Source organism: Electrona antarctica (genome assembly GCF_951216825.1).
Source record: "Electrona antarctica genome assembly, chromosome: 20".
NCBI classification, from domain to species: Eukaryota; Metazoa; Chordata; class Actinopteri; order Myctophiformes; family Myctophidae; genus Electrona; species Electrona antarctica.
Window position 1 is genome coordinate 34,020,012 of NC_136801.1, and position 57,968 is coordinate 34,077,979.

The following is a 57,968-nucleotide window of genomic DNA, read 5'->3' on the forward strand; positions in this document are numbered from 1 at the left end:
ACGTGGCATGATAAATAATTATAAACATACCCTGTGCCCTAATAGATTATTATTATTATTTATTTAATTCATTTTGGCAACATTTCACACAATTATATGGGGCGGCAATGATTGGCGGTTTGAATGGTTTCTTTTTAGCATCATAACGTTGTATAATGAAAAACATGATCAAGCACTGTGTTTTCTATCTTCTATTTTGTCCTTATAGGTACGAGTATTCAATCGGTGAGAGGACATGGATTGAGTATTGGCCCACACAAACAGAATGTCAGGATCCACAAGTCAGACCTTTGTGCTTAGCCCTGGGCAAGGTCAAAAAAGAGCTCGAAATCTTTGGATGTGCGGATTAGTTGAAGGCGGGGCGTCATCATCAACATGTCCGCACACAGGCACATGTGTCCGTGGCAAAGACTTGGTCTTGTCTGTGGGAAATTCTAAATTTTCTCTTTTACACATTTTACCATTATAATGTTCTTATTTTTATCACAACACCCACTTTAGTGAATGTCAAGTCTCCATGGTTTTCCTCAGATTATGACAATTATTTACTATGACACTATATGTCACAGTAGGAGTCCACTAGTAGTAGTGGTTATGTTTTATTTGCAAAGATCCCCTTAACTCTGAGAGCGTTCAAATGGAACCAAATGGACCCATAAGGGTCCATTTGGTTCCATTTGAACACTCTCAAAGTTACAGACCTGTCATTCAGGGCTATCTATTCATGTGTTTCTGGTAATATTATTGTCCACTCATTTTGTATGTCTGTGGCAAAAATGTAATGTTGACCAAAAAAAAATGTCCACCACAAGCCAAGATGGTTTCAGCCTTCAGCCAGATGGTTGAAGGCAATAGGCCTATAGGGGGAGTTGTAGGCCTACTGTATGTAAACATCATTAAAACGGTGTGTGTCCCTCATCACATGGTCTGTGTCTTATATCACTTTATGAAATGGGTCAACATGGCCTCTCCATTCTACAGTATGTATTTGGTTTATTTTTTTCATAAATGTACCGTCCCGACAGTGAAAGCAACATAGCCTATACTACAATGTTATTGTACCTTATTATTTCATAATAATTTACTAGTATATTGGTGTCTAGGGATAGGTATTTGTCCAGTATGAATATTATGTAACGTTTAGTTACAAATAAATGTATGTAATAAGCATTCTGTGTATTTTGGTTTGGTTATCATTTTGAAGGGGAGGTCAGTTCAGGGGTTACGCCATGAAGAGCGTAAACCGTAAAGTGGTACTTCAGTCAGAGTCGAGATAGAAACAAGGTCTCTTTTCCTTTTTTGGACATGGAGCTATACGTGCCAAACCTCTACATGTATAGATAGATGGCAGTTCAGAGATTCACTTCAAAAAACATATTCCATCGTCACAAATTCCACTGAGTACACATTTGATGTTATAGGCCTATGTAGAAAACATATCTACAAAGAAGAATTCTGATTCTCAAACAAACAACATTGGTTGAAGATTTCCCATTTACATTGATTCATCTGAAAAACACGTGTAAACATCTGTGTGTGTGTGTGTGTGTGTACTGTGTGTGTGTGTGTGTGTGTGTGTGTGTGTGTGTGTGTGTGTGTGTGTGTGTGTGTGTGTGTGTGTGTGTGTGTGTGTGTGTGTGTGTGTGTGTGTGTGTGTGTGCGCGCGCATGCGTGCGTGCGTGTGTGTGTGGGGGGAGGTGTATATTTACTTTTTACATTTCAAACATGTAGGCCTACAAAGTTTATGCAATTTGAATTGCTCTTTTTGCCAGGTAATTTTTTGTAGGCCTACGATCACAAACACACACTTGTTCCTTTTTTCCCCTGAGTCACATGGACGCCATCTACTGGGCGTTTACATTACGTATTATGGTTCAGTCTGCATGAGGTACGTGGGTATTGGAGGTGGCAATTATTAATAGTGTCAATTGGTTTCAGCTGGTGTGCCAGCCAGCACAGCAGATACAAAGTAACATGGCTTGTTAGAGTGCAAACGTATCCAGCCTTGCCTTTGGTCAAACATATCTGTAAGTAAATGTTTTGTAGCTTACTTAAGTTTTCATGTGTTTAGTTGATTTGTTTGTTTTCTAACATTTCACAGTTTTCTGTCAATTGCTAATGTTGAGCTAAACTGCCAGTATACAGCCAAACTGGGAACCCATGCATTCCGTTATTTTTTCCTCATGGGGGGCACCTAATTTCCCCCCGAAGTGGAAAGTGACGCGCATTCTATTGAATGGGGACTTCCGGAAGTTTACGGAATGCATTGGAGTCTATGGCCCAATCCCAATTGCCTCCCTCAAGCCCTGAGCCCTGAGCTGTAAGTGCTTGAGGGTGAGAGGCTGCAAGGGCTCCAAATTGTTGTGAAATAAATGGGACAGCACTTTGAAGATGAGTCCGCCATTCATAACACTTTGCATCACTTTATAAAAACTGCCCTTATTCACAGCCAGTGCCTACCTACATGCTTCGCCTATTTATACATGTCTATCACGTCTATTTTAGTATTTAAGCTGATCGTTTTATTATTAGTTTCATAAATACACTTTCCTGTGTGATAGGGGTTGTAATATTAATATATAATAATATTCATTATAAATTGCATTTCCATATTCTTTTACTTTGCTCATCAGTCATTTCTCATCATGTTTCCCTTATTATTATTATTATTATTATTGTTATTAAATATATAGCCTATCCTTCCATTCCGTCTCCCTTTGAGAACAGTGAGAAAGCACTATTGTGTTTGTTGACATTCCAACCGCGATGCATAACTAATTTGCATACTTAAATGATTGACGTTCGGAGGATCCCCCTCATTCCCCTGGTAACGCTATGAACTGTGGTTAATTTATTTGCAGTCAGCTAAAGTCAGCATCGATGCTGACTTTGGCAAAGGGCACATAAAGGGGCGGAGCTGTGCCCTCACTGACTTACCGATTTCAAATGGGTCTTGACATGTAGACCATGGGTAAATAAGGGCCTATTACAGCTACTTGTCGATAAGTGACTGGGGTCAGTAGAGGTCCCTGCTCCAATACAATGTGACGAAACAATAATTAAAGTAAGAACAATGTTTATACAATGCTTTGGGTCCTCCCCTCTCTTTCAGGTTAGAATCTACATGATCAAGGGACCAGTCTGAACGATCAGCATTTATATACAAGCCACTGGGAGAACACAAACACACCAGGATGGAAAAGCGTGCATATGGTGAGAGGGACGGGCAGACTGTAAAGGTCCTTTCAAACGGGAAGCGAGGAACGAAGGCGTTGTTGCCTGGATCAACGACAGGTCTCCTCCAGGTCTGCTCAAGAGGGGGCGCAACAACGCAAGCGTTAAAAAAAAGGCTAAACAGTATCCATGTCTGGTGAGTCGCGGGCGTGTGCACGAAACGAGCACGTGCAACAAATTCACAGGACCGCACTCACGTAAATTACGCTTGAGTTGTCGCAGTGCTCCGCGCAAAAACGCAGGTCTCATTGAAAATGAACTATAGGCGCGTTATATCGCTTCACGTTTGAGAGGCCCTTTACGCACCTAGTAATTCATTTTCAATCAGACCTGCGTTATTTTTCTGTATGCACGGAGAAGTCGAGCGGCGACAACGCAAGCGTATTTACGTGGGCGCGGTCCCGTGAAATTGTCGCGCCTACTCGTTTCGTGCATACACCCGCAACTGACCAGACGTGGATTCTGTTGAGCTTTTTTCTTTACGCTTGCATTGGCACGCCCCTCATGAGCAGACCTGGAGCAGACCTGTCGTTGATCCAGGCGACAACGTCTGCATTAATCGATGCCCGTCTGAAAGTACCTTCAGACAGACAGACGCAAACAACTTTGTACTAAAATGTTTAACTCTTATCTTACATCTAACACTAAAGGTGTTTGCACACTGGTGCGTTTCTTCTTCTTCTTACGGAAGCGAATTTTGGAGGACAACATTTTTTAAATCGACCACACTTTTTCCACACTGCCGCCGAATATTTCGTCCGTATAAAGAGTGTGCAAACACCTAAAAAATTAAAACAAATTAAAATAAAAAAAATTCTCATCATGGCTAAAATCATGTGCCTGGGTGCAGAGTCTGCAGACTGCTTATGTGGTCTGCCGTGTTTTGAACCTGAAAATTTGACCACTTTTCTCCAATGAGCACCAGAGCACTGCTTGGTTACCATCTCCAGGCCAACAATAAAACAGAGCTGGCCTTCTTTATGATCTTATTAAGCTCATGCAGTTTGCCGGCCTTTATGCCACCTCCCCAGCTGCTAGAACATCCTCAAAAGCTGTAGTGACTGTTATTACAGTTTACTGAGATGACTGTACACCCCCCCCCCCCCCCGCAATTATCACAATTATTACATACAAAATGATTACAATAATTTTGCTTAATAGTAATGTTCATACATTTTGAAACATTTAGATGGAGATCTAGATAGGTCTAGATATTATGCAAGTCCAAAAGCCAATCAGTATTTTCTATTCATTTGTTCCCGTGCTCAATGCCAAAAACACAATTAAATCATTATTAGTATTTGTATGACAATTATTAATCATCAAGTAAAATGTCATGAACGTGACAGCCCTGTCTGATGTTTGATATTAGGCTAGCAAAATGTTATTCACTTATCCTAAATTGTAACCTATAGACATTTCCGTTTTCAAATCTCCTCATTTAACTGTGTCATTTCTGTGTGAATGAGATTCAGACAGCGATGAAGGCCCGTTTGATGGACCAGACCTTATTGCACCAGTGAGGAAGAAGATGGCGCTCATTAGCCAGGAAGTGAAAAATGGTGGTGGTGCTTAATTACTTTCTGTCCTTATCATCCTTCAGTGGTGTAAAGTAACTAAGTACATTTACTCAAGTACTGTACTTAAGTACAATATTTGAGGTAGTTGTACTTTTTGAGTATTTCCAATTTCCTGTATACATTTCAGAGCCAAAAAATAATAATACTTTTACTCCACTACAATAATTTTAAAACGTTAGTTACTAGTTACTTTTACTTGAGTACATTTTGAATACGGGACTTATACTGTCTACATTGCAGTATTTTTATTTAATTTGAGTACATTTTCCACCACTGTCATCCTTAATGTTTTGCATTTTATTTGCACGTGTTTTTTATTAATCGGATTGCTTTGCCTTGATCCTAGTGAAAGGGCAGGATCCTCTGAGAATAGCGCCACCTGTTGAGGACTCATTATTTTCACCTGGCACGAGTTCCAATGTTGGAAACTACATGGACTGTACCAAGTCCAACAATGATGATGAAATGGAGCGGCAGTTACAGTGGGAGGAACAATTAGAAATGAAACATGTAGGTGAACAGGCAATAGTGGACAGTAACTAACTATAATTGACTTCCTTTTTCGTTTGTTTTTTGCAAGCACATGACTTTGACTCCACTGGATTTAAATATAAATATTTGTAGGCTACTTTTTTGTAGGCTAATTTCAACACAGCAATGCATTGACATAAAAAAAAGAACATGCACTTTGTAAATTGTACTTTTGAATACTTGAGTACACTTTGTCCACTGTTGTGCGAACAGGGAACAAAAGATGAAAGAGAAGAAGAAACGGCTAAAAGGAATGGAGAGAGTTATGAACGAGTAGAAAGAGAAGAGAAGACCACCAAGGAGGAGGTGAAGAATGAGGAAAGAGGAGAGGAGGACAGGAAGGAAGCTCCTAGCACCGCTCCTCCAAGGTTGTTATAGTTTGGGATTTTATATATATTATATATATTTATATATATTTTATATATATATATATATATACAAAATATATATATATATATATATATATATATATATATATATATATATATATATATTTTTTTTTTGTATGTATAGTTTAGTTTTTATTACTGTATATGTTAGTATCAGTTTTACTTTACTGTATGTATGAGATAGTCAGGGGTGAGATTCAAAAAGCTCATAAAGAACTTTTCTCATGATTTTTGTTAGTTTTAGTAAGTTTTGAAAACACAATAGTTTCATTTATTTCTCGTGTTTAGTAAAGCTTAATTTTTACGTTATATTTCAGTTAAACTATGTAACAATTGGGGTGGTTGTATTTTCCAATTTGTACTATTTCGTGTCAAAGGTCATGTCTCAGCTAGACACAAGATTTGACAGACATGAATTTCCACCTGATGGTCAAGATTCAATTAATCCCCTGAGCAAGCAGACTATTAGCTCAATGGTATAAAAGTTTCAGCACTTTAGCAAGAAACCGTGTTCAATTCCCGAGTTGATGATACATACTAGTTCAGCTTTAACTAAAATATTCTAGCTTTGGTTGTTTCAGTGAACTTTAACGAATGCTGGGGTTTAAGTGGTTAATAACCCTGACCCTTCCTTTCAGGTGGGAGGACTTCTTCACCTCAGAGACGCTGACTGACACCCAAAACAGCCAATCACAATCCTATTGCCCCCTCACAGGCCCCTCCCCTCGTAGAATGACTGGCGGCTCTCAAACCCCGGAGCTGTTCAGCGAGGACGATGAGGAGGCGGAGCTTACTTCCTCTCAGTCCACCAATCTGTCCAATCAGGCCTTATCTGATCAGGACACGCCCATGACCGACACCCTCATCATCCATCCAGAGCAGAGAGTTCATCAGTGGGAGGGGATTGAAAGCCAAAGCATCCAATCGGAGCCAGGGGACCTGTCTGCGTCCAACAAGGTTAGTTTTTATTTTTATTAAAATGTTTTATTTTCCTCCCCAATTCTAGTTTTCCTAGTTTTAGTTAAGTATAATAAACTTTCCGTCCAATCAGGCCTCATCTGATGAGGACACGTCCATGACTGACACCCTCATCATCCAACCAGAGGAGAGGAGGCGAGAGCAAGGAGAGCTCGTCGTGAGAGTGCATCAGGGGGAGGAGTTTTGCAGCCAAATCGTCCAATCGGAGACAGGGGTGGAGCTGTCAGAGTCTCAGGCGTCATCAGACTTTGACATTCCGTGCACGCCAGAGTCCCATCCTCCATCGCCGGAAGAACTGGCACAACTATACAGGAAGTTGGCATCGGGAGAGGAACTAGTCATTGGGAAAGGAGGTCATGGCAAAGATGCTTAATTTATAGGAAGCCAGGCCATCCCACGCTTTGTCACTTTGTATAGGTGTGAAAATGGTACGCAAATTGTTTCCACAAGTGCACATCGTTCTGATGTCATATCGTGTGTTATTACTGCTGATAGATCACGTGTGTGTGTTGCTGGGACAGAAAAAGGCAGATAACAAAAGTCGATTTTCTCCAGATTTGTCTCTCTGGAAAAAGTAATTTTAGTGTCAGAATGTTGGGAAGATGTGCCACTTGTGAACAATGGGTCCAATATTGAGTTCAGTGACCATTGGGCTAAAGAATGGGTCAGCTGTGTTCACTTCTAGTTCTCCCTTTGGAATGAATAGACTGAGTCATGACTCATAACCTACTTCTGGTCTCCTAAAGCAGGGGTTCGCAAACTTTTTCATGTCAAGGACCCCCAAATTGACATTTATCAGCCCGCGGACCCCCATTTGTACGGCTCTAGCAGTGATTCTCAACTGTTTTCATTTCAAGGACCCCCAGTTTGACGTGCATTATGCCATGGACGCCCATTTAATGGCATTTCTATCTCTGGGACCACAATTTATATTGTAAAAATCTATTTTATCTATATATCTATTATCTATTTTCCAACTATAATTTTGCTGGGGGGGAGACCCCCTGGGACTCCCCTAGGGACCCCTGGGGGTCTCCCCCGGACCCCACTTTGGGAAGCACTGTCCTAAAGGGACAAGTACCTACCGTCTTGGGCTCTCACAACTCTGCAGGAAGTCTGCAGATTCAGGCAGTAGCCTAGTCATCATCAGGAAAGAAAGTCAGCCACAATTTGTTAATGTTTGCCTTTTCTACTTTACTACAATGGTAATGTTTACATGTACACGTTTTATGGAATATTAATCCATATGTTATGTTGGTTATTTTAAGTTAAATATCATGGTGGCTACACCTACTGTAGAATGTCTGATGTTATTTTATTGGGTTCATAATATTTATACTTAGTGTTATTAAGTACTTTTTGAAAAGCAAATAGCAGGAAGTGTGCAATAGGCTATAAATAAAGTTTTATTTTCACCTGTTGGAAATCTCATAATGGTGTTTAATTTTTGTCAATGTACACATCATCACATCACCACCGCCCTATTTCTATTCTAAGCTCCATCTCGAAAGTGATGGAAAAAATTGTCTATGAACAGGTTGAAAAGTATCTTGCCACTAATAAATTAATGTACGAGTTCCAATCTGGTTTCAGAACATCCCACTCCACTGACACATGCCTTCTCTATTTGAGCGACCACATCAAACATGAAGTGGATGCTGGCAAATACTGTGGCATGGCCACCCCTTTTTTCCCCTCACTGTATGTTTCTTTTCCCTTTTTACCTCTTTTATGATGAATTCCTGTTCTGTTCTTTGACTATATAGAAGTGTCTATTTGAACGTCTCTAAATGGTTTGATGAATTGAACAAGGTGGACCCTCTTGTAAAGTGTAATGCTTTATTGGGTCGTCCACTCACAGTTAAAACACATTTTGTGCCCAAGACGTCTGTGGACGTCTTGGGTATTACCGCACGTGCATACGTCTTTGAAAAAAGAAAAAAGAAAAAATATTTTTATTTTATTTTTATTTTTATTTTTTTATTTTAAAAAAAATCGAAAAAATCAAAACTTTTTTTTAATACGTGATGCCAAAGTTTGTGTTTTCGCCATTGAGAATGCATTTGGCGTTTAAATTAAATAACTCAAACTATAAAACATTTCAAAGTAAAAAGTTCCAGCATGTGTCTCCACAGTCAGCTGAATTATAAAAAATGTGAATGGATTTTCTAGGTGAAAGTGATTTTGGGCAGTTGTGTGGGCTCTCAATTAAAAGTATTTGTCTTGAGTTGTGCTTGAAATGTACTGTAATTCTGCAAACTGTTAATAAATATTTCAATCAATCAATCAATCAAAACCACTACGTACTGTACCTCCCACCACATTTGACTCTTAACTAGAAATAAGGACTAAAATTACATGAAATAGGAGCTTCAGCAACAACAGCAGAGCTGGGGGACCATAGAGAATATGGCCAAGAGGTGGAGCAATTGTGTTGCTGCCCTGTGCCAGCAGCCGGCATAATGGGGATAAGCATATTAATATATATTAAGTAAGAAATACATTTTATTAAAAAAAAAAAAAAAAAGGTCGTTGGGGTCCACGACTCCCCGACTCCCTACTCTCCAGCCAAATGTGTCAATAGACATATAGCATCAAATCGGTTGAACGGTAGGCCTACCAGCTATTTGAAAATAATGGCCAATACTTACCCAGCCAGCACGCCCACTTGGGGCCATGTGGTTTCAATGCGGGATACATGGGTACCAAGTGGGAATGGGCTTGAACTGGGCAAATTATGAGGGTCCCACGTGGTCTACACGTGGGTTAACTGGGCATGGGTTGGAAGTGGGCAATCCCATGTAGGTCCCATGTGGGCTACATGTGGGCTAACTGGCATGGGTTGAAAGTGGGCAAGCCCATGTAGGTCCCACATGGTCTACATGTGGGCTAACTGGCATGGGTTGGAAGTGGGCACGCCCATGTAGGTCCAACATGGTCTACATGTGGGCTAACTTGCATGGGTTGGAAGTGGGTAAGCCCATGTAGTTCCAACATGGTCTGCATGTGGGCTAACTTGCATGGGCTGGAAGTCGGCAAGCCCATGTAGGTCCCACGTGGGCTACATGTGGGCTAACTGGCATGGGTTGAAAGTGGGCAAGCCCATGTAGGTCCCACATGGTCTACATGTGGGCTAGCTTGCATGGGTTGGAAGTGGGCAAGCCAATGGCTGTCCAACATGGTCTACATGTGGGCTAAATGGCATGGATTGGAAGTGGGCAAGCCCATGTAGGTCCCACATGGTCTACATGTGGGCTAGCTTGCATGGGTTGGAAGTGGGCAAGCCAATGGCTGTCCAACATGGTCTACATGTGGGCTAACTTGCATGGGTTGGAAGTGGGCAAGCCCATGTAGGTCCCACATGGTCTACATGCAGGTTAACTGGCATGGGTTGGAAGTGGGCAAGCCGATGGCTGTCCAACATGGTCTACATGTGGGCTAACTTGCATGGGTTGGAAGTGGGCCAGCCCATGTAGGTCCCACATGGTCTACATGTGGGCTAACTGGCATGGGTTGGAAGTGGGCAAGCCCATTTAGTTCCAACATGGTCTACATGTGGGCTAACTTGCATGGGTTGGAAGTGGGCAAGCCAATGGCTGTCCAACATGGTCTAAATGTGGGCTAACTTGCATGGGTTGGAAGTGGGCAAGCCCATGTAGGTCCCACATGGTCTACATGCAGGTTAACTGGCATGGGTTGGAAGTGGGCAAGCCGATGGCTGTCCAACATGGTCTACATGTGGGCTAACTTGCATGTGGGCAAGCCCATGTAGGTCCCACATGGTCTACATGTGGGCTAACTGGCATGGGTTGGAAGTGGGCAAGCCAATGTAGTTCCAACATGGTCTACATGTGGGCTAACTTGCATGGGTTGGAAGTGGGCAAGCCCATCTACAAGCTCACAGAACAGGTCACAATGCAAAGAGCCCTGGGCCCAGTACAAAGCCCTGCATTGGAAGTTGGGAACCCCGGTCAAGAAAGTATACAGCTCAGGTTCTACAGACAGGCAGGCAAGCACTGCTAGCAGAAAGGACCCATATAGATATTTAACTCTATTAAATTAACTCTATTTAACACTTAGTGGCACATATAGTAAGGGTCTGTCTGTCTGCCTGCCTGTAAAATTACAATATTTACCTCTGAGATGTGGAGTAGAAGTAAAAGTATTCTCTCTCCCTCTCTCACTATATTCTATGCGCTCTCTCTCACCATCTCTCTCTCTTACTTTTATTAAAAGGTTTGTTTACATTGTAACATGTAGAATACTGCACATTTTAGTTTTATTCAGTCTTTAGAATAAAATTGCATTTAGTTTTACTATTAGTCTAGTTTTTGTCGACTAAATATAATTGGATTTTACACTACATCTAATGCTGAAAATAGCCAATCTACAAGCTCACAATGCGCTGTGACATGCAATGGCTGGTTAGTGTTGGGGGTAGGGTGACCAGCTGACAGCTGAGGTCCTGATGGGTCTTTCAACCCCCACTGTGTCTGCCTTTTCCCACCACTTTCAAACTGACAAAGGAACTACACAGTCAGAGGAATATCTGCTCTCAACTAAGTAAGTAAAGATTTAAAGATTTAAAAGCCCAGTTAGGACCCACTAGGGTCCCACATAAAATTGCCTAGGTGGGGCCCACCAAGGGCCCAGGTAGAACCCACTTAAAGCCCACACGGGCAAGCCCAAATGGGAACCATCTGGTGCCCGCTGACAAGCCCACTTGAGGCCCATATAGTTCAGCCCACCTTGAAACCATAAGGGACCCATGTCAGCCCCACATAAAATTGCCTAGTTGGGGCCCACCTAGGGCCCAGGTAGAACCAACTTAAAGCCCACGTGGGCATCCCAGTTAGGACCCACATAAAATTGCCCAGTTGGGGGTTCAACAAAAGTACAGGTCAATACAAAAAACCTGATACGAGGAAAAAACAAAATTGTTTACACCAGGGTCCTCCATTTTTCAATTAATCCAAACATTTAAAGACATACAACTAAAATCGTCTAAATGTAAACTACAGCAAATCTGGGGAATCTGTAACATGGCAGAAGACAGAAGCCTAAATTTGGTCTAACTGGCTACACCTATACTGTTCTATCATTTATCTGGAAACTATTGACTCAGTGAATGAGGAGTAGTACTAAAAATAACAGTCCGTTCAAATTGTATGTTAAGTTTACTTGCAATTCATCTATACATGGAAACATGTTTCATCAAACTCAATCAAATGCAGTGGGGAACAGAACAGTCTTTAACATAAATAAGAGTGCCAGCATACCTGCTGTTTTCTGTGAGTTTTTACATATGTGGTGCATACAAACTGCTGTTTTATAATAAACCTTAAAAACCTCAAATGAGTAGTTCTTACCAAACACTCTCCATTGGGACGCCTACTGGAGACTGATGTTCACAAACGATATGGTAAGGATATTATGTACATGCAATGAGTATCTGGATAATATAAGTGGATATTTAGGTTTATTTATTTAGCATGTAGTACAAAATATGAGTAAAATATGTACAAATTGAAATTCAAACTCAATCAAATCCAGTGGGAAACAGAACCGTCTTTAACTGTGATTTAACATACATCAGAGTGCCTGTATACCTGCTGTTTTCTGGGAGTTTTTACATATGTGGTGCATAAAAACTGCTGGTTTATAATAAACCTTAAAAACATCAAAGGAGTAGTTCCTACCAAACACTCTCCATTGGGACTCCTACTGGAGACTGATGTTCACAAACGATATGGTAAGGATATTATGTACATGCAATGAGTATCTGGATAATATAAGTGGATATTTAGGTTTATTTATTTAGCATGTAGTACAAAATATAGACAATACATATCAAAAAATACAATGCAAGGAAAGGAAGAAGCCAGCTGGCTTATTTGGAATCCTTTCCTGTATGGAAGAGGTCATTGATTTAAAACAGATTAAAAGTTAAATTAAGAACAATACAAAAGGTCTACAAGTTTGGCAAAGGGGGGCAGCTGTGCAATAAAGAAATAAAAAAACACAGACTGCACAAATATTAATTAATGCAGCAGAGTCAAAGAGGATTGCTCTACATTATTTCAGTAACATCAGAACCAGCTCTGGTGAAGAAACAACTGCTCATACTGTGATTTACCTACCAGCGTCTTACAAAGAAAAACAGTTAGGCATGTGTCCATACAGTATTATTAATTCATGATCAGGATAAATGATCTTATAATAATATCCAGTGTGTACAACCCTGTGAATTGATTTAATTACTAAAAGCTTTTCCACACATATCACAATTATTTGGGTTTCTCTCCCGTGTGAATTCTCTGGTGTGTTTTAAGGTTTCCTATTGTAGAGAAGTGTTGTCCACAATGATCACATCCATAGGGTTTCTCTCCCGTGTGAATTCTCTTGTGGTTTTTAAGGATGGACATTGTAGAGAATTGTTGTCCACACTGATCACATCCATAGGGTTTCTCACCAGTATGAATTCTCTGGTGTGTTTTAAGGTTGGACATTTGAGAGAAGTGTTGTCCACACTGATCACATCCATAGGGTTTCTCTCCAGTGTGAATTCTCTGGTGGCTTTTCAGGTTGCACTTTGCAAGGAAGCGTTTACCACACTGATCACAGCAGTGGTGTTTTTGCTTAGCCAATCTTCTTTGTTCCTTCACCTCTGGTAGAACAGGGAAGCCAGACTGATGACACAACACTGGACAAAGACAAATTAAATATTGTTTAGAGGACACTTGTAAGTGCTGCTATTAAAATGCTTACTTTAAAAAGACTAAAATAGCTAAAATACAACAATTCATGGTCATAAGTTCATAAAGCATAATTCATAATAATGTCATGATACAATAATAAATATGTGGTTTATAATTGATTTCATATGAGGTTAAAAATGTAAACATGATGTGATGATAACTTTCTGAGGCAGAACCAAGTTCCCTGTCTGTCAGTAGCAACACTGGACCATGATTGATTGACTGATGCATGATTGCCTGGCATTGCACACAGGTGGTACAAACATTTCTCTCACTCATTCAGACTCTGGTCTGCACAAGGAAGCACACACGCAGCAGAGTAGTGTGTTTGAACTGTTTTAAGTTATTAGAAACACGTCTAAAGTCAAAGACAGACGGTCAAAAGGACATTCAAAGGACTGTATGAAACTCAAGAAGCATCAAGAACCTCTTTACACAACAAGCGGCCAACGAGGTATTATTTGAGAGTTATTTGTTGTGTTGTATTGTGGTGTTTGACACGTTCACCTGCGCATTTCTACATGTTTTGTATTTCTTTGTTTGATCAATATTATGTATTGCGACGTAATTTGTTGATTGTTTTATGTGTTTATTATTTTTGTGTGAACATAGTTCTCACGGCATGGAACAGCAGAGGGATGAGAAGAATGCCCAATAAATGCCCGTTTATAAAGAACCGACCTGTGTCGTCAATGTTGTGAGAAGAGCTACAACACTACTTCATAAACATAAAATAGCAAAGAAATTACCACAATTGACATTTTTACCAGCCCACCAACAAAACAAAAACATCCTTATGGTATCCATATAGACACAATAAGTAACTTACAGAGGTCTTGATGATCCTTGGGTCCTCCCTGTTGAGCAGAATTGTTGAGAGAGTTCATCTTCAGCTGGAGTCCACAGTCAGATGTGATCAGAAATGATTGATATCCTGGAGGAGTTGTGGAGAACTGACAACTACAAACTCTTCTTATACTAGAGAGTCTGAGGTGGAACCACTAACTGCTTGGTGTTGATTGGCCAAAGAGGAGAACAATAGAATCATGTCACCAATCACAACCTAACAAACTGCTGCATGTGCTCCACCCCTCTCTAGCTCCTCCCCCAAGTAATATGCTCCACCCCTCTGTAGCTCCTCCCCCAGGTCATGCTAGCAACATTCTAGAAATAAACTGCTATCTGTGAGATTGCTTTGTAAGCTTCATATTTAATGAATCTAAACTATATCCAAATTATAATACATTGATGTATGAATATAAGTACATCCTATCAGTCTATGACGTGAGTAAAGTAAATGCAGTAGTCAGCATCAATCCCAAATAACAGACACTGTCATAGTCAAAGCATATAATATAGAAAACATGATTAATATCATAGCAAATTTCAATAACGTAATTCAATGTAATTAGCATGAATCACATATACAATCACAACTTAAAAAACACACACATTACAGCGCAGAAGAGAAAGAAAGAGAAAAACTCAATCAAATGCAGTGGGAAACAGAACATTCTTTAATTGTGATGTAACATAAATCAGAGTGCCAGCATACCTGCTCTTTTCTGGGAGTTTTTCCATATGTGGTGCATACAAACTGCTGTTTTATAATAAACCTTAAAAACCTCAAATGAGTAGTTCTTACCAAACACTCTCCATTGGGACGCCTACTGGAGACTGAGGTTCACAAATTATATGCTATGGATATTTTAATATGTAAATGCAATGAGTATCTGGATAATATATGTCTAACAGTATTGAATAATATAAGTGGATATTAATGAATGCAGCAGAGTCACAGAGGATTGCTCTACATTATTTCAGTAACATCAGAACCAAGTAGAACCAGCTCTGGTGAAGAAACAACTGCTCATACTGTGATTTACTTAAATAGGCCTATTTGTTTTCCAAAACACAAACTGCCACCCACCCCCTAAATGATTGCAGACATTCTTATACTACAGCATCTCCTGTACTCTCTTTTTTTAAAGTTGCAATATAAGTTCAATTTGACAGTCTTCATAAATAGTAGGCACACTGTGAAGGCCTTCACATATTTCACGATGTCATATTTTATATCTGATGACTGCACTTTTATTCAATGTTTTTCAAATGCTAAAGGAGTCAGCATAAATCCCAAATAACAGACATTGTCAGAGTCAAAGCATATAATATAGAAAACACGATTATTTTGTTATTGGTAAATCAGGAAACAAATAACTGAAACAAAATAAATAAAAAATAACAAAACATTACAGCGGAGAAGAGAAATTTAGGCAGAAAGAAAGTCAAACTCAATCAAATCCAGTGGGAAACAGAACCGTCTTTAACTGTGATTTAACATACATCAGAGTGCCTGCATACCTGCTGTTTTCTGGGAGTTTTTACATATGTGGTGCATACAAATTGCTGGTTTATAATAAACCTTAAAACATCAAAGGAGTAGTTCCTACCAAACATTCTCCATTGGGACTGCTACTGGAGACTGAGGTTCACAAATTATATGCTATTGATATTATGTACATGCAATGAGTATCTGGATAATATATGTCTAACAGTCTTGAATAATATAAGTGGATATTAATGAATGCAGCAGAGTCAAAGAGGATTGCTCTACATTTTTTTTCAGTAACATCAGAACCAAGTAGAACCAGCTCTGGTGAAGAAACAACTGCTCATACTGTGATTTACATCCCATCAAATAAAACAGTTTGGCTTATTTGTTTAAATTTGACAGTCTTCATAAATAGTAGGCACACTGTGAAGGCCTTCACATATTTTACGATGTCATATTTTATATCTGATGACTGCACTTGTATTCAATGTTTTTCAAATGCTAAATAATGAACAAACCCCACATTCTTTCCCCAGGTTAAAATGTAAACAGGCTAAATGATGATGGCTGATGCTTCATTCACTATAGACAATGCATTCAAATGCAGAGATTAAAAGTGTTAATGGTCACTGGTTGTCTGGCATTGGACAGATCACCTGTTAATGATCACATTATGGATGAACTGAGACCATTTTACACCTCTTTGACTCATGAGTTTCAGCAGAACTACAGAACTTCCTTTGTGAAATGTTAAAGGTGCTGTAATGGATATGTTTTGTTAAAATGGCTCTAGTAAATCATTGATATATTGTTTGTTCAGTAACAGAGGTCCTCCCATATATCTCCATATACCTACTTCACTAACATCATTATTACTGTTTCATAATGTGAATTATGTTAAAAGTACAATTGCTCAACAGTAATATGAAGGGGGAATTAAGGCCTGGGCTCTACTGTATTTAAGAACATATTAGCCTACTTTACTTACATACCCATGACTTCTGGGGCATAGGTTGTCAACAAGTGATCTCTGTATGTCAGTAAGAACATATGTCTATACAATATTTCTTTCACAGGTTTTATGTATAAAATGCACATGTACATCAGTAGAAAATACATTATATACAAAAACGAGTGTTAATTTCTTCTCTCAGTTGGAGTGATAATGCACAACCATTATTTACATTTATCAAAGAAATACACACAAAACACTACTACATAGACCAATTGTTTTTGTATTAGAAACAAAAGTGGCAAAAAGGTCCATTCCAAGCATTCATGAACAAACTCTGAGACAAAATAATAAATCATCTAAATGTAAATTACAGCAAATCTACAGGTAAAATTACAGTGAAACAAAGACAGTGCTGTGTAATAAAAGGATGATGGTAATAATAATATCCACACTGATCACACACTGATCGTCCATGGTTATGTTTTGTATTTAGTTGTGCTTGAAATTTACTGTAATTCAGAGAGTTCAGCTATTTTACTATAAGCTATAACACACAGAAAGGTAATATATAGGCTAGGTTTTTTTGTTTGTTTTAGTCGTCGAGTAACACTAAATTAACTTGTAGGCATATTGTATATTTTTGTATGAAGCACATACATGACATTGACATTTTTATTCAGTTTGTAGAATGGGTGCATTTCAACAAAAGTACAAGTCAATACAAAAATCTGCTACAAATTCTAAATCGAATCTACAGATAATCCACAGGTCAAATTACAAAGATTAAGATTGAGAATAAATTGATTATTGAGACCGTAGGTGGATATATTCCACTAAGGCAGGCCTGTCGAACTCAACTTCTTATCTGTTCTATATACTGTTCTTGTCATTTATCTGGAAACTATTGACTCAGTGAATGAGTAGTACTAAAAATAACAGTCCGTTCAAATTGTATGTTAAATTTACTTGCAATTCATCTATACATGGAAACATTTGTTTCATCAAACTCAATCAAATGCAGTGGGGAACAGAACAGTCTTTAACATAAATAAGATTGCCAGCATACCTGCTGTTTTCTGGGAGTTTTTACATATGTGGTGCATAAAAACTGCTGGTTTATAATAAACCTTAAAAACATCAAAGGAGTAGTTCCTACCAAACACTCTCCATTGGGACTCCTACTGGAGACCGATGTTTTTCAGGTTGGACTTGTCAGAGAAGTGTTGTCCACACTGATCACATCCATAGGGTTTCTCTCCCGTGTGAATTATTTGGTGTATTTTAAGGCTGTCCATTCTAGAGAAGCATTGTCCACACTGATCACATCCATAGGGTTTCTCTCCAGTGTGAATTCTCTGGTGGCTTTTAAGGATGGACATTGTAGAGAATTGTTGTCCACACTGATCACATCCATATGGTTTCTCACCAGTATGAATTCTCTGGTGTGTTTTAAGGTTTCCCATTATAGAGAAGTGTTGTCCACAATGATCACATCCATAGGGTTTCTCCCCAGTGTGAATTCTTTGGTGTATTTTAAGGCTGTCCATTCTAGAGAAGCATTGTCCACACTGATCACATCCATAGGCTTTCTCTCCAGTGTGAATTCTCTGGTGGTTTTTAAGGCTGGACATTTGAGAGAAGTGTTGTCCACACTGATCACATCCATGGGGTTTCTCTCCAGTATGAACTCTCTGGTGGGTTTTCAGGGTGGACTTGTCAGAGAAGTGTTGTCCACACTGATCACATCCATAGGGTTTCTCCCCAGTGTGAATTCTTTGGTGTATTTTAAGGCTGTCCATTCTAGAGAAGCATTGTCCACACTTATCACATCCATAGGGTTTCTCTCCAGTGTGAATTCTCTGGTGGCTTTTCAGGGTGTACTTTGTAGGGAAGCGTTTACCACACTGATCACATCCATAGGGTTTCTCCCCAGTGTGAATTCTTTGGTGTATTTTAAGGCTGTCCATTCTAGAGAAGCAATGTCCACACTGATCACATCCATAGGCTTTCTCTCCAGTGTGAATTCTCTGGTGGTTTTTAAGGCTGGACATTTGAGAGAAGTGTTGTCCACACTGATCACATCCATAGGGTTTCTCTCCAGTGTGAATTCTCTGGTGGCTTTTCAGGGTGTACTTTGTAGGGAAGCGTTTACCACACTGATCACAGCAGTGGTGTTTTTGCTTAGCCAAGCTTCTTTGTTCCTTCACCTCTGGTAGAACAGGGAAGCCAGACTGATGACGCAACACTGGACAAAGACAAATTAAATATTGTTTAGAGGACACTACTTCATAAACATAAAATAGCAAAGAAATTACCACAATTGACATTTTTACCAGCCCACCAACAAAACAAAAACATCCTTATGGCATGCTGTATATCCATATAGACACAATAAGTAACTTACTGTGTTGTTTTATAATGTCATTTATATTGTATGTATAATGTTTGGATAGGCTTTATTTTTGAAATATTTAAGGACCCTTATATCGAAAGGCCTTCTTGATTAGAAGAGGTCACTGTGACATTTGGCCTAGTTAAGGCAGGTGTGTGTGTTTAGATGATTGCACTCACTGGATAGTAATCAGCTGTGTGGGCTTGCAAACATCATTTGTGTTAGTGCAGCAATGCGATGCTTTCCTTCTCACCTTCTACATACCTTCACCAGGAGGCAATACTGTAAGTTAGGACTCATATGGAAGTGTTGTATTTCATGTTGTGAACTTGTGAATGTCAATTTCATGCATAATAAGTTAAGGATTTCATGGTAATTTTGGATTAAAGAGGATTGTATTTACAAGCTACTGTAAAATTAAGAACAGGACAACTGAACTCATGCATGTTGTATTGTATTTTATGTTTGTTTCAGTTTTTACTCCATGACCTTGTAAAAGATGAAGAACCACTCAGTAAAGGAACTTTACATCACGATTCTGTCATTCTTTCTATGGGGAATTGGAGTTTAGCTCGCTGTTGAGCTGAAGTTAAGCTATACACTTTGGCAGGAACAGCACACTTACAGAGGTCTTGATGATCCTTGGGTCCTCCCTGTTGAGCAGAATTGTTGAGAGAGTTCATCTTCAGCTGAAGTCTGGAGTCCACAGTCAGATGTGATCAGAAATTATTGATATCCTGGAGGAGTTGTGGAGAACTGACAACTACAAACTCTTCTTATACTAGAGAGTCTGAGGTGGAACCACTAACTGCTTGGTGTTGATTGGCCAAAGAGGAGAACAATAGAATCATGTCACCAATCACAACCTAACAAACTGCTGCATGTGCTCCACCCCTCTCTAGCTCCTCCCCCAAGTAATGTGCTCCACCCCTCTGTAGCTCCTCCCCCAGGTCATGCTAGCAACATTCTAGAAATAAACTGCTAACTGTGAGATTGCTTTGTAAGCTTCATATTTAATGAATCTAAACTATATCCAAATTATAATACATTGATGTATGAATATAAGTACATCTGTCGTATATTACAGAGCCACATTACGATGAAATATCCATATAATGTTGTATAATGTCATATACTGTTTGTGCACAACAAACCTTCACTGACTGAGTTTCTGCATGTGAGCTCTGAGAGGCTTGATATTAGCTGGCCCACAGACACATTCCAAGAAGGTTCTATGTGATCAGTTGAAAAGGTCTGCTATGAAATTGTAAAGGCTATTGTATTGAACCGTGGATACCATTGTGTTAATAATCTATAGAAGTGACCATCTACTTAGTATGCGGTGGTCTAGCAGACATTTGGGGACGCACATGCACGTGCGTACACACATACAAGGGCTTTGGGGTGCACACCCTACATGCACTATTTGGAGAATTATAAAGAGGGTCTCAAATGTGCGGAGATCCAGAATCCGAGGAGAATCCACAGAATCAAGTCAGAGAGGTCAGTCGAGAATCCAGTCAGTCAGAGTGAGATCTATAGCCAGGTTCCAGATGAGATCGGGGACAGCTATGAGAGGACTGCTCTAGGATGGCTCTGGAGTGGACTGATCATGAATTTGGTAACTAAGCTTTGTCCTTAATAAAATGATACAGAAATAAGGACATGCCTGGCCTCTCCAATCATTTATGCAACAGGGTAAAAAGTGCTTCCTGGACACTCAATATACGACAAATAATGGCAAGACACTACAAATAATGGCGAGCTAGATCATGGCCTCGTTGTTCGCGCTCGGGGGGCTCTGCTCCTCTGGGACGGGTTGAGGAAAATAACTTTGTTTTGTCACGGAGTGTGTCTGGGAATGCTTGGCCTTGTTGTTTAGGTGATTGGAATGCCATGACAACTTGTAGGGGTTCAGATTATTGGAATTGAGGATTTAAGTTTAGTTCAGTCTGCTCGGCGGGGACCGTCATCGTCTCTGCTACGGCTACGGTCAACCAGCGGCTTTCAGCAGTGGTGTGCGTCGTCATCACCATGGTTTTCGTCACCACGGCAGCAGACGGCCGGAGAGAGGGGCTGCAGTCGGGGGTCAGCGAGCGTCACCACCAGCGTCACCTCTTCAGCAGCGATCGTGAGGGGGGTCCATTCTACTCTGCTCGGCTCGGCGATTCAGTGTTCAAAGGGAGGCGTTCATCAGCGACGGACACAGAGAGGAGGAGGCTCGGCTCAATTCAACAGATCTACAGGCTCCCAGCAACGCATCACTTTGCAGCATGAGTTTCTGCCTTGCAGTGGCCTACGCTGTAAAGAGTTGCAGTGGCTTTTACGGGCGTCAACTTCTCATTTTCAGTCATTTTGTCATGACTGAAAGGGGGGAGATGGAGAAGTCAGTTCAGTTTGGGAGAGAGGACAGCTCGACAACAACTGTGCGGTGCATCAGGGCACTGCATCATGCATACAACCTGTTGACATGGACAGCCTCATTTGGCCATGCTGGCTGAAGGAACAGTCGACGTGAGATAACGAGAAGGGCAACGGTTGCAGAAGAATCTTTATATCAGATGAATATCGTTACATCTGATTTCAAATGTGTGTCTGTGTTTGTCTAATTCAACATATAATAGGCATGTATGTTGATGGTTTTGTCGTAGGGTATTTGAATTAGATAAATTGACTTGATGGGGATGAATATGCCTAGATTTGGGAAAATGAATAATAATGTGTACCGGAATAATATTAGTAGATGTCTCTTTGTCAGACGAGAGGTAGTGGCCCTGCCGTACGCTTAAGTGTAATCCGTCCTAAGATTAGATAAAGGGCGTATTGTTATTCAACTAAATTTGTGAATGGGGGAAAGTCAATGAAGGTATTTGGCCAAGACTGTGGAATTATCTATTGTTATGTAGATTACTCTGTTTTTTGACGTATATGTGTTGGAAGTTGATCTGTGAATCAGCTGCATGTTGTGAGGGATTAATGCTGATACTCAGATGTGATTTGTACCGTTATCGTTCATTGGGTTGAAAATAGTGGGGTTGTATCTGATGTTATCTGATGTTTTTCCCCGGCCTTGGAAATATGGAGGGTTGAAATAATGTATGGATAATTTCTGCATGTCCTAAAGGAAAACTAAACTTTTGAGGGTCAATAGTATTGGATGATTATAGCTATAATTTAGTCATGACATTAACTGAAGCTAGGTGTTTTAGATGTCACGATTGAAAGGTTATAACACACATTGATCTATAATTGGAGTGCTTTTTAGTAAAAGCAAAAGGGGTTGGAGAAGCGACAATGTATTGTGTTAAGTGTCAGATATGTGTACTAATCATTTATGCCATTATTCATGTTTGAGTTATGTGATTGTTGAAAGTGATATGGATTATACTACAGAGAAGTTATTGGGGTGTAAACGATTTTTACTGTGTTTTTTGTGTTAAAGGGAAATGAGATGAAATGAAATGTAATGAAGTAAACACAGAGAGAGTCAAGCATACTGATGATGAGGATGTAAATGTAATGAAGATCACTGGTGATGATTTTATGTAATTTGAATGCTGGAAACTTTTGAGGGTATTTTTGGATTCTATTGTAATTGTGTGATTTCTTTGAATTGCTGATGTTCCAGTAAGTAAGTCATGCATTGGCCAGAGGGAGGATTCTAATGTGGCTCCTTCCTATAAGTTTGTGACACATGTTGGCTCATGTGTCAAGGGAGGAATATGTCGTATATTACAGAGCCACATTACGATGAAATATCCATATAATGTTGTATAATGTCATATACTGTTTGTGCACAACAAACCTTCACTGACTGAGTTTCTGCATGTGAGCTCTGAGAGGCTTGATATTAGCTGGCCCACAGACACATTCCAAGAAGGGCCTATGTGATCAGTTGAAAAGGTCTGCTATGAAATTGTAAAGGCTATTGTATTGAACCGTGGATACCATTGTGTTAATAATCTATAGAAGTGACCATCTACTTAGTATGCGGTGGTCTAGCAGACATTTGGGGACGCACATGCACGTGCGTACACACATACAAGGGCTTTGGGGTGCACACCCTACATGCACTATTTGGAGAATTATAAAGAGGGTCTCAAATGTGCGGAGATCCAGAATCCGAGGAGAATCCACAGAATCAAGTCAGAGAGGTCAGTCGAGAATCCAGTCAGTCAGAGTGAGATCTATAGCCAGGTTCCAGATGAGATCGGGGACAGCTATGAGAGGACTGCTCTAGGATGGCTCTGGAGTGGACTGATCATGAATTTGGTAACTAAGCTTTGTCCTTAATAAAATGATACAGAAATAAGGACATGCCTGGCCTCTCCAATCATTTATGCAACAGGGTAAAAAGTGCTTCCTGGACACTCAATATACGACAAATAATGGCAAGACACTACACATCCTATCAGTCTATGACGTGAGTAAAGTAAATGCAGTAGTCAGCATCAATCCCAAATAACAGACACTGTCAGAGTCAAAGCATATAATATAGAAAACATGATTAATATCATAGCAAATTTCAATAACGTAATTCAATGTAATTAGCATGAATCACATATACAATCACAACTTAAAAAACACACATTACAGCGCAGAAGAGAAAGAAAGAGAAAAACTCAATCGAATGCAGTGGGAAACAGAACATTCTTTAATTGTGATGTAACATAAATCAGAGTGCCAGCATACCTGCTCTTTTCTGGGAGTTTTTCCATATGTGGTGCATAAAAACTGCTGTTTTATAATAAACCTTAAAAACCTCAAATGAGTAGTTCCTACCAAACACTCCCCATTGGGACGCCTACTGGAGACTGAGGTTCACAAATGATATGCTATGGATATTTTAATATGTAAATGCAATGAGTATCTGGATAATATATGTCTAACAGTATTGAATAATATAAGTGGATATTAATGAATGCAGCAGAGTCACAGAGGATTGCTCTACATTATTTCAGTAACATCAGAACCAAGTATAGAACCATGGTGAAGAAACAACTGCTCATACTGTGATTTACATCCCAGCGTCTTACAAAGAAACAGTTAGGCCTATTTGTTTTCCAAAACACAAACTGCCACCCACCCCCTAAATGATTGCAGACATTCTTATACTACAGCATCTCCTGTACTCTCTTTTTTTAAGTTGCAATATAAGTTCAATTTGACAGTCTTCATAAATAGTAGGCACACTGTGAAGGCCTTCACATATTTTACGATGTCATATTTTATATCTGATGACTGCACTTTTATTCAATGTTTTTCAAATGCTAAAGGAGTCAGCATAAATCCCAAATAACAGACATTGTCCGAGTCAAAGCATATAATATAGAAAACACGATTATTTAGTTATTGGTAAATCAGGAAACAAATAACTGAAACAAAATAAATAAAAAATAACAAAACATTACAGCGGAGAAGAGAAAGAAAGTCAAACTCAATCAAATCCAGTGGGAAACAGAACCGTCTTTAACTGTGATTTAACATAAATCAGAGTGCCTGCATACCTGCTGTTTTCTGGGAGTTTTTACATATGTGGTGCATAAAAACTGCTGGTTTATAATAAACCTTAAAACATCAAAGGAGTAGTTCCTACCAAACATTCTCCATTGGGACTGCTACTGGAGACTGAGGTTCACAAATGATATGCTATTGATATTATGTACATGCAATGAGTATCTGGATAATATATGTCTAACAGTCTAACAGTATTGAATAATATAAGTGGATATTAATGAATGCAGCAGAGTCAAAGAGGATTGCTCTACATTTTTTTCAGTAACATCAGAACCAAGTAGAACCAGCTCTGGTGAAGAAACAACTGCTCATACTATGATTTACATCCCATCAAATAAAACAGTTTGGCTTATTTGTTTCAATTTGACAGTCTTCATAAATAGTAGGCACACTGTGAAGGCCTTCACATATTTTATGATGTCATATTTTATATCTGATGACTGCACTTTTATTCAATGTTTTTCAAATGCTAAATAATGAACAAACCCCACATTCTTTCCCCAGGTTAAAATGTAAACAGGCTAATGATGATGGCTGATGCTTCATTCACTATAGACAATGCATTCAAATGCAGAGATTAAACGTGTTAATGGTCACTGGTTGTCTGGCATTGGACAGATCACCTGTTAATGATCACATTATGGATGAACTGAGACCATTTTACACCTCTTTGACTCATGAGTTTCAGCAGAACTACAGAACTTCCTTTGTGAAATGTTAAAGGTGCTGTAAGGGATATGTTTTGTTAAAATGGCTCTAGTAAATCATTGATATATTGTTTGTTCAGTAACAGAGGTCCTCCCATATATCTCCATACCTACTTCACTAACATCATTATTACTGTTTCATAATGTGAATTGTGTTAAAAGTACAATTGCTCAACAGTAATATGAAGGGGGAATTAAGGCCTGGGCTCTACTGTATTTAAGAACATATTAGCCTACTTTACTTACATACCCATGACTTCTGGGGCATAGGTTGTCAACAAGTGATCTCTGTATGTCAGTAAGAACATATGTCTATACAATATTTCTTTCACAGGTTTTATGTATAAAATGCACATGTGTGCTTACAACATGTATCAGTAGAAAATACATTATATACAAAAACGAGTGTTAATTTCTTCTCTCAGTTGGAGTGATAATGCACAACCATTATTTACATTTATCAAATAAATACACACAAAACACTACTACATAGACCAATTGTTTTTGTATTAGAAACAAAAGTGGAAAAAAAGGTCCATTCCAAGCATTCATGAACAAACTCTGAGACAAAATAATAAATCATCTAAATGTAAATTACGGCAAATCTACAGGTAAAATTACAGTGAAACAAAGACAGTGCTGTGTAATAAAAGGATGATGGTAATAATAATATCCACACTGATCACACACTGATCGTCCATGGTTATGTTTTGTATTTAGTTGTGCTTGAAATTTACTGTAATTCAGAGAGTTCAGCTATTTTACTATAAGCTATAACACACAGAAAGGTAATATATTTTTTTTTGTTTGTTTTAGTCGTCGAGTAACACTAAATTAACTTGTAGGCATATTGTATATTTTTGTATGAAGCACAAACGAACTCTGATTGATTGACATTTTTATTCAGTTTGTAGAATGGGTACATTTCAACAAAAGTACAAGTCAATACAAAAATCTGCTACAAATTCTAAATCGAATCTACAGATAATCCACAGGTCAAATTACAAAGATTAAGATTGAGAATAAATTCATTATTGAGACCGTAGGTGGATATATTCCACTAAGGCAGGCCTGTCGAACTCAACTTGGGGTGAGGGCCGCATTGGTCAAAAGGTCACTTGATGGGGGCCACAGCCAGTTGCGGACGCGCGCTCAATATCTCAGTCAGTCACTGCTATAACTACATATATATGTGTGTGTGTGTATATATATATATATATATATATATATATATATATATATATATATATATATATATATACACATATACATTCTACTGTAATTATTAAACAATGCAATAAGGATCCCCAACAAAACATTTGAAAGTAAAACATTTCAATTTGAAGTAAAGACATTACTTGTCTACCAAACATTTACATCTGCAAATATGCAAAGTAGCTGCAGTTTCTGTTCAGTAATGTGTGGCTTTTGTTATGTTTCAGCTGTTGATCACCTGAGAGCTATTACCATGTCAGCACAATATCTGCAGTTTCTGTTCAGTAATGTGTGGCTTTTGTTCTTATGTTTCAGGTGTAGATCACCTGGGAGCTATTACCATGCCAAACATTTACATCTGCAAATATGCAAAGTATCTGCAGTTTCTGTTCAGTAATGTGTGGCTTTTGTTATGTTTCAGCTGTTGATCACCTGAGAGCTATTACCATGTCAGCACAATATCTGCAGTTTCTTGTTGAATGTTTCTTTGTGCCTTGTATCATAGTGCAGTGTTTTTTAGAATAGTAGCTACTATCATTATTGACTTTCAATATTATATTATTATAATTTGAGAGATGCTAGTTTTGTTGAATAATCAAACATCTGTATTTATAGCACGTTTAAAACAGAAGCTGACCAAAGTGTTGTAGCCTCAGGCATATAGCAAACAGAGCATATAAAATATAAAACCCATGACACAATCAGAAGCACCAATAAACCATTTGAATATAGAATAATTCAATCACCAGAATCATCTTTAATATTGTCACATCACAGTTTTACAAGTAAAACAGTAGGTGGAATCGTTTTGGTGCATAGTTCCCATCATGTTATTTTTTTCCAGTGCAGGTCGAGTGATCAAGACAATAAAAATAAAGATACATTAAGCTTGTTCCACACAGCACACATTTGCCATGTTGAGATGTATTAAAAATGATCATTAATTGCCTGTGTATATAAATATATCATTGTCATTGTATGTATATTTATATATGCTTTTATACTGAAACCGGATGCCGGATGTGTCAATTGTGTTGACGTGTATATAATGAGTAAAATAAACACACTCGCTTCTCTCAGCCATGGTCTAGGAAGCAAACCGACATCTGCTCTCTGAGTCTCTTTATTACCCCTCCGTCATGCTTCCGACTAGCTTTGGTTGTTGTTGATCTGACGCGATACGCTAGCTTTGTTCAACAGGTCATGGAGCCCAGTGGTAGAGGCAACAACCAATGGAGCCGTATTCGCTTTGACGGAGATGAAAGGAACTTTGAATTATGGTTGGTAAAATTTCTCGGTTACCTCCGGCTGAAGGGGCTGAAAAACACCATACTATACGAGTACGACGACGAGGAAATACTCGGTTCGGAGGAGGCCGCAGCAAGAGACGCTGAGGACGCCGAGAAAAATGAAAATGCTTACGCTGAATTGGTTCAAGTGCTCGATGATACAAGTTTGTCTTTGGTTATGCGTGAGGCAGCGGATGACGGAAGAAAGGCGTTACAGATTCTGAAAGATCACTATGCGGGCAAGGGGAAACCGAGGGTGATCAGTTTGTACACAGAGCTGACGTCGCTCCGGAAAACTGCAGATGAAACAATGACAGCATATATTATACGAGCAGAAACAGCTATCACGGCACTGATAAATGCGGAAGAGACTTTGAGTGATGGCTTGCTAACAGCTATGGTTCTGAAGGGGCTGCCAGAATCTTATAAGCCATTTTCCATCCACATCGCACAAAGTGATGACAGGATCACCTTCGCCGACTTTAAGTCCAAACTGAAGAGTTACAAGATCACTGAAAGGTTCAGTAGCAGTTCCGGGGATGACAGCGTGATGAGACTAAGAAGCAAGGACAACGACGTGAGACTGTCCTGTTATAACTGCGGCCAGAGAGGGCACAAATCGTTTGAGGGCGGAGATGCTGCTGGTCAGAAAGAACAGAGACAGTGGTGCAGTCTTTGCAGAAGTCACACACATAACGACACCAACTGCAGACGAAGAAGACGGAAAGACAACGTCAATGTGACGCAGGATGAAGAGGAGCACGCGTTCACCTTCAAGGTGGGCCAGGTGAACCGCGACTCGGACGGCGCCGGGAGACCGAAGCAGAGACTTTGTCGGAGTAATACTCTGAGCAGAGGGCTGATGGTCGACACCGGGGCTACGTCACATATTGTCTCTGGCGTAGCGCTGAAGAGAGGTACTGCAGTGTTTTACCTGAGAGATACCAAGGGTCGAGAGGTGGAAACGATGCTGAAGGGGGCGCTGTATGTTCCATCCTTTCCCCAAGACATTTTCTCAGTCAACGAAGCAACATCAAATGGAGCCACATTCATCTTCAAAGAGGGACAGAACAAGTTCATCCAGAGAGACGGCACGACATTCGACATTAAGGTACATGACAGGTTGTTTTATGTAAACACCGTTGATGAGAGTATTGATGTTGATGAATGTCATGGATGCTATGACATCAAGACGTGGCATGAGATTCTGGGACATTGCAACTACGAAGATGTGTTAAAACTGCAGAATGTAACTGATGGTATGGAAATTAAAGGCAAGGTTGATATTTCCAAGTTGTCATGCGATGTGTGTATAGAAGGTAAATTTGCTCAGAGCCGAAATAGAGAACCAGACCAAAGAGCTAAAGCAGCACTAGAACTTGTACACACTGATTTATCTGGACCAATTGATCCAACGGCTAAAGACGGATTCAAATATGCTTTAGCATTTACTGACGACTATTCAGGAGCTACTTTTGTTTATTTCTTGAAATCTAAGAGTGATGGTTATGTTTTGTATTTAGTTGTGCTTGAAATTTACTGTAATTCAGAGAGTTCAGCTATTTTACTATAAGCTATAACACACAGAAAGGTAATATATAGGCTAGGTTTTTTTGTTTGTTTTAGTCGTCGAGTAACACTAAATTAATTGTATAATATTGTATATTTTTGTATGAAGCACAAACGAACTCTGATTGATTGACATTTTTATTCAGTTTGTAGAATGGGTACATTTCAACAAAAGTACAAGTCAATACAAAAATCTGCTACAAATTCTAAATCGAATCTACAGATAATCCACAGGTCAAATTACAAAGATTAAGATTGAGAATAAATTGATTATTGAGACCGTAGGTGGATATATTCCACTAAGGCAGGCCTGTCGAACTCAACTTCTTATCTGTTCTATATACTGTTCTTGTCATTTATCTGGAAACTATTGACTCAGTGAATGAGTAGTACTAAAAATAACAGTCCGTTCAAATTATATGTTAAGTTTACTTGCAATTCATCTATACATGGAAACATTTGTTTCATCAAACTCAATCAAATGCAGTGGGGAACTGTGATTTAACATAAATAAGAGTGCCAGCATACCTGCTGTTTTTACATATGTGGTGCATAAAAACTGCTGGTTTATAATAAACCTTAAAAACATCAAAGGAGTAGTTCCTACCAAACACTCTCCATTGGGACTCCTACTGGAGACTGATGTTCACAAACTATATGGTAAGGATATTATGTACATGCAATGAGTATCTGGATAATATATGTCTAATAATATAAGTGGATATTTAGGTTTAGATTGATTTAAAACAGATTAAAAGTTAAATTAAGAACAATACAAAAGGTCTACAAGTTTGGCAAAGGGGGCAGCTGTGCAATAAAGAAATAAAAAACACAGACTGCACAAATATTAATTAATGCAGCAGAGTCAAAGAGGATTGCTCTACAATATTTCAGTAACATCAGAATCAAGTAGAACCAGCTCTGGTGAAGAAACAACTGCTCATACTGTGATTTACCTACCAGCGTCTTACAAATAAAAACAGTTAGGCATGTGTATGTGTCCATACAGTACAACCCTGTGAATTGATTTAATTACTAAAAGCTTTTCCACACATCACAATTATTTGGGTTTCTCTCCCATGTGAATTCTCTGGTGTGTTTTAAGGTTTCCCATTGTAGAGAAGTGTTGTCCACAATGATCACATCCATAGGGTTTCTCACCAGTATGAATTCTCTGCTGTGTTTTAAGGTTTCCCATTGTAGAGAAGTGTTGTCCACAATGATCACATCCATAGGGTTTCTCTCCTGTGTGAATTGTCTTGTGGTTTTTAAGGATGGACATTGTAGAGAATTGTTGTCCACACTGATCACATCCATAGGGTTTCTCTCCACTGTGAATTCTCTGGTGGCTTTTAAGGTGTGCCATTGTAGAGAAGTGTTGTCCACACTGATCACATCCATAGGGTTTCTCTCCTGTGTGAATTCTCTTGTGGTTTTTAAGGATGGACATTGTAGAGAATTGTTGTCCACACTGATCACATCCATAGGGTTTCTCTCCACTGTGAATTCTCTGGTGTCTTTTCAGGGTGCCCTTGTCAGAGAAGTGTTGTCCACACTGATCACATCCATAGGGTTTCTCTCCAGTGTGAATTCTCTGGTGGCTTTTAAGGTGTGCCATTTTAGAGAAGTGTTGTCCAGCGTCTTACAAAGAAAAACAGTTAGGCATGTGTATGTGTCCATACAGTACAACCCTGTGAATTGATTTAATTACTAAAAGCTTTTCCACACATATCACAATTATTTGGGTTTCTCTCCCGTGTGAATTATCTGGTGTGTTTTAAGGTTTCCCATTGTAGAGAAGTGTTGTCCACAATGATCACATCCATAGGGTTTCTCTCCTGTGTGAATTCTCTTGTGGTTTTTAAGGCTGGACATTTGAGAGAAGTGTTGTCCACACTGATCACATCCATAGGGTTTCTCCCCAGTGTGAATTCTTTGGTGTATTTTAAGGCTGTCCATTCTAGAGAAGTGTTGTCCACACTGATCACATCCATAGGGTTTCTCTCCAGTGTGAATTCTCTGGTGGCTTTTAAGGTGTGCCATTGTAGAGAAGTGTTGTCCACACTGATCACATCCATAGGGTTTCTCTCCTGTGTGAATTCTCTTGTGGTTTTTAAGGATGGACATTGTAGAGAATTGTTGTCCACACTGATCACATCCATAGGGTTTCTCTCCAGTATGAACTCTCTGGTGGTTTTTCAGGGTGGACTTGTCAGAGAAGTGTTGTCCACACTGATCACATCCATAGGGTTTCTCCCCAGTGTGAATTCTTTGGTGTATTTTAAGGCTGTCCATTCTAGAGAAGCATTGTCCACACTGATCACATCCATAGGGTTTCTCTCCAGTGTGAATTCTCTGGTGGCTTTTAAGGCTGGACATTTCAGAGAAGTGTTGTCCACACTGATCACATCCATAGGGTTTCTCCCCAGTGTGAATTCTTTGGTGTATTTTAAGGCTGTCCATTCTAGAGAAGCATTGTCCACACTGATCACATCCATAGGGTTTCTCTCCAGTGTGAATTCTCTGGTGGCTTTGAAGGCTGGACATTTGAGAGAAGTGTTGTCCACACTGATCACATCCATAGGGTTTCTCTCCAGTGTGAATTCTCTGGTGGCTTTTCAGGGTGTACTTTGTAGGGAACCGTTTACCACACTGATCACAGCAGTGGTGTTTTTGCTTAGCCAATCTTCTTTGTTCCTTCACCTCTGGTAGAACAGGGAAGCCAGACTGAGGACGCAACACTGGACAAAGACAAATTAAATATTGTTTAGAGGACACTTGTAAGTGCTGCTATTAAAATGCTTACTTTAAAAAGACTAAAATAGCTAAAATACAACAATTCATGGTCATAAGTTCATAAAGCATAATAATGTCATGATACAATAATAAATATGTGGTTCATAATTGATTTCATATGAGGTTAAAAATGTAAACATGATGTGATGATAACTTTCTGAGGCAGAACCAAGTTCCCTGTCTGTCAGTAGCAACACTGGACCATGATTGATTGACTGATTGATGCATGATTGCCTGGCATTGCACACAGGTGGTACAAACATTTCTCTCACTCATTCAGACTCTGGTCTGCACAAGGAAGCACACTCGCAGCAGAGTAGTGTGTTTGAACGGTTTAAAGTTATTAGAAACACGTCTAAAGTCAAAGACAGACGGTCAAAAGGACATTCAAAGGACTGTATGAAACTCAAGAAGCATCAAGAACCTCTTTACACAACAAGCGGCCAACGAGGTATTATTATTTGAGAGTTATTTGTTGTGTTGTATTGTGGTGTTTGACACGTTCACCTGTGCATTTCTACATGTTTTGTATTTCTTTGTTTGATCAATATTATGTTTTGTGACGTAATTTGTTGATTGTTTTATGTGTTTATTATTTTTGTGTGAACATAGTTCTCACGGCATGGAACAGCAGAGGGATGAGAAGAATGCCCAATAAATGCCCGTTTATAAAGAACCGACCTGTGTCGTCAATGTTGTGAGAAGAGCTACAACACTACTTCATAAACATAAAATAGCAAAGAAATGACCACAATTGACATTTTTACCAGCCCACCAACAAAACAAAAACATCCTTATGGCATGCTGTATATCCATATAGACACAATAAGTAACTTACAGAGGTCTTGATGATCCTTGGGTCCTCCCTGTTGAGCAGAATTGTTGAGAGAGTTCATCTTCAGCTGAAGTCTGGAGTCCACAGTCAGATGTGATCAGAAATTATTGATATCCTGGAGGAGTTGTGGAGAACTGACAACTACAAACTCTTCTTATACTAGACAGTCTGAGGTGGAACCACTAACTGCTTGGTGTTGATTGGCCAAAGAGGAGAACAATAGAATCCTGTCACCAATCACAACCTAACAAACTGCTGCATGTGCTCCACCCCTCTCTAGCTCCTCCCCCAAGTAATGTGCTCCACCCCTCTGTAGCTCCTCCCCCAGGTCATGCTAGCAACATTCTAGAAATAAACTGCTAACTGTGAGATTGCTTTGTAAGCTTCATATTTAATTAATCTAAACTATATCCAAATTATAATACATTGATGTATGAATATAAGTACATCCTATCAGTCTATGACATGAGTAAAGTAAATGCAGGAGTCAGCATCAATCCCAAATAACAGACACTGTCAGAGTCAAAGCATATAATATAGAAAACATGATTAATATCATAGCAAATTTCAACAACGTAATTCAATGTAATTAGCATGAATCACATATACAATCACAACTTAAAAAACACACACATTATAGAGCAGAAGAGAAAGAAAGAGAAAAACTCAATCAAATGCAGTGGGAAACAGAACATTCTTTAATTGTGATGTAACATAAATCAGAGTGCCAGCATACCTGCTCTTTTCTGGGAGTTTTTCCATATGTGGTGCATAAAAACTGCTGTTTTATAATAAACCTTAAAAACCTCAAATGAGTAGTTCCTACCAAACACTCTCCATTGGGACGCCTACTGGAGACTGAGGTTCACAAATGATATGCTATGGATATTTTAATATGTAAATGCAATGAGTATCTGGATAATATATAACAGTATTGAATAATATAAGTGGATATTAATGAATGCAGCAGAGTCACAGAGGATTGCTCTACATTATTTCAGTAACATCAGAACCAAGTAGAACCAGCTCTGGTGAAGAAACAACTGCTCATACTGTGATTTACATCCCAGCGTCTTACAAAGAAACAGTTAGGCCTATTTGTTTTCCAAAACACAAACTGCCACCCACCCCCTAAATGATTGCAGACATTCTTATACTACAGCATCTCCTGTACTCTCTTTTTTTTAAGTTGCAATATAAGTTCAATTTGACAGTCTTCATAAATAGTAGGCACACTGTGAAGGCCTTCACATATTTTACGATGTCATATTTTATATCTGATGACTGCACTTTTATTCAATGTTTTTCAAAGGCTAAAGGAGTCAGCATAAATCCCAAATAACAGACATTGTCAGAGTCAAAGCATATAATATAGAAAACACGATTATTTAGTTATTGGTAAATCAGGAAACAAATAACTGAAACAAAATAAATAAAAAATAACAAAACATTACAGCGGAGAAGAGAAAGAAATTCAAACTCAATCAAATCCAGTGGGAAACAGAACCGTCTTTAACTGTGATTTAACATACATCAGAGTGCCTGTATACCTGCTGTTTTCTGGGAGTTTTTACATATGTGGTGCATAAAAACTGCTGGTTTATAATAAACCTTAAAACATCAAAGGAGTAGTTCCTACCAAACATTCTCCATTGGGACTGCTACTGGAGACTGAGGTTCACAAATTATATGCTATTGATATTATGTACATGCAATGAGTATCTGGATAATATATGTCTAACAGTCTAACAGTATTGAATAATATAAGTGGATATTAATGAATGCAGCAGAGTCAAAGAGGATTGCTTTACATTTTAGTTGAGCAAGTAGAACCAGCTCTGGTGAAGAAACAACTGCTCATACTGTGATTTACATCCCATCAAATAAAACAGTTTGGCTTATTTGTTTCAATTTGACAGTCTTCATAAATAGTAGGCACACTGTGAAGGCCTTCACATATTTTATGATGTCATATTTTATATCTGATGACTGCACTTTTATTCAATGTTTTTCAAATGCTAAATAATGAACAAACCCCACATTCTTTCCCCAGGTTAAAATGTAAACAGGCTAAATGATGATGGCTGATGCTTCATTCACTATAGACAATGCATTAAAATGCAGAGATTAAACGTGTTAATGGTCACTGGTTGTCTGGCATTGGACAGATCACCTGTTAATGATCACATTATGGATGAACTGAGATCATTTTACACCTCTTTGACTCATGAGTTTCAGCAGAACTACAGAACTTCCTTTGTGAAATGTTAAAGGTGCTGTAAGGGATATGTTTTGTGAAAATGGCTCTAGTAAATCATTGATATATTGTTTGTTCAGTAACAGAGGTCCTCCCATATATCTCCATACCTACTTCACTAACATCATTATTACTGTTTCATAATGTGAATTGTGTTAAAAGTACAATTGCTCAACAGTAATATGAAGGGGGAATTAAGGCCTGGGCTCTACTGTATTTAAGAACATATTCGCCTACTTTACTTACATACCCATGACTTCTGGGGCATAGGTTGTCAACAAGTGATCTCTGTATGTCAGTAAGAACATATGTCTATACAATATTTCTTTCACAGGTTTTATGTATAAAATGCACATGTGTGCTTACAACATGTATCAGTAGAAAATACATTATATACAAAAACGAGTGTTCATTTCTTCTCTCAGTTGGAGTGATAATGCACAACCATTATTTACATTTATCAAAGAAATACACACAAAACACTACTACATAGACCAATTGTTTTTGTATTAGAAACAAAAGTGGCAAAAAGGTCCATTCCAAGCATTCATGAACAAACTCTGAGACAAAATAATAAATCATCTAAATGTAAATTACAGCAAATCTACAGGTAAAATTACAGTGAAACAAAGACTGTGTAATAAAAGGATGATGGTAATAATAATATCCACACTGATCACACACTGATCGTCCCGTTCAGCTATTTTACTATAAGCTATAACACACAGAAAGGTAATATATAGGCTAGTTTTTTGTGTTTGTTTTAGTCATCGAGTAACACTAAATTAACTTGTAGGCATATTGTATATTTTTGTATGAAGCACAAACAAACTCTGATTGATTGACATTGTATTCAGTTTGTAGAATGGGTACATTTCAACAAAAGTACAAGTCAATACAAAAATCTGCTACAAATTCTAAATCGAATCTACAGATAATCCACAGGTCAAATTACAAAGATTAAGATTGAGAATAAATTGATTATTGAGACCGTAGGTGGATATATTCCACTAAGGCAGGCCTGTCGAACTCAACTTGGGGTGAGGGCCGCATTGGTCAAAAGGTCACTTGATGGGGCCACAGCCAGTTGCGGACGCGCGCTCGATGTCTCAGTCAGTCACTGCTATAACTACATATATGTGTGTGTGTGTGTGTGTGTGTGTGTGTGTGTGTGTGTGTGTGTGTGTGTGTGTGTGTGTGTGTGTGTGTGTGTGTGTGTGTGTGTGTATATATATATATATATATATATATATATATATATATATATATATATACATTCTACTGTAATTATTAAACAATGCAATAAGGATCCCCAACAAAACATTTGAAAGTAAAACATTTCAATTTGAAATAAAGACATTACTTGTCTACCAAACATTTACATCTGCAAATATGCAAAGTATCTGCAGTTTCTGTTCAGTAATGTGTGGCTTTTGTTATGTTTCAGCTGTTGATCACCTGAGAGCTATTACCATGTCAGCACAATATCTGCAGTTTCTGTTCAGTAATGTGTGGCTTTTGTTCTTATGTTTCAGGTGTAGATCACCTGGGAGCTATTACCATGCCAAACATTTACATCTGCAAATATGCAAAGTATTTGCAGTTTCTGTTCAGTAATGTGTGGCTTTTGTTATGTATCAGCTGTTGATCACCTGAGAGCTATTACCATGTCAGCACAATATCTGCAGTTTCTTGTTGAATGTTTCTTTGTGCCTTGTATCATAGTGCAGTGTTTTTTAGAATAGTAGCTACTATCATTATTGACTTTCAATATTATATTATTATAATTTGAGAGATGCTAGTTTTGTTGAATAATCAAACATCTGTATTTATAGAACGTTTAAAACAGAAGCTGACCAAAGTGTTGTAGCCTCAGGCATATAGCAAACAGAGCATATAAAATATAAAACCCATGACACAATCAGAAGCACCAATAAACCATTTGAATATAGAATAATTCAATCACCAGAATCATCTTTAATATTGTCACATCACAGTTTTACAAGTAAAACAGTAGGTGGAATAGTTTTTGTGCATAGTTCCCATCATGTTATTTTTTTCGAGTGGGTCGAGTGATCAAGACAATAAAAATAAAGATACATTAAGCTTGTTCCACACAGCACACATTTGCCATGTTGAGATGTATTAAAAATGATCATTAATTGCCTGTGTATATAAATATATCATTGTCATTGTATGTATATTTATATATGCTTTTATACTGAAACCGGATGCCGGATGTGTCAATTGTGTTGACGTGTATATAATGAGTAAAATAAACACACTCGCTTCTCTCAGCCATGGTCTAGGAAGCAAACCGACATCTGCTCTCTGAGTCTCTTTATTACCCCTCCGTCATGCTTCCGGCTAGCTTTGGTTGTTGTTGATCTGACGCGATACGCTAGCTTTGTTCAACAGGTCATGGAGCCCAGTGGTAGAGGCAACAACCAATGGAGCCGTATTCGCTTTGACGGAGATGAAAGGAACTTTGAATTATGGTTGGTAAAATTTCTCGGTTACCTCCGGCTGAAGGGGCTGAAAAACACCATACTATACGAGTACGACGACGAGGAAATACTCGGTGCGGAGGAGGCCGCAGCAAGAGACGCTGAGGACGCCGAGAAAAATGAAAATGCTTACGCTGAATTGGTTCAAGTGCTCGATGATACAAGTTTGTCGTTGGTTATGCGTGAGGCAGCGGATGACGGAAGAAAGGCGTTACAGATTCTGAAAGATCACTATGCGGGCAAGGGGAAACCGAGGGTGATCAGTTTGTACACAGAGCTGACGTCGCTCCGGAAAACTGCAGATGAAACAATGACAGCATATATTATACAAGCAGAAACAGCTATCACGGCACTGATAAATGCGGAAGAGACTTTGAGTGATGGCTTGCTAACAGCTATGGTTCTGAAGGGGCTGCCAGAATCTTATAAGCCATTTTCCATCCACATCGCACAAAGTGATGACAGGATCACCTTCGCCGACTTTAAGTCCAAACTGAGGAGTTACAAGATCACTGAAAGGTTCAGTAGCAGTTCCGGGGATGACAGCGTGATGAGACTAAGAAGCAAGGACAACGACGTGAGACTGTCCTGTTATAACTGCGGCCAGAGAGGGCACAAATCGTTTGAGGGCGGAGATGCTGCTGGTCAGAAAGAACAGAGACAGTGGTGCAGTCTTTGCAGAAGTCCAACACATAACGACACCAACTGCAGACGAAGAAGACGGAAAGACAACGTCAATGTGACGCAGGATGAAGAGGAGCACGCGTTCACCTTCAAGGTGGGCCAGGTGAACCGCGACTCGGACGGCGCCGGGAGACCGAAGCAGAGACTTTGTCGGAGTAATACTCTGAGCAGAGGGCTGATGGTCGACACCGGGGCTACGTCACATATTGTGACCGACGTGAAGAAGTTCCGAAACTTCGATGAGAATTTCGAGCCACGGAGGAATGTTCTGGAGATGGCTGATGGAGTGAGGGCCTCTGGCGTAGCGCTGAAGAGAGGTACTGCAGTGTTTTACCTGAGAGATACCAAGGGTCGAGAGGTGGAAACGATGCTGAAGGGGGCGCTGTATGTTCCATCCTTTCCCCAAGACATTTTCTCAGTCAACGCAGCAACATCAAATGGAGCCACATTCATCTTCAAAGAGGGACAGAACAAGTTCATCCAGAGAGACGGCACGACATTCGACATTAAGGTACATGACAGGTTGTTTTATGTAAACACCGTTGATGAGAGTATTGATGTTGATGAATGTCATGGATGCTATGACATCAAGACGTGGCATGAGATTCTGGGACATTGCAACTACGAAGATGTGTTAAAACTGCAGAATGTAACTGATGGTATGGAAATTAAAGGCAAGGTTGATATTTCCAAGTTGTCATGCGATGTGTGTATAGAAGGTAAATTTGCTCAGAGCCGAAATAGAGAACCAGACCAAAGAGCTAAAGCAGCACTAGAACTTGTACACACTGATTTATCTGGACCAATTGATCCAACGGCTAAAGACGGATTCAAATATGCTTTAGCATTTACTGACGACTATTCAGGAGCTACTTTTGTTTATTTCTTGAAATCTAAGAGTGATGGTTATGTTTTGTATTTAGTTGTGCTTGAAATTTACTGTAATTCAGAGAGTTCAGCTATTTTACTATAAGCTATAACACACAGAAAGGTAATATATAGGCTAGTTTTTTTTGTTTGTTTTAGTCGTCGAGTAACACTAAATTAACTTGTAGGCATATTGTATATTTTTGTATGAAGCACAAACGAACTCTGATTGATTGACATTTTTATTCAGTTTGTAGAATGGGTACATTTCAACAAAAGTACAAGTCAATACAAAAATCTGCTACAAATTCTAAATCGAATCTACAGATAATCCACAGGTCAAATTACAAAGATTAAGATTGAGAATAAATTGATTATTGAGACCGTAGGTGGATATATTCCACTAAGGCAGGCCTGTCGAACTCAACTTCTTATCTGTTCTATATACTGTTCTTGTCATTTATCTGGAAACTATTGACTCAGTGCATGAGGAGTAGTACTAAAAATAACAGTCCGTTCAAATTGTATGTTAAGTTTACTTGCAATTCATCTATACATGGAAACATTTGTTTCATCAAACTCAATCAAATGCAGTGGGGAACAGAACAGTCTTTAACTGTGATTTAACATAAATAAGAGTGCCAGCATACCTGCTGTTTTCTGGGAGTTTTTACATATGTGGTGCATAAAAACTGCTGGTTTATAATAAACCTTAACCCTTAGAAGATGAAAGACGCCAATTGGCGTCTTCATCAGAATTCCGTAAATGATCAATGACGCCAATTGGCGTCTTCAGCTTTTCTTATTAATCTAACCATATTAACATCCTCCGGAGCGCTGTTTAAACTCCTGAGCTTATATTCCAACTACATTACCCATAAAACCCGTGTCACGTGACACACCTGCATCCTTTGCTATAAAACCTGGCCACCCCCCCGGGATCTGCGTGGGGAAGACAGTTTTGGAGTAGTCTATGGTGCGTGTCGAAAGTGAGTGAGTAGTATTGATTGATTGAGCGAGTTTTATAGCAGTAGTAGTAGTAGTAGTAATAGTAGTAGTAGTAGTAGTAATATTAGTAGTTAGTTGTAGTAATTTAGGTTTATATTTAGTTTAGATTCTTTAGTTAGTAGTCTGTTGTCTGTCTGTCTTTGTCTGTCAAAAAAAAAACATGACGAAGGTTTTCAGGAGGAGGCCGCCATCATGCGGCATGGCCGCATGATGGCGGCACCTTCGTCAAACCTTCGTCATCGTCAAAATACATTTTTTATATGATAGTTTTATCGTGCATGCTACATCATCCAAATCATTTATTTCTAGCGATCATCTTATATGATTTTGCCTATAAGCCACGGTACAATACACTATTTTGATTATCATGCAAGCGCAATATTATATAGATTTAGTAGTATAATGAATTAGCTTAGCTTTGCGGCCTGCATTACACCACCCTTCCCCCAGCGGCGCGGAAAAGTAATACAAAAAAACAGGGATCATAATAAACGATAAAACAATACTGAATAGATGGGGAAAAAAGTAATGGAACATTTCTCATAATATATAGCATATAAACCACGGTACAATACGTTCATTTGATCATCATGCAAGCTCAATACAGATCTATTTGAAAGCCCCATTGGTTCGCTTAGGACTCCACCGCTGTAGCAGTGGGGGGGGGGATACAACGATGGACACTTTGCTTTGCTTTGATGTGTGTTGGCTACAATGTGTTGGCTGAAATGGATCAACACTGAATAGATGGATGTGTTGGCCACAATTCGTATGTGATTGGCTACATTTTTGTATGAAGGAATGTAATTGTAGCGTGCACTCCAGCTAAATGATTATTTATTTGTACATATTTAGAACCGGGTGATGAGGAGTGGCACGATGATGAAGATGAGGTGAACAGTGATGTGGATGGAGGTGAGTAACTAGAGAGCTAAATAACTTGTGGATGTGGCTAAAGTCTGTCTGCATTTGGCACTATGGAGAACGCTACACCATGCCTCTAATTGATTGAAATGGTTGTTGTTTTACAGATGATGAACAGCCCATCATCTCGACAGCTGCAGATGCTGCCCCTGTGCCCATGGAAGCAGGTATAAATACAATGCACAGAACAAAATCATGTATATCATTTTATAGTCTCATCACATGTTACAGCTCCACCAGATGTATTCTACATGAATAAAAACAATGTTTTTTATGCTAATAATTGTGTATTCCTGTAATTTAGGTGATGCCAACTCAACGGCTTCGCCAGGGTGGTCTGCTGGTGGGTGGGAGCCACAGGACATCCCGTTTACTGGAGAGCCGGGTGTTCACTGTGACCTCAGTGCAGAGAGTGATCCAGTGGACTTCTTTGAGCTGTTGCTGACCGATGAGCTGCTCCAGTATATTTGCGATGAGACCAACAGATATGCAGCGCAGTCCATCGCAATGGTGTGTATTGTGTATATTCCACATTGATGTTTTCCCAAATTGATGACTTTGTTGTAATTTCTGCAAATAAATCTAACTTATATATCTATCTATCTAGATCCAGGACCCACTCCCACACTCCACAGTGAAGAAATGGACGGATGTCTCTGTGATAGAGTTGAAGAACTTCTTCGGGCTCTTTTTCCTGACGGGCCTTGTGAGGAAGCCAACCCTTGTGTCATACTGGTCCCGGCGTAAGGCTAATGAGACACAGCAGTTCAGGCGCACCATGAGCCTGACCCGGTTTCTGCTGCTCAAGCGGTTCCTTCACTTCAGTGACCAGGAGACTCCAGACACAGCGGACCGCATGTACAAAGTCAGATATCTTGTGAACTATCTTCTGGCCCGGTTTCAGTCCATGTACACCCCAGAGAAGAACATATCCATCGACGAAGGTGTTATGCTATGGAAGGGAAGACTGGCTTGGAAGTGCTATAATCCGTTGAAGCCGGTAAAATGGGGGATTAAATCCTACTGCCTAGCCGATTCAGCGACGGGCTACCTCTGGAACATGAAGCCATATACCGGAGTAGGCTGTGGGCTGGACACGACCGTGATGGAGCTTCTCGGACCGTTGTCCAACAAAGGCTACCATTTGTACATGGACAATCTGTACAACTCAGTGAACAGGTGTATTATGCTACTGTCTTTGGGAACCCATGTATGTGGGACGATGAGGAAGAACAGGGGGGAACCACCGGAGATGAAGCGGCTTAGCAAACCAGGCGACATGAAGCTGGGCGAGACTCTGATGCGCCACAACAATGACGGGGTGATGCTGTTGGCTTGGCGGGACAAGAAGGTTGTCAAAATGTGCAGCACCATCCACCCACACACGATGGTCACAGTCACTGAGAGGCGTAAGAAAGCCAGAGTGACGCCAGGCGAGCCAGTCAGGGATAAAAAAATTAAGCCACATTGTGTCAACGAGTACAACAAGTACATGAATGGTGTGGACAAACTAGACCAACATATCTCCTACTATCCGTTTGCCCGTAAGTCCTACAAGTGGCCTGTGAAGTTTGTCTTTTACATGTTTCAGATGGTGATGTACAATGCGTTCGTGTTGCACAAACTCAAGCAGGGCAGGACAAAAACTCTCCTGGACTATATCATGTTGGTGGTGGAGAGGTGGACATCACTGAGACCAGGGAGGCCGGAGGAGGAGGAGGAGGAGGAGGAGGAGGCGGCGGCGGAGGGGGCAGTGGGGGGTGATCGTCCATATAGGGCAAGAGCAGGTGATGAGAATAGGAGACTTGAGGTGCATTTGCGTGGCCATGTGCCAGTGAGAATTGACAAGAGAACCTGCAGGCTCCACCTGCTCAGTAACGGTCCCAATGGTAGACCACTCCGGCATATGACCCTGTATTACTGCCCTGATTGTGAGGTGCCCTTGTGTTTGTTCCCATGCTTCTTCGTTTACCACAAGGACAAGAATATCAAGCACTACTTTGAATAACTGTTCTCTTTTTTTTTCTTTTTTTCTGTCTTATTTTGAAAGTCTACACCCTCAACGTCAATAGAACTGTAACTACCCTGTATACCCTACACACACACTGTCAACGTCAAATAGAACTGTACCCTGTATAGCCTACACATACAATGTCAACGTCAAAATAGTGTAACAGTGCGGCTAAGCTGCTTCATCTCCGGTGGTTCAGGGGGGGAGGGGGGGAGGGGGTCCTACACACACACTGTCAACGTCAAATAGAACTGTACCCTGTATAGCCTACACATACAATGTCAACGTCAAAATAGTGTAACAGTGCGGCTAAGCTGCTTCATCTCCGGTGGTTCAGGGGGGGAGGGGGGGTCGGTGTCCTACACACACACTGTCAACGTCAAATAGAACTGTACCCTGTATAGCCTACACATACAATGTCAACGTCAAAATAGTGTACAGTATGTACACTATGTATTGCATTAGTATTTATTTATTTTCTGTAATTATTTTAAATTATAATGTTTATGTTCTGGTTATGTTCTGGTTATGTTCTGAAAAAATAAAAGTGCACTTTTCCAATTTGAGATACCTGTCGGGCTATTTTTACACTATTCTGAGGTTTATGGTTTGACTAAGCGAGTTTCAACTGTGATTTACTCTGTAATTGTAGATGGTAAGAACCCAATTTTTTTTTATAATGCAGTATACATTCAAGTCTATATTTTGATACATATCATGGGCACCAAGTCATATCAAAACAATGTCCTTGGATGTGTTTTTTATCAAAACTGTGTTTCTTCGTAACAGGTTTTTGAGATTCATGCATGAATATACAAGGTACTGGTAAGACTATGTAGACATGGTATATATCAAAATGTGCGTTAGAATGTCTACATTTACCCCAAAAAGAATTTGAGTTTCTATCACGTTCCAATGCAGAGCTATGGGAACTTTTAGCTGGATAGGTCAGATTGGTCCTGACTGACCATGCTATTTATAGATGGCAAAATATCTACAGTGGTACATGTGAGAAACTTTTTTCTTTTTCTTTTTCTAACTAGACAACTCACCCTTTAAAATGAGATATGGCATGGGTGTGTACGCCCAGCAGAAAAAAAGTTCTTTAGAAAATAAAACTTCAACTGGTCATAACTTTTTTTGTTGTCCTAGAAACAGAAAACAGTGTAAATGCAGGCTCTTTTAAATGGCTTCCAACACAAGAACTAAACATTTTATCAACTCAGTTCATTTTTTTCCTGGAAGCAGACAAGTCAAGCTTTCTCTGAAGGTCTTTCGTTGTCACACATTCACAACAGAGAATTTTCAATAAATCATTCAAAAACGCCATTCTGCCATAGAGAAGTCTAAAAACTATATAGAAATCCATGAATATCTCAAAGAGTTAAAAACATCAAAGGAGTAGTTCCTACCAAACACTCTCCATTGGGACTCCTACTGGAGACTGATGTTCACAAACTATATGGTAAGGATATTATGTACATGCAATGAGTATCTGGATAATCTATGTCTAATAATATAAGTGGATATTTAGGTTTAGATTGATTTAAAACAGATTAAAAGTTAAATTAAGAACAATACAAAGGTCTACAAGTTTGGCAAAGGGGGCAGCTGTGCAATAAAGAAATAATGCAGCAGAGTCAAAGAGGATTGCTCTACAATATTTCAGTAACATCAGAATCAAGTAGAACCAGCTATGGTGAAGAAACAACTGCTCATACTGTGATTTACCTACCAGCGTCTTACAAATAAAAACAGTTAGGCATGTGTATGTGTCCATACAGTACAACCCTGTGAATTGATTTAATTACTAAAAGCTTTTCCACACATATCACAATTATTTGGGTTTCTCTGGTGTGTTTTAAGGTTTCCCATTGTAGAGAAGTGTTGTCCACAATGATCACATCCATAGGGTTTCTCTCCTGTGTGAATTCTCTTGTGGTTTTTAAGGATGGACATTGTAGAGAATTGTTGTCCACACTGATCACATCCATAGGGTTTCTCACCAGTATGAATTCTCTGGTGTGTTTTAAGGTTTCCCATTGTAGAGAAGTGTTGTCCACAATGATCACATCCATAGGGTTTCTCTCCTGTGTGAATTTTCTTGTGGTTTTTAAGGATGGACATTGTAGAGAATTGTTGTCCACACTGATCACATCCATAGGGTTTCTCTCCACTGTGAATTCTCTGGTGGCTTTTAAGGTGTGCCGTTGTAGAGAAGTGTTGTCCACACTGATCACATCCATAGGGTTTCTCTCCTGTGTGAATTCTCTTGTGGTTTTTAAGGATGGACATTGTAGAGAATTGTTGTCCACACTGATCACATCCATAGGGTTTCTCTCCACTGTGAATTCTCTGGTGTCTTTTCAGGGTGCCCTTGTCAGAGAAGTGTTGTCCACACTGATCACATCCATAGGGTTTCTCTCCAGTGTGAATTCTCTGGTGGCTTTTAAGGTGTGCCATTTTAGAGAAGTGTTGTCCAGCGTCTTACAAAGAAAAACAGTTAGGCATGTGTATGTGTCCATACAGTACAACCCTGTGAATTGATTGAATTACTAAAAGCTTTTCCACACATATCACAATTATTTGGGTTTCTCTCCTGTGTGAATTCTCTGGTGTGTTTTAAGGTTTCCCATTGTAGAGAAGTGTTGTCCACAATGATCACATCCATAGGGTTTCTCTCCTGTGTGAATTCTCTTGTGGTTTTTAAGGGTGGACATTGTAGAGAATTGTTGTCCACACTGATCACATCCATAGGGTTTCTCACCAGTATGAATTCTCTGGTGTGTTTTAAGGCTGGACATTTGAGAGAAGTGTTGTCCACACTGATCACATCCATAGGGTTTCTCCCCAGTGTGAATTCTTTGGTGTATTTTAAGGCTGTCCATTCTAGAGAAGTGTTGTCCACACTGATCACATCCATAGGGTTTCTCTCCAGTGTGAATTCTCTGGTGGCTTTTAAGGTGTGCCTCTGTAGAGAAGTGTTGTCCACACTGATCACATCCATAGGGTTTCTCTCCTGTGTGAATTCTCTTGTGGTTTTTAAGGATGGACATTGTAGAGAATTGTTGTCCACACTGATCACATCCATAGGGTTTCTCTCCAGTATGAACTCTCTGGTGGTTTGTCAGGGTGGACTTGTCAGAGAAGTGTTGTCCACACTGATCACATCCATAGGGTTTCTCCCCAGTGTGAATTCTTTGGTGTATTTTAAGGCTGTCCATTCTAGAGAAGCATTGTCCACACTGATCACATCCATAGGGTTTCTCTCCAGTGTGAATTCTCTGGTGGCTTTTAAGGCTGGACATTTGAGAGAAGTGTTGTCCACACTGATCACATCCATAGGGTTTCTCCCCAGTGTGAATTCTTTGGTGTATTTTAAGGCTGTCCATTCTAGAGAAGCATTGTCCACACTGATCACATCCATAGGGTTTCTCTCCAGTGTGAATTCTCTGGTGGCTTTTAAGGCTGGACATTTGAGAGAAGTGTTGTCCACACTGATCACATCCATAGGGTTTCTCTCCAGTGTGAATTCTCTGGTGGCTTTTCAGGGTGTACTTTGTAGGGAACCGTTTACCACACTGATCACAGCAGTGGTGTTTTTGCTTAGCCAAGCTTCTTTGTTCCTTCACCTCTGGTAGAACAGGGAAGCCAGACTGATGACGCAACACTGGACAAAGACAAATTAAATATTGTTTAGAGGACACTACTTCATAAACATAAAATAGCAAAGAAATGACCACAATTGACATTTTTACCAGCCCACCAACAAAACAAAAACATCCTTATGGCATTCTGTATATCCATATAGACACAATAAGTAACTTACAGAGGTCTTGATGATCCTTGGGTCCTCCCTGTTGAGCAGAATTGTTGAGAGAGTTCATCTTCAGCTGAAGTCTGGAGTCCACAGTCAGATGTGATCAGAAATGATTGATATCCTGGAGGAGTTGTGGAGAACTGACAACTACAAACTCTTCTTATACTAGAGAGTCTGAGGTGGAACCACTAACTGCTTGGTGTTGATTGGCCAAAGAGGAGAACAATAGAATCCTGTCACCAATCACAACCTAACAAACTGCTGCATGTGCTCCACCCCTCTCTAGCTCCTCCCCCAAGTAATGTGCTCCACCCCTCTGTAGCTCCTCCCCCAGGTCATGCTAGCAACATTCTAGAAATAAACTGCTAACTGTGAGATTGCTTTGTAAGCTTCATATTTAATGAATCTAAACTATATCCAAATTATAATACATTGATGTATGAATATAAGTACATCCTATCAGTCTATGACGTGAGTAAAGTAAATGCAGGAGTCAGCATCAATCCCAAATAACAGACACTGTCAGAGTCAAAGCATATAATATAGAAAACATGATTAATATCATAGCAAATTTCAACAACGTAATTCAATGTAATTAGCATGAATCACATATAAAATCACAACTTAAAAAACACACACATTACAGAGCAGAAGAGAAAGAAAGAGAAAAACTCAATCAAATGCAGTGGGAAACAGAACATTCTTTAATTGTGATGTAACATAAATCAGAGTGCCAGCATACCTGCTCTTTTCTGGGAGTTTTTCCATATGTGGTGCATAAAAACTGCTGTTTTATAATAAACCTTAAAAACCTCAAATGAGTAGTTCCTACCAAACACTCTCCATTGGGACGCCTACTGGAGACTGAGGTTCACAAATGATATGCTATGGATATTTTAATATGTAAATGCAATGAGTATCTGGATAATATATAACAGTATTGAATAATATAAGTGGATATTAATGAATGCAGCAGAGTCACAGAGGATTGCTCTACATTATTTCAGTAACATCAGAACCAAGTAGAACCAGCTCTGGTGAAGAAACAACTGCTCATACTGTGATTTACATCCCAGCGTCTTACAAAGAAACAGTTAGGCCTATTTGTTTTCCAAAACACAAACTGCCACCCACCCCCTAAATGATTGCAGACATTCTTATACTACAGCATCTCCTGTACTCTCTTTTTTTTAAGTTGCAATATAAGTTCAATTTGACAGTCTTCATAAATAGTAGGCACACTGTGAAGGCCTTCACATATTTTACGATGTCATATTTTATATCTGATGACTGCACTTTTATTCAATGTTTTTCAAAGGCTAAAGGAGTCAGCATAAATCCCAAATAACAGACATTGTCAGAGTCAAAGCATATAATATAGAAAACACGATTATTTAGTTATTGGTAAATCAGGAAACAAATAACTGAAACAAAATAAATACAAAATAACAAAACATTACAGCGGAGAAGAGAAAGAAAGTCAAACTCAATCAAATCCAGTGGGAAACAGAACCGTCTTTAACTGTGATTTAACATAAACCAGAGTGCCTGCATACCTGCTGTTTTCTGGGAGTTTTTACATATGTGGTGCATAAAAACTGCTGGTTTATAATAAACCTTAAAACATCAAAGGAGTAGTTCCTACCAAACGTTCTCCATTGGGACTGCTACTGGAGACTGAGGTTCACAAATTATATGCTATTGATATTATGTACATGCAATGAGTATCTGGATAATATATGTCTAACAGTCTAACAGTATTGAATAATATAAGTGGATATTAATGAATGCAGCAGAGTCAAAGAGGATTGCTCTACATTTTTTTCAGTAACATCAGAACCAAGTAGAACCAGCTCTGGTGAAGAAACAACTGCTCATACTGTGATTTACATCCCATCAAATAAAACAGTTTGGCTTATTTGTTTCAATTTGACAGTCTTCATAAATAGTAGGCACACTGTGAAGGCCTTCACATATTTTACGATGTCATATTTTATATCTGATGACTGCACTTTTATTCAATGTTTTTCAAATGCTAAATAATGAACAAACCCCACATTCTTTCCCCAGGTTAAAATGTAAACAGGCTAAATGATGATGGCTGATGCTTCATTCACTATAGACAATGCATTCAAATGCAGAGATTAAACGTGTTAATGGTCACTGGTTGTCTGGCATTGGACAGATCACCTGTTAATGACCACATTATGGATGAACTGAGACCATTTTACACCTCTTTGACTCATGAGTTTCAGCAGAATTACAGAACTTCCTTTGTGAAATGTTAAAGGTGCTGTAAGGGATATGTTTTGTTAAAATGGCTCTAGTAAATCATTGATATATTGTTTGTTCAGTAACAGAGGTCCTCCCATATATCTCCATACCTACTTCACTAACATCATTATTACTGTTTCATAATGTGAATTGTGTTAAAAGTACAATTGCTCAACAGTAATATGAAGGGGGAATTAAGGCCTGGGCTCTACTGTATTTAAGAACATATTCGCCTACTTTACTTACATACCCATGACTTCTGGGGCATAGGTTGTCAACAAGTGATCTCTGTATGTCAGTAAGAACATATGTCTATACAATATTTCTTTCACAGGTTTTATGTATAAAATGCACATGTGTGCTTACAACATGTATCAGTAGAAAATACATTATATACAAAAACGAGTGTTAATTTCTTCTCTCAGTTGGAGTGATAATGCACAACCATTATTTACATTTATCAAAGAAATACACACAAAACACTACTACATAGACCAATTGTTTTTGTATTAGAAACAAAAGTGGCAAAAAGGTCCATTCCAAGCATTCATGAACAAACTCTGAGACAAAATAATAAATCATCTAAATGTAAATTACAGCAAATCTACAGGTAAAATGACAGTGAAACAAAGACAGTGCTGTGTAATAAAAGGATGATGGTAATAATAATATCCACACTGATCGTCCATGGTTATGTTTTGTATTTAGTTGTGCTTGAAATTTACTGTAATTCAGAGTGTTCAGCTATTTTACTATAAGCTATAACACACAGAAAGGTAATATATAGGCTAGTTTTTTTTGTTTGTTTTAGTCGTCGAGTAACACTAAATTAACTTGTAGGCATATTGTATATTTTTGTATGAAGCACAAACGAACTCTGATTGATTGACATTTTTATTCAGTTTGTAGAATGGGTACATTTCAACAAAAGTACAAGTCAATACAAAAATCTGCTACAAATTCTAAATCGAATCTACAGATAATCCACAGGTCAAATTACAAAGATTAAGATTGAGAATAAATTGATTATTGAGACCGTAGGTGGATATATTCCACTAAGGCAGGCCTGTCGAACTCAACTTCTTATCTGTTCTATATACTGTTCTTGTCATTTATCTGGAAACTATTGACTCAGTGAATGAGGAGTAGTACTAAAAATAACAGTCCGTTCAAATTGTATGTTAAGTTTACTTGCAATTCATCTATACATGGAAACATTTGTTTCATCAAACTCAATCAAATGCAGTGGGGAACAGTCTTTAACTGTGATTTAACATAATTAAGAGTGCCAGCATACCTGCTGTTTTCTAGGAGTTTTTACACATGTGGTGCATAAAAACTGCTGGTTTATAATAAACCTTAAAAACATCAAAGGAGTAGTTCCTACCAAACACTCTCCATTGGGACTCCTACTGGAGACTGATGTTCACAAACTATATGGTAAGGATATTATGTACATGCAATGAGTATCTGGATAATATATGTCTAATAATATAAGTGGATATTTAGGTTTAGATTGATTTAAAACAGATTAAAAGTTAAATTAAGAACAATACAAAGGTCTACAAGTTTGGCAAAGGGGGCAGCTGTGCAATAAAGAAATAAAAAACACAGACTGCACAAATAATAATTAATGCAGCAGAGTCAAAGAGGATTGCTCTACAATATTTCAGTAACATCAGAATCAAGTAGAACCAGCTCTGGTGAAGAAACAACTGCTCATACTGTGATTTACCTACCAGCGTCTTACAAAGAAAAACAGTTAGGCATGTGTATGTGTCCATACAGTACAACCCTGTGAATTGATTTAATTACTAAAAGCTTTTCCACACATATCACAATTATTTGGGTTTCTCTCCCGTGTGAATTCTCTGGTGTGTTTTAAGGCTGTCCATTCTAGAGAAGCATTGTCCACACTGATCACATCCATAGGGTTTCTCTCCCGTGTGAATTCTTTGGTGTATTTTAAGGCTGTCCATTCTAGAGAAGCATTGTCCACACTGATCACATCCATAGGGTTTCTCTCCCGTGTGAATTCTTTGGTGGCTTTTAAGGATGGACATTGTAGAGAATTGTTGTCCACACTGATCACATCCATAGGGTTTCTCTCCAGTGTGAATTCTCTGGTGCCTTTTAAGGATGGACATTGTAGAGAATTGTTGTCCACAATGATCACATCCATAGGGTTTCTCTCCTGTGTGAATTCTCTTGTGGTTTTTAAGGATGGACATTGTAGAGAATTGTTGTCCACACTGATCACATCCATAGGGTTTCTCTCCTGTGTGAATTCTCTGGTGGCTTTTAAGGCTGGACATTTGAGAGAAGTGTTGTCCACACTGATCACATCCATAGGGTTTCTCTCCACTGTGAATTCTCTGGTGTATTTTCAGGGTGCCCTTGTCAGAGAAGTGTTGTCCACACTGATCACATCCATAGGGTTTCTCTCCAGTGTGAATTCTCTGGTGTCCTTTCAGGGTGGCCTTGTCAGAGAAGTGTTGTCCACACTGATCACATCCATAGGGTTTCTCTCCTGTGTGAATTCTCTTGTGGTTTTTAAGGATGGACATTCTAGAGAAGCATTGTCCACACTGATCACATCCATAGGGTTTCTCTCCCGTGTGAATTCTTTGGTGTATTTTAAGGCTGTCCATTCTAGAGAAGCATTGTCCACACTGATCACATCCATAGGGTTTCTCTCCCGTGTGAATTCTTTGGTGGCTTTTAAGGATGGACATTGTAGAGAATTGTTGTCCACACTGATCACATCCATAGGGTTTCTCTCCAGTGTGAATTCTCTGGTGGCTTTTAAGGATGGACATTGTAGAGAATTGTTGTCCACAATGATCACATCCATAGGGTTTCTCTCCTGTGTGAATTCTCTTGTGGTTTTTAAGGATGGACATTGTAGAGAATTGTTGTCCACACTGATCACATCCATAGGGTTTCTCTCCACTGTGAATTCTCCGGTGTCTTTTCAGGGTGCCCTTGTCAGAGAAGTGTTGTCCACACTGATCACATCCATAGGGTTTCTCTCCAGTGTGAATTCTCTGGTGTCCTTTCAGGGTGGCCTTGTCAGAGAAGTGTTGTCCACACTGATCACATCCATAGGGTTTCTCTCCTGTGTGAATTCTCTTGTGGTTTTTAAGGATGGACATTGTAGAGAATTGTTGTCCACACTGATCACATCCATAGGGTTTCTCTCCAGTATGAACTCTCTGGTGGTTTTTCAAGGTGGACTTGTCAGAGAAGTGTTGTCCACACTGATCACATCCATAGGGTTTCTCCCCAGTGTGAATTCTTTGGTGTATTTTAAGGCTGTCCATTCTAGAGAAGCATTGTCCACACTGATCACATCCATAGGGTTTCTCTCCAGTGTGAATTCTCTGGTGGCTTTTAAGGCTGGACATTTGAGAGAAGTGTTGTCCACACTGATCACATCCATAGGGTTTCTCTCCAGTGTGAATTCTCTGGTGGCTTTTCAGGTTGTACTTTGTAAGGAAGCGTTTACCACACTGATCACAGCAGTGGTGTTTTTGCTTAGCCAATCTTCTTTGTTCCTTCACCTCTGGTAGAACATGGAAGCCAGACTGATGACGCAACACTGGACAAAGACAAATTAAATATTGTTTAGAGGACACTTGTAAGTGCTGCTATTAAAATGCTTACTTTAAAAAGACTAAAATACAACAATTCATGGTCATAAGTTCATAAAGCATAATTCATAATAATGTCATGATACAATAATAAATATGTGGTTCATAATTGATTTCATATGAGGTTAAAAATGTAAACATGATGTGATGATAACTTTCTGAGGCAGAACCAAGTTCCCTGTCTGTCAGTAGCAACACTGGACCATGATTGATTGACTGATTGATGCATGATTGCCTGGCATTGCACACAGGTGGTACAAACATTTCTCTCACTCATTCAGACTCTGGTCTGCACAAGGAAGCACACTCGCAGCAGAGTAGTGTGTTTGAACTGTTTAAAGTTATTAGAAACACGTCTAAAGTCAAAGACAGACGGTCAAAAGGACATTCAAAGGACTGTATGAAACTCAAGAAGCATCAAGAACCTCTTTACACAACAAGCGGCCAACGAGGTATTATTATGTGGGAGTTATTTGTTGTGTTGTATTGTGGTGTTTGACACGTTCACCTGCGCATTTCTACATGTTTTGTATTTCTTTGTTTGATCAATATTATGTATTGCGACGTAATTTGTTGATTGTTTTATGTGTTTATTATTTTTGTGTGAACATAGTTCTCACGGCATGGAACAGCAGAGGGATGAGAAGAATGCCCAATAAATGCCCGTTTATAAAGAACCGACCTGTGTCGTCAATGTTGTGAGAAGAGCTACAACACTACTTCATAAACATAAAATAGCAAAGAAATTACCACAATTGACATTTTTACCAGCCCACCAACTAAACAAAAACATCCTTATGGCATGCTGTCTATCCATATAGACACAATAAGTAACTTACAGAGGTCTTGATGATCCTTGGGTCCTCCCTGTTGAGCAGAATTGTTGAGCGAGTTCATCTTCAGCTGGAGTCCACAGTCAGATGTGATCAGAAATGATTGATATCCTGGAGGAGTTGTGGAGAACTGACAACTACAAACTCTTCTTATACTAGAGTCTGAGGTGGAACCACTAACTGCTTGGTGTTGATTGGCCAAAGAGGAGAACAATAGAATCATGTCACCAATCACAATCTAACAAACTGCTGCATGTGCTCCACCCCTCTCTAGCTCCTCCCCCAAGTAATATGCTCCACCCCTCTGTAGCTCCTCCCCCAGGTCATGCTAGCAACATTCTAGAAATAAACTGCTATCTGTGAGATTGCTTTGTAAGCTTCATATTTAATGAATCTAAACTATATCCAAATTATAATACATTGATGTATGAATATAAGTACATCCTATCAGTCTATGACGTGAGTAAAGTAAATGCAGTAGTCAGCATCAATCCCAAATAACAGACACTGTCAGAGTCAAAGCATATAATATAGAAAACATGATTAATATCATAGCAAATTTCAATAACGTAATTCAATGTAATTAGCATGAATCACATATACAATCACAACTTAAAAAACACACACATTACAGCGCAGAAGAGAAAGAAAGAGAAAAACTCAATCAAATGCAGTGGGAAACAGAACATTCTTTAATTGTGATGTAACATAAATCAGAGTGCCAGCATACCTGCTCTTTTCTGGGAGTTTTTCCATATGTGGTGCATAAAAACTGCTGTTTTATAATAAACCTTAAAAACCTCAAATGAGTAGTTCCTACCAAACACTCCCCATTGGGACGCCTACTGGAGACTGAGGTTCACAAATGATATGCTATGGATATTTTAATATGTAAATGCAATGAGTATCTGGATAATATATGTCTAACAGTATTGAATAATATAAGTGGATATTAATGAATGCAGCAGAGTCACAGAGGATTGCTCTACATACATCAGAACCAAGTAGAACCAGCTCTGGTGAAGAAACAACTGCTCATACTGTGATTTACATCCCAGCGTCTTACAAAGAAACAGTTAGGCCTATTTGTTTTCCAAAACACAAACTGCCACCCACCCCCTAAATGATTGCAGACATTCTTATACTACAGCATCTCCTGTACTCTCTTTTTTTAAAGTTGCAATATAAGTTCAATTTGACAGTCTTCATAAATAGTAGGCACACTGTGAAGGCCTTCACATATTTTACGATGTCATATTTTATATCTGATGACTGCACTTTTATTCAATGTTTTTCAAATGCTAAAGGAGTCAGCATGAATCCCAAATAACAGACATTGTCAGAGTCAAAGCATATAATATAGAAAACACGATTATTTTGTTATTGGTAAATCAGGAAACAAATAACTGAAACAAAATAAATAAAAAATAACAAAACATTACAGCGGAGAAGAGAAAGAAAGTCAAACTCAATCAAATCCAGTGGGAAACAGAACCGTCTTTAACTGTGATTTAACATAAATCAGAGTGCCTGCATACCTGCTGTTTTCTGGGAGTTTTTACATATGTGGTGCATAAAAACTGCTGGTTTATAATAAACCTTAAAACATCAAAGGAGTAGTTCCTACCAAACATTCTCCATTGGGACTGCTACTGGAGACTGAGGTTCACAAATTATATGCTATTGATATTATGTACATGCAATGAGTATCTGGATAATATATGTCTAACAGTCTAACAGTATTGAATAATATAAGTGGATATTAATGAATGCAGCAGAGTCAAAGAGGATTGCTCTACATTTTTTTCAGTAACATCAGAACCAAGTAGAACCAGCTCTGGTGAAGAAACAACTGCTCATACTGTGATTTACATCCCATCAAATAAAACAGTTTGGCTTATTTGTTTCAATTTGACTTCATAAATAGTAGGCACACTGTGAAGGCCTTCACATATTTTACGATGTCATATTTTATATCTGATGACTGCACTTTTATTCAATGTTTTTCAAATGCTAAATAATGAACAAACCCCACATTCTTTCCCCAGGTTAAAATGTAAACAGGCTAAATGATGATGGCTGATGCTTCATTCACTATAGACAATGCATTCAAATGCAGAGATTAAACGTGTTAATGGTCACTGGTTGTCTGGAATTGGACAGATCACCTGTTAATGATCACATTATGGATGAACTGAGACCATTTTACACCTCTTTGACTCATGAGTTTCAGCAGAACTACAGAACTTCCTTTGTGAAATGTTAAAGGTGCTGTAAGGGATATGTTTTGTTAAAATGGCTCTAGTAAATCATTGATATATTGTTTGTTCAGTAACAGAGGTCCTCCCATATATCTCCATACCTACTTCACTAACATCATTATTACTGTTTCATAATGTGAATTGTGTTAAAAGTACAATTGCTCAACAGTAATATGAAGGGGGAATTAAGGCCTGGGCTCTACTGTATTTAAGAACATATTCGCCTACTTTACTTACATACCCATGACTTCTGGGGCATAGGTTGTCAACAAGTGATCTCTGTATGTCAGTAAGAACATATGTCTATACAATATTTATTTCACAGGTTTTATGTATAAAATGCACATGTGTGCTTACAACATGTATCAGTAGAAAATACATACAACAACGAGTGTTAATTTCTTCTCTCAGTTGGAGTGATAATGCACAACCATTATTTACATTTATCAAAGAAATACACACAAAACACTACTACATAGACCAATTGTTTTTGTATTATATACTAAGAAACAAAAGTGGCAAAAAGGTCCATTCCAAGCATTCATGAACAAACTCTGAGACAAAATAATAAATCATCTAAATGTAAATTACAGCAAATCTACAGGTAAAGTAACAGGGAAACAAAGACAGTGCTGTGTAATAAAAGGATGATGGTAATAATAATATCCACACTGATCACACAGTGGCAGTGGCAGCGGTGGCCGAACGGATAGCGGCGCGGTCTAGATACCGGAAGGTTCCCAGTTCGAATCAGCCGTCCGACACGTTAAAATTACCACCGCTGAAATGCCCTTGAACAAGGCATCAACCACTACGATGAAATGTGTTCTATGAGCAGGGCCTGGCTGGAAACAAGTTCTTGAGCTTAGCCCAGATACCCTGGGTAAATATAGATTTCATTTCATTTCATTTCACACTGATCGTCCACGGTTATGTTTTGTATTTAGTTGTGCTTGAAATTTACTGTAATTCAGAGAGTTCAGCTATTTTACTATAAGCTATAACACACAGAAAGGTAATATATAGGATAGGTTTTTTTGTTTGTTTTAGTCGTCGAGTAACACTAAATTAACTTGTAGGCATATTGTATATTTTTGTATGAAGCACAAACGAACTCTGATTGATTGACATTTTTATTCAGTTTGTAGAATGGGTACATTTCAACAAAAGTACAAGTCAATACAATAATCTGCTAAAAATTCTAAATCGAATCTACAGATAATCCACAGGTCAAATTTTATACAAAGATTAAGATTGAGAATAAATTGATTATTGAGACCGTAGGTGGATATATTCCACTAAGGCATCACACTACGATATAACAAACGGTAAAATGGCAGAACGTATAAGCTCACAACGTGGCACGATGCAACCATGTTGTCAATTTGTAGATAATGGCAGACAGTTCCCGGCAGGTGGGGGTATTGATCACACTGTGATCAAATTTGGGGGTCCTTGACATTATAATAACATACAACCATAGACTGTATACAACCCTCCCGGCTCCCGGTCAGGCTGGTATGTATCGCACATCTGTCTCTTGCTGCAGGCATGAGTGAAACATTTCTGTTATAATGACCTTGTCCACGTGAGGGCGACAAAGACGGTGCACAGTCATAGTGCACACTGCACAGTGTGCAACGAAAACAGATGTGTGTGTGTGTGTGTGTGTGTGTGTGTGTGTGTGTGTGTGTGTGTGTGTGTGTGTGTGTGTGTGTGTGTGTGTGTGTGTGTGTGTGTGTGTGTGTGTGTGTGTGTGTGTGTGTGTGTGTAAGTGTGTGTGTGCGTG

The 57,968-nt window shown here is 39.0% G+C and overlaps 2 protein-coding genes across 2 annotated transcripts; both read left to right on the forward strand.

Moving 5' to 3' along the window:
* Positions 1–4,731: 4,731 nt before the first annotated feature.
* LOC306912696 (uncharacterized protein) lies at positions 4,732–7,604 on the forward strand. Its single transcript, XM_079489106.1, has 5 exons — positions 4,732–4,796; positions 5,161–5,324; positions 5,559–5,713; positions 6,373–6,691; positions 6,786–7,604. The coding sequence occupies exons 1-5, from the start codon at positions 4,766–4,768 to the stop codon at positions 7,083–7,085; spliced, it is 969 nt and encodes a 322-aa protein (XP_079345232.1). The 5' UTR covers positions 4,732–4,765; the 3' UTR covers positions 7,086–7,604.
* A 33,472-nt stretch (positions 7,605–41,076) lies between these two features.
* Positions 41,077–45,135, forward strand: LOC306913285 (piggyBac transposable element-derived protein 4-like; the record flags this gene model as incomplete). Its single annotated transcript, XM_079489876.1, has 6 exons — positions 41,077–41,318; positions 41,435–41,494; positions 41,632–41,837; positions 41,935–42,498; positions 42,919–43,007; positions 45,123–45,135. The coding sequence occupies exons 2-6, from the start codon at positions 41,485–41,487 to the stop codon at positions 45,133–45,135; spliced, it is 882 nt and encodes a 293-aa protein (XP_079346002.1). The 5' UTR covers positions 41,077–41,318; positions 41,435–41,484.
* Between the last annotated feature and the right edge of the window lie 12,833 nt (positions 45,136–57,968).

Bases quoted from the DNA above. Each gene is read 5' to 3' on its own strand.
- LOC306912696 (XM_079489106.1), top strand. From the start codon at position 4,766: ATGGCGCTCATTAGCCAGGAAGTGAAAAATG. The intron at 4,797-5,160 runs GTGGTGGTGCTT...CCTTGATCCTAG, and splicing joins TAGCCAGGAAGTGAAAAATG to TGAAAGGGCAGGATCCTCTG. The intron at 6,692-6,785 runs GTTAGTTTTTAT...CCGTCCAATCAG, and splicing joins ACCTGTCTGCGTCCAACAAG to GCCTCATCTGATGAGGACAC.